Source organism: Aquila chrysaetos, chromosome 1, assembly GCF_900496995.4.
Source record: "Aquila chrysaetos chrysaetos chromosome 1, bAquChr1.4, whole genome shotgun sequence".
Classification (NCBI taxonomy): Eukaryota; Metazoa; Chordata; class Aves; order Accipitriformes; family Accipitridae; genus Aquila; species Aquila chrysaetos.
This window is the reverse complement of record NC_044004.1, coordinates 81,233,475-81,305,563: the sequence shown is the minus strand read 5'-3', so window position 1 is coordinate 81,305,563 and position 72,089 is coordinate 81,233,475. Positions and strand designations below refer to the sequence as shown.

Here is a 72,089-nt window from a genome sequence, read left to right as displayed (position 1 = left end):
AGTACAGTAATCCGGGATTTAAAAAGTAAAGTGTTACCATTACAGCAGATAATTGTAACTCTGGAGAAATAGGTCAGAGCTGCAGTTCATCTCAACACTGCTACCAACAAATGAGGTCAGGTTTTGCTTTCTTTTATTGTGCTGCTGCTTTGAAAGAAAAGACCTTTTATTCTGTATTGATAAGAGTACTGCATTCCCAAGCAGCAACACTAGATAGAAAAGATAAGAGTAGAAATTAAATCTCCGGTCTGCATGGCCTTAGGTGTCCAGCCCCTCCTCAAAGAGTGTTTGTGCTGAAGGCTTCCAGTATTTCCCTTTTGTGGTCCACCCAACTTATGCACAACAAGTAAATCTTTCTATGCTCTTTCTAATATTTCTTATAAAATACATAAGTTGTTGCAATTGAGCAGCATACAGCATGCATGAAAACATAATAGCATTTTCCAAATATCCTCAGCGTAAAGAAGGATAAACATGCAGGCTCATTCATAGCATTCTCTATCACTGCACGTACATGCTCTGGTTACTTATTAAAGAGAAGTTGTCTCTACAGAACTACTAAAGGAAATGAAAATATGAATCCCAGCATTTTCTGTAATTGCTTTTATGGAACGTAGTCATTCAAGAAGGAATTTTGTGCAGCTGGTAAAGGCGGTGTAACTACAAAAAAAATACAGCCTTCCTATAAATTCTCTATGATCCCTAAGGAAACCTCAGGAAACAGGCTATTGCAATGCAGATTTGCATAGTTCCCCGAAGAATACTGCACTTTCACAAATCCTTCCCTGAAGAGATTTAGCTTTTCAACAGTTTACACTCAAGTACAATTAATTTTGATGGCCCCTGCATGCTTACAAGTCTAATGTTTAGATTTCATATCAATTACCACATGAGACTCTTCCTGGGTCACTACTTTGTGAGCTACTATGGCTGTACTTACTTTGTAGTCGTCCTCATCCTCTATGTAAATTATAAGGTTGAAGCACACTGGTCTCTCTGAACCAGCCGAAATGTAAAGAAACTGCCAATAAATAGTTAAGGGGTTTGCTGTCAAGTATTAGAAGCGTGGAAGAAATACACGGACACCACCTCTGTTCTACATCACGAGATACAAATTCAATTTTCATTCAAATAATAGAACTTGGGCGTCATATTGTGGATGTGAATAATAAGACTCATTTGCAAGAATGCAGGTGAACCGCTGCTTCAGTCTTGTTTGCAAGCATTTACTAATTCATGGTTTTTTTAACGGTGAGTATTTGGACAGAAGTTAGTATTTATGCAATTACGATTTGTAAAAATCTGATCGGCTTGTGCTAGGAGTGAGCTGTTAATTCCTTTCTGATTAAAAAAAGTTTATCTTATCAGGAACCGTGAAAGTTTGCAGTCAAGGATTTTTAAGTTTTCTGTTTTGATATTCATCTAGATATATACATCATCTATGAAAAATTTACAAAGGAAACCTCTTAAAACAATGAAATATAAATGAGTCATTTGGTGGAGGCAATGCATTTTTCTGCCAAGTTTTACCCAGACCGGTATTTGGGGTTTTTTATGCAGGGGTAGGACAGTGTAATGAATCTGGCAAAGGGGAATCAATATGAGAATAATTAATTTAACTTCTTATTTTTCAAAGTGACAGATTGATGATGGGTCATGAAAAAAATATTATGCATTAACATTTTCCCTCTACTGTAGGCAGATTAGGTAGATAAAGATAACTGGTCTGTAGCCATTCCCTATCTGACACAGGGATCTTTGTACAGAAAAGTTACAAAGGCTTCTGGGTGAAAATAATGATGATATTTAAGAGAGTAAATGTTTACCTTCATGAACGTGTATATTTTAAAGTAGAAACATAATATATCAATGAGTCAATACTTCGTCATCTATAAAGATTTCACAAATCATGGCTGAATTTCCTAATTTAATACACGAGTGTGCTGGTCAGAGGAGAGAGTTCTGACATTAAGGAAAACGTGCAACTGAACAAGTAAGAACTGGTACTAGCAGGCGAGCAGGCTTGTTTATCTGATCGCCTTGAGCAATTTGGGAGGAACTACCACCAAATGACAGCTGTCACTAGTAACAGTCGTGGCATACGGAGTACTTCCCAGAAAAAGCCAGGGAGATTAAACCATAAAACTACAGAACAATAAGTGCACATCGTATTTGGTATGGTTCTTTACATTTATTTTTGTTTGACCCCATTTATGATGCATTTGAATTGCTGTACTCAGAAAGTATAATTACTTTCTCTACAGCTTCAATTTTGTTTTTTCTTTTATTTTTTCCCCCCAGATATCCTCCTCTTCCTCCTCTCCTTCAGATATCCTCCTCTTCCTCCTCTCCTTTCCTTTTAATGTAAATAATGGAAGGACTGTGACAGCCATACCAGCTGCTGAAATTTGCTGCTTGTTTGTAGAGGAGATAAAGTAAAAGCACCAGAAATACAAATCACCTTGCGAGCCTCTAGTGGAATGAATGCAACTGACTCTGCCTGGGAAAAGGATGAATTTAACACTGAGTCAGAAAACATAAATTACTGGTATTTCAGGTAGGATAGTATTTTCACAGCCACCACTAGAGAGAATGGATGTTTGCTCTTACCATTTGTTGTGTCTTGTTCAGGAGATAAACATCATTGCCGTGTCTCCTATTACAGGAATCAAAAGGAAACTTCAGAAATATTCAGTTCGGAATAACTACATCTCCAGGATCACTCAGAGCTGGAAGGAAAAGCATTACATTTTTGCAAATGCTGAATGCAGCACATTCATACTGTGGCTCTAGACAACATTCTCGGCCTCTTAACGCGAGTGAAGATACCCATATGCTTGTCAGTAAAAGCAGTATTTAAATAAGTGCTTGATTTAAATGTAGAAATCAAAGCAATAAATGAGCATTTAAGCCACCACTTGTATATTCCTTCTCTCTCCCTTTCTATAAAGATAGTAAGTTTCTGACATTCTTGATATTATATAATATCTTTCACTTACTCTCTTTTTTGCATTTTGACTATAAGTATTTTTGAACGTTGTCTCTATCGCTACCTGCAGAAGTTCCCTTTAGCTTTAGGCTTCAAGAAACCAGCTACCAATACTGTGAAAACCAGAAAGCCTAATAACCCTTGACAGTTTACATAAACTCAGTAGCAGTTCCACTGAAATTTGATAGAAAACGTTGCAGTCGCAATATTCCGATCACTACATGAATTAAACAAGGGTTTGATCCACCTTCTAGAAATAAAATGTACAATGATAAGTTTCCTAAAAAAGTCCAAAGATAGTAAACTATGGAGGGCGGGAATGTTTATATATGTATTTTTAATAATTTCCCCCACTTCCTTGATCAAATTAAAGGAAACATTAAAGATTGTGAACAACTATGATAGTTTCAATTTAGATCACTTCTGTTTTGTGAACACTTTCAATTTAAAATACATGCTTGAGTAATTTCTCTCGACCCAATGCAAAATACTTTCCTTTACAGCTGCCCAGAATAATAAAGGATTTGAGCTCTCTTAACTCTTACTCTCCAAACTCCAAGGGGAAAATATTATTACATGCTGAGAGTCATTATGGTGATTCCAGCCAAGTTATGAAAAAACCACTAGTTTCACTAGTCCATACTGATACTTTCTGAGCAATAATGGAGATTTTGGAAGTTTTTGTACGTAAGAGTTTCTCAGCAAAACGGAAGAGATGCCTGTGCGGTCTTTGTGCGAGCGTATGGGTAACCATGTCAGACTGTGGCATTTTGTACCTAATCCAACATCTGCAGAACTCATCTGTAGCTCTGTTTATTTCAAAGGGTTTTCATGTTTGCAGTAGGTAAAATGGCTTTCTAAGCCAGCAGGAAGAGCCTGCTCTTATGTAGTGCGAAGGTATTGCTGTGGGAAAGCAGACTGTAATCTTTCAAAGATGTAAAACTGCATTTTGACCACGGTGTACCTATTAAACAGAAGTCTCATAACATTTCAGTAATGCAGAATCAGAGTTTACAATCTTGTGAGTGCCTCTACGTCTCACCTGCCTAGAAATTTCTCAGCATTTCAGCTAGATAGGCCAACTTTTTCCAAACACTTCTGCTACTAAAAATGAGTGACTCTGTTGAAAAACATCACCACTCCCAACTTACAACTCCCATACAACTTCGCGGGAAAAAACACTTGATTAGATGCAACATATGAAAACAATATTAGAATACATTTACCATATGTGGTGGATATGAATACTTGGTAACTTTTGCCTATTACAACTCATTCCCTTGGCCATTGCACTTAATAATACCAAATCCTGCCTCGCTGCCTGGATGGAGCTTTTGCTACATTAAGATGCTGCTTTCACTTTTATCTGGATTCTCTTTGCTCCCACATTTGCCAAGCCTGTGGTTTAGACCTGAAGTGGGCAGTCAGAGTAGGCAACCAACATTTTTAACAGGAGATGCAGCTTGCCCAGTCTGATACTTACCTCACCAGCATCTTCCTATTGGTTTCAAAGCCACAGCAATGTAAATGGTATATAACAAACCTTCCTATAGTTATAAGGAAATGGTCAGGCACCTTTTTCACCTCTGTGTAATTCTGTACAATCGCTAACATGAAAATATGTATACAAATCAAGCATGACAGTTATATCAATGTAAAGTGACCTAAAATGACACTCAAGCAGTTTCTTAAAACAAAAGTAAATAATCTAGATACATGTTATAAGTCCTGAGAGTACCCTCTACCTCCAGCTAGCTCTCTCCTTCCACTGCCTATTGTACGATTAAGAGTTTTCAGTACTTACACCATTACTGTTCATTTTCTGCATGGATGACTTATTATACATACAAGGAAAACAAAGGACAAGGAAAAAAAAGTAAAACCTTAGCAAAAGATGAAACTGTATGTGTCTTCTTTGCGATGTTATAACCACTCTGAGAGCATAAAAGGTTATTAAGTCTCTTTTATCTTCACTATATTTAGTAAGTTATATCTCTTTCTAATCAGTTAACTAGTTTTCGTACTTCATTGATACTTCACAATAAACTTTACTGAAGTCTCCGAAAAATGTGCAGCTTTGAAAAAAGCATTAGCAAGATGGTAGGATGCATGAGGAGGAAGCGAATAAATATGACAAAAGGAAGCAAATAAATATGACAAAAGTTGCAATTCCTTTATATGAAGCGACAACACAGCCCTCTGCAGCCAGTCTGTACAGCACTCACTACCTCACATTACGAAGTGTGCTGCAGAAGCAGACGGATTAAGAGACCAAAAGTGAGTCGGGGCTATAAAAGCTCTGGTACGAGCAAGGACAGAAAAGACGGAGCCTCTGCTTTCTGAAGAGAAACTCACAGGATGGATATGTTAAAGTAAATCGGATAAAGGAGGTGACTCAGAAGCTTCTGTCTCTGTACCTCACCGCCCAGGAACAAGATAATATTCAATTAAATTAAAGGTGTGAAAACCGGGACTGACACAAAAATACTTCTCCATAGTAACTAAACTGTGGAACTCAACGCTACCAGAAGTCACCAAATCCAACAGCTTAGCAAACTCACAAGGAGGGACTAGACATTTACAAAGACATCGAGATTATTGAGTTTTCATCATATTAAATGCCATGTACAGTGATTTAGGCCAATACATTAACTGTTGCAAACTACAGCAAGAGCCAGCATGGAAAGCTATAGGTAGGCTCTTGCATCTTGTGCTGAGGCACCTGGCACAGATACTACAGGAGAAAGAACAGAATCTGGTTTTGAAGTTAAATGAATATGAGAAGGGCATAAAGACATTGCACGTTTACTTTTTTACCCTAACGCATAGATTTACTTATTGTCCTTGCCGTATCAGTTCAGTTCTATAAAATATAACTACATAGAACATTCCTTTTTTTTTGTAACAGTTTGACCAATATGGCATAACTCAAAGATGTCATACTTCTTTATTAAAAAAGTGTAAGGAAAGCTACTATTAACAACAAAAGCTGACTGTTGGTGATTTGTGTGTGTGTGTGTGCGCACAGTGTACCAGAAATAATTTTCTTTCAATACTGAAATTTTTACGGGACCATTTTTTATCTTGTGTCAATTTTACTGCAAACATAGTATGTGTGTGTGACTGTTTTTTTGGAAGATAATGTAACAACTGGAAAAAATGTATACTCCCTCTTCCCAGTGTTTTCCCCAGTGCTCTATATAGCTTGCTATATATTATTTATTTCCTTAATAATGAATACTGTTATTCTAGCATAGCTATCCTTCTGTCATCTGTTTTTACTTAAGTCATTCTGAAAGACTTGGAGTTTTCTTGTTTTTGTTTTTACACCCAATTCAACTAGTAACTTATAACATGCAGATCAGCTAAGTGAGAAAAAGAAAAGGTCAAGACAATCAGGAAAATTTTTAAAGAGGATTATTTAGTGCAATCAAGTATTTGTTAATGCCTTCCCCTTCTACATGATTACTGTTTTCTGTTTGAAAGTCATTTGTTGCAAGAAAATTGTATCTCCTAGCCCTGTATTACCTTAAGAATACACGTAGATATTTTCTTAGGTTTAATATATTTGGAAGTACTGTCTCAGAAGCATATTAGTTGACTTTTATTCCATTTTGACTTACCTACACTGTTTGACACAAGCCTTTGACATAGCTATAATTAAATGCCATTAGTTAACTTCTCTCTGAATCGAACTGGAGCTGAGGCATCACAAAATAAAGACAGGCTCCAGGATGCCTTTTTGGAGTCGGTGCTGTATCCTCAGAAGCTGGAACAGAACTGTACCAAAATTGTATTTCTATATGTGATTTATTCTTAATGCTGAGGCCAGCTTTTAATTCCTGAACCCTGTGCCAGTTAGACTTTAGCCCATCAACAGTCATTCACACTTAAGAGTTTACACTTACAATAAATTCACCAGCCTAGCATTTGACCATTTACTGCATTTTTCTGGCTAGTAGTAGAGCCTTCTAATTTATTGAGCCAAAACTTTGCATTTTCACAGAAGTTTTACTCAGCACTTCTTTTGCCTAGTGAAATCTGTATTATTCCAGTATTATATATTAGAAAATAATAAGTCAGACTTCTGCATAAAAATTACTGATAAAATTATTGATAAACTATTTCGTGATATGCCTCACTGTTTACACATATACACAATCACACTGCTATACAGCTATTTTTTGGAACTCTAGAAGACCTCTGTGATGATTTTTCCTAAATGAACACAAGTGGCTTAAATAGCAAGTTCAGCGTTATGCGGTTATTACAGTTGCCAGGATTAGAAAAAGAGATCTGTCGATTCCAATAGAGAATTGAGAAAATTCAATAATACCAATAAATAAATAACACATCTACTGCCTAAAAGCGAATTAATTCTAAAAGTAATGAACTTAAAAAGTGTTAGCTATATCGCAAACTTCAAGTGAAACTGAGATTAAAACCAAACAGAAGAGCAATTATGCCACTATACTTCTCAGTCTATCTTTGGCTATATTACCTTTCCCTTAGGGGCACCCTGAGGAGCTTTGAAAACTGTAGCACAGTATATACAAGCCAAAGCTGAGTTTCTGTGCCATTCAAGGAAGACAGCACTGAAACACAGGGTGAAATCAGCTAATAAAGTTCTGAATCGCATTTATTCCCTTTAAATTCTTACGCAGTTTCAGCACTGAAGGCCTCTGTATTTTAATGTCCAAGTCAACATGGCTTGGCCTCTTCAAGAGGCAGTCAGGTCTTCACAATACAGCCTTATGTCTCCTCCATTGTGGCTTCTCTGGAGGAACAATCTCCTGGACAAAACGCGGTGGTCAGGACCCCTTCCATCTCACAGTCTCTTTAGATGGAGCATAGAGCTTAAGATGATATTTAAGAGCTTGTACCAGTAATAGACTTAATTTCATTCACTGATGCAGCCAATAAACCCATGCAGTAAAGCTTAGCAGCTAAATTAGGCTACCTGTAAGAGTATTGGAAAGGTTAACTAACTCCCCCATAAATGTGTACACTCTCTTTCTTTACTTAAATATGCTTTCAGAAAGTTAACCTATGACCAGTTACCAAAAGCATATCCTAAAAAACTTCACTGGCTCGCTAGAACAGATGCGGTGGTACAAAACAGCACTGGAGGCAAACAGGAGAGACAACGCTACCTTCCTCTTTCCAACAGGCATCACTGCACTGGCTCTTCTTCACTTACTAATGTTTGCCAAATATGGCTACAATAAACAGCAGAGAAATGTTTGCCCTTAACAATCTTTCCCCTTTGTTTTCCTTCTCTGCCTGGTGGCCAGCCTGTCATGCAGTAACTAGGTTATACTATCTTGCCCCCTTTTTGGTTTGTGAAACTTATCTCATGGATTAATTTTTTTCCCCTTTATTTCGGGGGGGTCGTGATTGTGGCATAACCTAACTAAACTTTTCTGGTCCCAGGTACTTCTACCTCAGCAAGGTTCTGTAGAAGGGAAAAGGCGTTGCTTAGATTTGCTCTGAATGTCCTTGCAGCTGTGAAACGTGGATGGCAGTGTTGCTGGAACAAACTCTCTTGTGAGGTTTCCTGTACTTTCTGCTTGCAGTATTGCCAAGAATATTCCTAAGGCAGCTTTTTCATAGTGACTTGGAATTTCACACTCTAGATGAAAGCAATGTAAAAGCAAACGAGAAGCAAAGTTAAAAAGAAATAAAGTATTTCATGTTAGCTGTGTTAAATTCAAGAAATGAGCAAACTTAAAGGAGAAGATTCCTTCTTTTTCCCTCCCTTCACCAACTAATAATTTCCTACTTAATATTTCCTTCTGATGTCCCAGCCATCCGTCAACAGTGGCACAAAAGTTGCTTCTACTTTATGGGCTATTTACTATGGCAACTGCAACTCGACCTCCATCCTGGTTTTGGCTGGGATAGAGTTAATTTTCTTTCTAGTAGCTGGTATAGAGTTATGTTTTGGATTCAGTATGAGAAGAATGTTGATAACACACTGATGTTCTCAGTTGGTTGCCAAGTAGTGTTTATAATAAGTCAAGAATTTTTCAGCTTCTCATGCCCTGCCAGCAAGAAGGCTGGAGGGGCACAAGAAGCTGGGAGGGGACACAGCCAGGACAGCTGACCCAAACTGGCCACAGGGATATTCCATACCATGTGACGTCATGCCCAGTATATAAACTGGGGGGAGTTGGCCTTGGGGGGTTGGCTCAGGAACTAACTGAGCATTGGTCGGCTGGTGGTGAGCAATTGCATTGCGTATCACTTGTTTTGTATATTCCAATCCTTTTATTATTATTGTCATTTTATTATTGTTGTTATTATCATTATTAGTTTCTTCCTTTCTGTTCTACTAAACTGTTCTTATCTGAACCCATGAGTTTTACCTTTTTTTTTTCCCCAATTCTCTCCCCCATCCCACTGGGTGGGGGGCAGTGAGCAAGCAGCTGCGTGGTGCTTAGCTGCTCGCTGAGGTTAAACCACGACACGTCTCAGACAAAAAATCTGTAAGCATACAGTTCATGGATTTCAAATAGCCTCTGGATCTCTGCTTATAGTTGGAAGCAATTGAAGTGGCACAGTAGCATAGCTGTCTTATCCATGTTTTGAAGAAATACTGTCCCCTCTTAGCCTGGGGAAATTTAGTCCTGTAGGACTTTATCCTCTATGTGCTTAAGAATTCAATGTCAAGCACCGTATCATGTTTTAGCCACAAAACTCAAGGCAGAAAACAGCAAGGCAGCTCTGTTCCCCACAACCTGTAGGAAAGGTTGCTGGTCTCTTGAGAAACCTACCAAAGCAGCCTCCGTTCTGTGTGTGTTCAATTGCTCACATGAGAAATATTTCCATCTTCAGCTTCTCCGAGGACATCTGTTTAACTTCTGACATTTTTTAAAAAGCACCTTTTCGTCAGCAGCTGAAAAACAAGGAGACGTGTTAGAGTCAGCTCTGGAACTGCTGCTGAACTCTTGCATGAGCTGTGCTTCATGCCAAAGAGTTACAGCACTTGGGTCTCACATGCAATATTGTCTGTGGCGTAACCACGAGAACAGCTTCCAAGCCCTGCAGATTTAATGAGTCTGAGCACACTTCTCACATCCCAAAGCAGAGCAGCTGGAACCTGAAACAAATATTCAAAGCTTCATTTCCTAAGGACCATACGTGTAGAGAGGGCCTAATGCTAGCACTAAACACTCAGAAGCCATCGATTTAGTAGAAGTTATGAATGGAAAAGAAAAGGTCCCCAAATTCCAGGGTCAGGTTGCTTAATACAGCTATTTGTCTTGCTGTGAGAGTAACTTTGCTAACATCATATGATAATGCTTGCAAGTCTCTCGGCAAGTCTCTTTTAGTGCCTAAATATCTCTTATTGTACTAAATATACACATAGACAGTGATTGAGAATACATGTTTTAAACAGTCATCTACTGGTGTAAAAATCCAGATGAATGCTTTTGTTGTTTGGAGGTCTTCATTCAAACACAGATAAAGAACTGGATGAAGCATCAACGTCTTTCCTGCTTTACACAAGCCAATTATATCTGCGCAGTCGCCAATGTATTTTTTTTCAGAGGCTGAGTGTGTAAAGCCATAGCCTTCATTTGCAGAGAAATGAAGAGAACGCTGTAGATATCTTCCATCTCTTGCTTCTCTAATCCTATTATTCTGCATTTCATAGCCCAGAAAGTTTAAGGTCCAGCTGAACAATTCTCAGAGCATGTTTCCTTTTGCCAAGAGCTGATATATTATTCTCCAGGAGGTGCAGAGAGTTGGTTCCAGATATAATACCAGCTTTTCTCTCATGTTCCTCAGATGCCTATTCTTTACAGGAGCTGCTGCTAAACTTCTCTATGAGAAACACAGGAGAAAGAAGTCACAGCCACAGTATTCATGGAGAACATGAAAAGAAATATTGTACTTTTCGGGGAAGAACACAGCTTGGGAGGGAATGAGAATGAATCATAGTGAATCATTTTCACTCACTGAATATAGTACAGAAATGAAGGAGGGGGGAAGGGAGGACCGTGAAGATATTTGCCTCTGTCATTCTATAAAGTAACAGCTAAACCTTCTCAGGACTTCTATAAAAGCTGTCTGAAACATTTAGTGTAGATACGTTTTCAGTACAAGCACTTAGTAGAGCAAAATCATACAGGGAAAAAACCACGGGCTGCTTTAACAGGGGCAGTGAGTGCTAAGATGACAGAATTTGGGGCATGACATCCAAGGTCTGGGTGGTGTGCAACAGAGAGAATTACTGCACAAATCACCGTGTGAAATTACAAGACAGGCAGATCGGCACAATTCAAAGGTAATAGAGAAGTGGTGTGACGGTCAAGCATTTTCAAAGGGTACAGGAAGGATTCTCTGCCTTCTACCAAACATAATTTAAAGTAAGGCAACTTGCCCTATGAGGGCAAAGAGAATAATATCTGTGCCCCCAAAAGAAGCCCATATAGGTATATCTATCTATATGCTGTGTGGAAAGGGAAAAATAACCTATTGGAATTTTACTATAAAACACCTTTTACATCACTGTAGAAGGGATCATGGAGATGTTGTATTGGTTTCATTACACTGGTGAAAAATCACATCCACAAATTATACTGGTACAAAATGTACATTTAGAATGGGCCTAACAAGTACAGTCTAACTGACCACGAGGGAATAATGGAGAAATTTCTCTCCTAAAAATTAAAGGTCTTTATTTAGAGCGAGTATCCTATGTATGCCTTGTCTGGATCAACTTCTGTAGAATGAAAGTTAGCTATAAGAAACAAGAAATACCTCTCATTTTAATTTCTTTTTAAATTCATTTAAAAAAAAACATATATTGCTTTTAACTTAAGGATTTTATAAAACCATTTGAATAAAGTATGTTTTGATAAAAGTTACTCTGGTCATTCTGGAGAGAAAAGACCTTCGAGAAGATAAAAAGGCAATCTGGCATCCTTCTAAATTGGAAAACTTTTGAAGGGAATGAGCTAAACGCTTTCTTTTTCACAAACAGTGCTACGTTTAGGCCTGCGTCGTTATGACATGCACCAACAGCTGATGATGAGGAGGGATGGGAACTGAAATCTGCAGGGGTAAAAGTTATAAGGAGAAGACCAGCAGATACCCTAGGATTTCAATTAGGAGTGTTCAAATACCTCCCCATCTCAGTGGTTCTTGGATGAAGAAATAAATGCAGCTGTCTCTGGAGACACGGCAGAAATTTCTGTAACATCAGTTAACAGTGTTTACCTAAGTCCATTTCTCACTGACTCATCTCCACACTGCGTCGCTACAAGTTGGCCTCTGCTCGGGAAGACAGCTTGGCAGGAAAAAGATTCCTCTGCTTGCTCAAGGTCTTCTTACTGACTAGCAAGGGCCAAGTTCTCTAGTGGAGCTGGAAAATGTGCCAAGAAGAGTAACTCGGTTTGTTTTTCTTTTCTTTCTCGGTCATAAAAAGGAGTTGCTGCCCTGCACCACAGAGGATGCAAGTTAGGACAGTACTATGATTCAGACTGGGTAGGCGGAAGAGAAAAGTATGTGCTGGATGCGCAGGGCATGTTGGCCAACCCAGCTAGAAGAAACCAAAAGGAGAATGGTTTGCTGACAACAAGAATGAAAAGGAAGCCACTTTACCAGAGGAAGGGGAAGGAGAGTTCCCCTTCCCACTCCTTACAAGATGAAAGCGAAGAACTCCAGAGAGGATCTTACCAATAGTAAGGACTCCCCGACATCCCAGCCCAGAGCTCTCCACTTCCTGCTCCTCACCCCCATTTAATTTAAAATAAAAAGAATGACTTCACCCTTTCTTTAAAAAAAAATTTAAAAATCTACAAAGCACTTTAATGACAAATCCTCACTGAGATGAGTAATTCTTTGTTGGAGAACAGCACCTGAAGTAGGAGGTTTTTGTGTTTGGTCTCAACCTACGCACACCTTAACAGGGAACACATAAAGAATTATAATATGATCTGAGGGCTAGACCATGAAATTAGAAAAAAACTATTAGAAAGAGGGAGCATGCTTTTAGTGATCTGGGCAATCAAACATTGGAACAATTTAGCAAGATTGGGGTGGATTTTCCATATGGTTTAACATGTTTGTACTTAGACTGCTTCATAACATGGTATCTTGTAGCGAATTTGTAAACACAGTTTGGTAATACAGATTTTTGCTTCAACTTGCAGCAAGTGCATAAATAGATTTAAAATCATTAACGGGAAAGCTAATAAAAAAAATGAAATCACACTATCAGCCACTCTGGTAATCCCACCCACCTTTCATAGAATACATGGAGATTTCAAGCAACCTCCAAAAGGGCAGATTGGGTTAGAAAAGAAAAGAAAAATAATATTCATAAGAGATTTATAATTAAAGCCAAAGATTCATTTCCGTTTGAAACAGATGGTCAGGCAAAGGCATTCTGGGTAATTTAACAAAAGCCTGTGCTTCAACTAGCTAACAAAAGCATCAATTTAATCTTTCATCTAGTTGCACAGGGTAACCTGTTTATTGTGTATTATGGATCAGGAAATATCTGCATTGCTTAAAAACTAACATGTTTACAGGACCAGTACAGATCCAGAATTATGAACAGCATTACTGCTCTTAATGAAAATAAATCAAAATTGCAAGTGAAGAGTAAGTCAAACAAGACTTAATAAAATTCTATAAAAGAATGAGAGATTGAGGGCTGAGTGAATCAGGAGAAACCTAACATGGTTATAATCAATGGTGGATACCTAAAATACCACTGAAATGCTGCGGTGGAAGTAGTGTTGGATAAATGCAGTACATTTGATAGACAATAAGAAGTAAGTTTTTCTTTGTTTCTTTAGGATACACTAAGGAACCATAATATGACACAGTTACAGTATTGGATAAATCTCAATGACAGCACTAGAAACATGCTTTCATACCTTGGGAAGTCTTCTATCTCAGGAAACAATGCAGAACAGAGTCACTGACATGTCTTTTCCTCTGGGAATAGGAGAGTGTTGGTAACATTACACCTACGGCGTTTTTTCTTCCATCTACCCACCCCGTAATAAACAAATCACAATTTTGGTTTACTGCTGTCACGTCTACCTTAGTAATTCACAAAATGCCCATTTAAGCCACTAAGTATTCACCTGGACCTGTAAACCGCAGTAACTACAAACTCTCAGACCTGCCCTATTTTCAATATTAAAGCTGTTAATGTTTTCCAGCAGTGCTGATGCCTTTGCACTGCAACTCTGCTTTTGTTTATATTTTCAGAAAATACTTGGTGAAAAAAAAGTAAATTAATGATCTTTGGGGAAATAATGTCACTAGGCAATTACAGACTGAATAAATTCTGGAATTAGAAGACAGTTCTACAAATATATTTGATACCGTTGTAGGGAAAATATTACTCATCTTGTCGGATGCAGCAAAAGATTTTAGGATGCAAATTATTAAGTCAGCCTGAATGTTTCCCTACCCCCTGCTCCTCGCGAGTGAACCGTGGGCACAGGTAGTAGCCGATTTTAGAATGGGACCTTCGCCTCCCCAGTCCATTGGGATAATGGTGAGAACATCCAAATCTGCTCTTCATCTCCAAACTCAGTACACAGCAGCTAAACCAGGCAATCACGAGGCTACCGCGGTACTACTGCACACCGATTTAAACACTGCTGCTACAAAACGCCAGTAGAGCTCACCTGATGAAGTGTTTGAGGAATGATGGCCTTATGGTTTAAACATTAGACTCCAATTCAGGACATCCGGGCTTTTGCCACCCCTTGCCAGTCACGTCCTCTGTCACCTTGGAACAACCTATGTCTTATTTTCTGTATGTAAAACAGAGACAGAAATAATGCCCTGCCCTGCAAACTGTGAGGGTAGAGTTAGTAAATGTATAGAAACTGCTCAAAACCAAGAGTGTACACAGTGAAGGAAAACAGTGGAAGGAATAACTACGTATGTATATCACAGTAGTGTTTCAGTGAGATGGAGTGAATTTCACCATTCAACAGTGATAAACCGGCACGTCGCACCGAGAATCAAGAAAATCACAATGAGGACTTGTCCATAGCAATGGAAATGGGGTAGCTATTTTATGGCGTTGATTACTCACCTACATGATCTTCAACATGTTCTGTTGGGAAAATGCAACCATTAAAACACTTCAGTTATGCATGCTACCCTAAAGGTTATATCTGAATAAATATAATATATCTGATTTAAATAAGTGTGAGTTAAACAGTGCCTACCCTCTGGACTCATGAAGTGTGAAAAAGTGACTTTTGAAAATTTACTCCTTAGAGGAAGGCATCCATATTTTTCCTGAATTGGACATTATAGGCATGGCTGCTGTTAGTATATGTCAGGGTATAAAATATAATTATAGAGTTTATTCTGTATCCTTTTTATTTTATACATTTTCATCTTCTTTTTGCACAGGGGACTTGTAGAAAATGGCTGTAGAAGTCGAGACAAAGAATGGAACTGCTGTGAGAAAACATCAAATCCTTTTTCCAGGACAGTTTCAAACCTGATTTTTTTTTTTTCCCCTGTATAAGAATAAGCAACACCTAAGGAGTAAAAGATTGCCTCACACGAAACAACAAAAATGAACACAAACTACACAGCCAGTTCCCTGCCTGGGCTCCTTGACTGGGAGTGCCATCCCAAGATTGAAGCAGCAGGGGATGCTCTAGGCTCAGTGCAGCCTGCAGGGCAGAGTTTGAACATTACAGCTACTTTCCACCACATGAAATTCAGGCTTTCAAGACTCCTGGATGCCAAACTGTTTTGCTACTTGAACCAAGCAATCAACAGGTTAAAATAACTCTGATGGTACAAGCAGAGCATACACCAAATTGCATTAGCAATGGCTACCTGATAGGCCTCCAATGTAGCTGTCAATGAGAAGTCATCATTGAAAGACGGTGCTTTCACGAGAAGCAGTACTGGGTCCAGCCCATGCAAAATGACTGCAGACAAAATTTGCAGGTGACACAAAGGCTGCTGGAGTGGTATACAACAAGGAGGACAGGGCAAATGCAAACTGATGCAGATTACCTGAAAAATTCACAGAATCACAGAAATTCAGCCTCTTCAACAAAATACGTTTTACTGAAACCAGCTATGGACTGATGCACAGAACACGTGTAACAAGGAATGAAGGCGTACCGGTAGAATGGTTGAGTGGTGAGAAACCTTAAATCAATTTGAGAGTCACAAAGGACATGCAATTCATTAGAGGCAGAGGAGTACTCCTTTCTTCTCAGGAGGTGATATTTTTTCCTTTATATAGCTTGAGTGAAACTAATACTGGAATATTGTATTTACTTTTGATGTCCACATTTCTCATAGTCTACTGAAAAACTGGAGAAGGTGTGCAAAAAAGCCTCAGCTCCTATTCAGGAACTGGAGAAAGTGCCATACAATGATTAGACTCTAAGGACCTGATCTGTTCAGCTTGTAAAAAAATTAAAGACTGGAATACAGATGTACAATCATAAGAGGAAAACACCAGGTGCCAAAGGAGTCTCAGTCCTGGGGATAAAGATAACATAAGGCTGGAATCTGTAGCCAGACAAAAAATCAAGTTAGAAAGAAGGCATATATACTTTTAACTCAGATTTTAACTACTGCAAGAGATTTACAATGGGAAGTAACAGATTCTTCATATTTTTCTGCTTTAAATCAGAACTGGATGTTTTCTTCATGTTTATTCAGGTAACAGTTACCTTCTAGTTAAACAGAATTTACTAGGTTTGAGTAATGAAATGGGAATTAAAGTATAGGAAATGGCAATCTGGCAAGCTTGTGTCTTTAGCAAGACACTGTATATTTACCAAGTCTATTGTATGAGCAGACAGGACAATGAGAACAGTTATTATTTATTAACTTAGCTGAATTTAGGATTAAGCTACATGAAATTCTTTCCTCTGTACCTCTGAGAAACAACCATGACTAATATGACAAAGACATGATTTTAGCTGGACTTCAAGGACCATCTTCTAGTACAAGTCCTCCTGCTGGTCTTTGTTGGCATGGATGAGAAGGAAACAGATGTCAGTGCGATCTCAGCCTGCTGAATCTGTAATACAGAAAAACTTCCACTGATTTTAATATAACCATCCCACAAGTTTAGTCAGTGCATGGAAATAAGAAAGTGATTGGAAAGAAAGGACAGGAACCAGAAAGGGTTCCGTTTCATCTAAACTTGCTCATTATCTGGGGATAGCTATTGGATCTTGGCATACTCACATGCTAAAAAGTTTAATGACTCTCCTGTTAATGACTGGGTGGCTGGGGCTGTGGGAGGCTGAGGAGAGCGGTGGGAGTGGAAGCAGCACGGCATGTTCCTCCTGACACAAACCAGGCACATCTTGTTCTTCTCGTGCTGCCATTCTACGCAGGGGGGTTTCCAAGCAGACTTTCACATCTGATGCCGAAAGCAAAATTAATCATTTAGCCTTTTTCCTTTCAAAGAGAAGGAAAAAAAAAATCTAGTGGCATTAAAAAACTCAAAGAAATCATGTTTAAAGACAAAAGGTTGTGAGCTGCTGAAGTCATCTGGGCTGAAGGCCAGGGCTGTGCACTCCCTCTGTAACTCTGCAAACCCTTCTTTGTGGAGGTTAACATTTATTAACTGCAGATACTTTCCTCTACTGTCCAAACAGAATGGAGATGATTAATTTTCAAATCCTCCATAGCTACACAGTAATAAGAGATCAATTATTTAAGCGTAATTAGAAATAGGTCTTGCTAAGAGATTGCTTAGCGATTACTTGAGAGCCTAAACAATTTGGTAAAGATAAACAACACCTACCAAAAAGCTCCAGTATGCTCTTTATCAACACTAACTATGTTCACTCCATCCAGAGTGATAAAATGTAATGAAATCTGCTAATGAAAACCCAAATAAAACTGGAACCAATCACTATAAAACAGGTATGCTGTCAGAGGAAGAATTAAGAGAGTTGCCCAAAGGTAAGACATTACTAGTTACACCCTTGGCCTTGAAGTTTTGCCAATATTCAGAGCTTTGAAGGTTGGGGTTTTTTAGAAGAAAAACAGATGATGATAGATGAAGTATTTCTTTACTGACATTCAGTTCACTCTCCTCACTTTTAAGCAACTTGCAATTTCTTCATTCCATGTATGATACCAGTCACAGGTTGGTACTCTTCATTTTCTCACAGGGCCATGTTTCCCCTCCTTCTCCAGCCATCTTAGAAAAATAAAAATATAACTTGGTTATCAAAAAAGAATGAATTGCATTAGATTTTGCATTAGATCTATTTGCTGTTAAACCTATATTACATCTATTGCATTAGATTTTGGCAAACCTGTCCAAATGTACTGGATTCTGATACTAGTGATGCCCTTTTCCAAACTGCGCTCTATATACTTATAATGAAGAACCATTCCTTCTTTTAGAGCCCCTTTGACTTTCTCCTGCATGCAGTTCAGTGCTGGCTAATCTTAACTAGCCGAAGCAAAGCTGCATTTAAAGGAGGAATAAACATGGCCTTGCCAAGTAATTCTCAAAAGTGATCTTTTGAAGCAAATCTAGGGAATGACAACAAACATCACAGACTGCACTAATTTTAGGTGATTAAATACTTGACTTTTACTCAGACTCCGATGTTCATAAGGAATTTTAAAAATACATTTTTCAGGCTATGTTGGTATGACATTTCAGGACCCTGTTCTCCACTTGTTATGGAAATTCACAATAACAGTCATTAATCAGTTCTGTTACTTCAGTTGCAAGCTAAACTTTAGCAACGTTGACCTGATTATAATTGAAACGAATGGAATTTATGAAATAACTTTTAACCGTATCATGGAATATACCTTCGTTGCAACATTAATTCAAATCCAGGCACTTAATTAGATCCTCTTTCATGCTGTTAACTGTATTTATTATTATTAACTTGCTTGGCAGAGGTGAAAACAAGCATAATTCAGGGAAAGAGAACATTTTTGTATTTTCACACTGGCCTGCCTTTCACACAACCCCTCCACTTCATCAAGATCTTGACATATGTTCCACATTCTGTGGGAATACGCGTTCTCTGCCTGTTCTTGGAAATGAGAAAATAAAAGATTGACAGCAGCAAAAGAAAAGTTACTGCTGTCCTGAGAGTACAGTTCATTAAGTCAGTAGTCAACAGGTATATTGTATATTCCACCATCTTTCTCTGAGCTAATGTTATCTTTTGGACAAGCGGACCTAACATTGATAGTATAATTTATAGTATATGTAGTATGAAGTAAACTAGATTTTACCTGCTTTGCTTGAACATTGCTGATGAATAGTCACTGGGTTTAAAGCAAGATGAAAAAAGGCACCTCTAGTTAGTCTGTGAATGTTACATACTGAAAATTACCAAGTATTTTTTCCAGGACTTCTGTATCATGCACAACAGTCAGCAAAGGTACAATCCTTTGTTCATAGATCTCCGTATCTGGAAAAATAAAATAAAGCCCTATAAAACTTACCATACGTTATTTTCTACCTTTCTTTTTCTTTCTTCAGAGATTTTCTGAACGACCTTTGGAGTAGAAGCTGGTAGATCCAGCACCCCCATTTGCACTAAAGAATGCCACTGGGAGGAATCAGTATCTCCTTGTAGTTTAAGGAGAATGCAGACATACTCCTTCCTCTTGTCTAGTTGCATTGTGGAAACTACTCTTATTCTTTGCTGTCAACCAAATCCAAAACTCCTTCAATTAAAAGAAATTTGAACAGCAAGCCCATTCCTAGTTTATTCCCTAAATGCTGCAGCTTGGTATCGGACCTCATATGGTCTCACTTTTGCTGCTGTCTCACTTTCTGTTGAAGAAAGCTAATGTTCTTTCTAAAAGGCAACTTCCAAAATGTAGATGGCTGTGTAAAAGTGTGAGTGTTGGTAGCTGAACGTGCAGTGCATGAAACAGAGAAAGAAAAAGAAGCTTATTCTGTGCAGTGTGATCACAAAACCTTAAGTTTCAATGTTGTCTAGACGATACCTCAGATAACCCATTATGTACAATCCTGCACGAACAGAAACATGAGCGCGCTTTCATCAGCTTGAAATCCAATCAGCACCCATTACTTCCAGGGAGAAAGAGAAAGTTGCTGGGTTTAATGGCCTAATTCACTTTCCAAAAAGCCTCATGTCCCAGCAGACAGAGGAACCTTTTGGATGTCTCCAGACACTAATGACTCCATTAGTTATGATAGCTCATATTCCGTGACTGAGCTTCACAACCATGTGGACTCTCCCTCAAGTCTTACAACATGACCCATACATAAAGACTGCCATTTTAGATTTACTTACCATTCTTGGCACTTCCTTCCACTGGTCTTTACCTGTAGCCAGGATAGTGTTTTGTCTCCAACTTTATGTCAAGCTAAATAACAACAACACAACAACAACAACAACAACAACAACAACAATAATAAAAAGTTAACATGATAAAATTCTCTAACCCTTAAAAAAGTAATTCAAAGAGCTTTACAGTAAAATTGAGAAAACCTGAAAAGGACAACACAAATATTTTTCACACTTACAAGATTTTTAAAAGCAATTCAGCATGATATACTATGTTCAGGTAGCACAGATCACAAGGCAAGGCTTTCTTGCTTCTGGTTTGTTTTGGTTGTTTTTCTTTCTCAAGTGTTTCTTTCTTCCTCTCTTCCCCGCAGTTACCCTTCTCACTCTTCAGGTTGCTTTGGTTGCTTTGGTGTAGAAATGATGATCCAGGATCACAGCTATCGACAATACATGGAAAAGGAAGAAATACTGTCTCCCTGCTCAGGCTGGTCCTCCCAAAGGTGTGGATGTCACTAAGACCAGATCAGAGAGTTACTATCAGACCTGCCTTTTTCTTTACCCATATAGCATGTGGAGAATAGAAGGCTTGAGACAACTTAAAAATAATCAGTAAATCCTCCCTGCCTTTCCTCCTCCACCCAGTCTTATTCCAGATCTCTTAAAAATGTGGCTAGAGAGACCAGTTACTGACTTACAAATATCAATTGGTTTTCAGAGTGCCTTTGCACAAATACATCCACCTGAGTAAGGTGATAAACTCCCTCGCTGTCTGCCCAGTAATTAGGAGGACTGTTGGTTTTCCTCCAGAGTATAGGACTGTGGTCTAGTAGCCTTTTTTGAACTGTTTGCAGTGTTTACCTATCATACCTTCCCTGAGATTGGGCACGTAACACATTCTGAGACATAAATAACCTGTGAAATCCTGCTGTGAGAATGCATGAACTGCTTACAACTCTGTAAACAGAAAGTCAGGTTTGAGAACTATATGGTATCACCAAAAACTAGTGACCATTGTACTGCTGGAGTAAAAAAAGAAGTATTGCGTGAGAGCAGAGAGGAAAATTGCAACACAGTACTTTCACATCAGAGTCTTTTCAGCAAAAGATTCAGGAAGGCTTCCAAATTGTAGGTATTTTCTAACCACTCTAAATCCAACTTTTGCCCTATACCAGATCAGAGTATCAATTTCAAGGGAATCTGCCTAACTAGGAGCCAGTGCAGCCTTAGAAAATGTACTCCCGTTGTGTACTCTACAAACACTTACTCTTGCGGCACATCTATTTAATATACAGGCATGCAAGAACTGATCCACTGTTCTCCTTTGCACCGATTACTTTCAAGGACTCCCATTTTGCCTGAGAGAGAACAGATATAAATAATTATAGAATAAAATGTTGTCAGAGAATAACGCTCTCTGGTTGCTTCAGTCCAATAAAAGCCAAAGCAACCATAAAACTTTCATAGAAAAGGGCGATCATTGATTCTAGCAGGATAACACTTTATTACAGTGCCTTGTTTCTATTATGCCAAAATAACTGAAAATATCTTAGTCCTTCTTTATGTATAGTTTAGCTTACACATCTAATTTTGGCCTTTTTTAAATGACCTTGGAAAGTCAGAAACATTCCTATTTCTTGCCAGTGCTGAACTCAGTGTGCAACACAGGGTTATTTCAAACATAAACATCATGATTTATGAGTTAAGTTGTAAACTAGCCAGTATAATGTTTCAAAATCAGCTCCTGCTTCCTTCACTTCTCTCCTAATGTTTATTGCCGAAATGTAGATTCTTTCCCAAACCAGAAAACGTACATCATAAAAAGTAATCATTTCTACATTTGTCCAATTTGTACATAATCTGTGTATTGACAGCTGATGCATACTAACTTAAAAAGCCTCACTTTTTCTCAGAGACAAAAAACCCATGTATTTTCTCAAAGACATGAATTTCATACATCTCATTTAGGAGTATAATACCTCAAGACATTATTATCATTTCTTTTAAGGTCATCAGTTGTACATTTTTTTAAAAAGTGAGAAATTAGAGAACATTTGAGTTCCTGATGACTCATTGAATAGTCTGGATCTTAAGTAAAGCTAGACAGATTTCTAAGAAAATTAATTATTCCTCTTAAGGACCACACAATGTGAAAAATAACAGTGACAATATTAAACACTTATGCAGATACGCATCATCCTTTTATAATTATTACTTATAGGTAACTGTTCAAGAAGTCCATTTCTATCTTCCCCCCAGTATATTCATTTCAAAAGTAACTCTAAAATACGGCTATCTTGTTTGTAAGTTTTCGTTAATGACAGCTTTATTCTGCTTTATAGCTGAAAATATGCAATTTACTAGGTTTTGGCAGTATATATCTGCAGTTAGTTTCTTTTCAAAAAAGGTCAGGGGGTGTTGGAGCGTTGCACATGATTCAAATTTTAGTGTACACTGATTTTAAAAATGTTTAATTTTTCAACAGTAATCCATTTATATAAATGTGATTTCTGAGTCCAGTGAGGCGTAGTTGAAAAGCATGCTTATTTTAAGTTTAACCAAAATATGTTATAGCTATTTAACACATGAATCATCAATTTTACTTAACATAATTCATCTTGAAGCTTATATGTGCATATGTATTGTATCAATTATCACAGATCACCAAGAATATGCAGTCAGTACCTCCATTAATCATCCATGCAGACACCTTGGAAAAGGGCAAAGTTTGAACCATGTCTCAAATTATATACATATTGGAAGAAGAAATTCTGTTTCAGAAGCAAAATGTCATAAAATCATCCCTGCACCAAAAAGAATAGTAATAAAAAAGCCTACTGAGTTCTTTTAAAATAAACAAGGACAGAATTGCTATCTTTGATGCAAAAAAGAGGCAGACTACTTTTATGAATGCCATAAAAATAAACTATTTTAATAGATACATAAATAAAAGGTTTAAAGTAGAATTTTCCCCCCAAACATAAAGATGGCCTAGCTTCTGTACAGAAACTGAAAAATATTCACGTGACTACTAAATTAAATAATCACTTTGTTACATTCAAAATAATTGGAGGCAAATACATAATGAAATGATGCACCTGAATCATTCTTCTTTCTCATCCTAGCAGTGTATACAGTATTTTCTTGGTTTACAGTACTCTGAGGATATGGATCTGTTAAATAAAACTCTGAATGATAGAATGGAAATAAAATTAAAAATCAAAGGAAAAAAACTCCAAACAACCCTAGGACCCAAAGGGGTACCCTGCATCACCCAGTAATTAAAGTTTTAATGGAAGAGAAATAAGTATTGTGCTGTAAAATAAATTATGTCTTTTACATATTGTTGTATAGTTATCTTAAAGTGTTTAAATATTACATTCACTTTGGTGATGTGTTTTTGTCTACGCCTATAATAAATTATACATGGCGCGTGCTAGCTGTTCATGTGTGTTGAATAACAACCTTCTGGTTTTACTACAAATGGGGGGAGCTTAGCACATCTAGGAAATTTTTAAAATACTTCTGATTTATGTAAGATAGACAAAATCTAATTCAAAGCAGCTTTCCTCCTATCATGCCCCCCTCCCCAGCACCTCTAAAAAGTTACTCTGATGGCTTCATGATTTTGCTGTGTTGTATCAAAAAATGTCGTAGGTTGGTGACTAACACTTACTGACCCACAGAGGTTCTCAAGTTTTGTTTTTCCTTTCTCTCTACGAAACATCTGTCAGTTTGAGAACATCTGCCACTAACATCTCCATACTGTCCAAATACTCCAACAAATTTAGGCAAGGAACCACCACTTGTCCATCAAAAGTGAGTTTACTGAACTTAGGCATTATCGCCATTGTTATCTGGAATGTAGCTGTGATGGGTGAGCACCATTCATCCCGCAGAGGAGAAAGTTTGTCATGTGGATGTTTACATACTCTTAAGGCAGAGTGATGAGATATCTTGTGCTGGTGAAATCAGAGAAAAAAAGTAAAAGATGACAACTTTCATCCATAGTGCAGAGCTAGCATTTCTAGTGTATTCTGTCAGAAGTTCAAGAAAGTCGGGCCAAGCTGACTTCGACTGGGCAAAAGAGCGTGCTTAGAGTCTATCCACCAGCAAGACGTGAACGGCAATGTAACGATTGCCCTTTTTTCCGATTTGCTTTTTTCTTGTTCTTGTTCTTCTTTTGCTTATTCGCACCTTTACTTTTATCTGATTTCTTTTTCTTTTCGTCCTCCTTAAACCACGGACCCCAGACTCCTCCATTCAGCTTCGGGTTACTCCGAGGGTCCTTAGGTGGGTATCGAACAGGAACCGCAGTCTTATTGAACTGTGAAAGCCTCCGCAACAACTGCTTCACTACGTCTGGGTACCTTGCAGAGAGGTCCACTCGTTCATACGGATCAGCAGTTATGTTGAAAAGCCACACCGTTTTTCCGGCTGACCAAGAAACGCGTTCATTGTGCCAGCGGTTGGGGCCCGCATTACTGAAGGCCTGCGGAGGTACCCAGTCACTATATCCTGGATTTCCCGTCAGTAGTTTCCAATGATTCACTCTGATGGCAGATTGAATCGCAGTGTTCCAGATCCCATAGCCAGCTTCCCAGGACCCATTTTTGGCTTTGGTGTAAATCGGGTCAATGTTGTGCAAGATGTCTACCCGTGGTGAGCGTCTGCCTTCGCTAATGGTTTCCCATATATCATAGCCATCCAGCTGGATATCTTCATCGATCTGCCCTTCTGCCAGTGTGATCAAAGTGGGGAACCAGTCTGTGATGTGCACAAGCTCCTTACACACAGACCCTTTGTTTTTCAGAAGGGGGCTATGGACAAACCCGACAGCACGGATACCTCCTTCCCAATAGGTCCCTTTGCTTCCTCGGAGAGGCCAGTTACTTCCTCCAGCCATTGGCTGCCCACCATTATCTGAAGAATATATGATAATGCTATTCCCATAGTAACCATACTTCTTTAAAGCAAGGGTTACATTGTTTATGGCTTCATCCAAACAAGCTAGCATCGCAGCATATCTTCGCCTGTTGATGTTATTTATCGATCGATAATGTTCAAAATACTTGCCCGGTGCCTGAAGAGGCGAATGAACAGCTTGGTAAGCAATATATAAGAATATAGGTTTCCTGGGGTTATGAGAAGCTAAGATTTGTTGTACTTTTTGTGTGTACATCTGCGTCGAGTAGATGCCGTTGTCATGATCCCAAGCTGCATTGTCGTTCTCGTACAGGTCATAGCCACATATCCCAGGGCTGTCACATTTGAAGTGAGTGTAATAGTCGCCGCTGCCCAAGAGCGAGCCGAAGAAAGTGTCAAATCCTCTCTGCGTGGGCATGCATTCTCTGCGATAAAACCCCAGGTGCCATTTGCCAACCATATGCGTTGAATAACCAACCTCCTTCAGCTTCTGAGGTAGCGTGACGTTATCCAGAGGTAAGCAGTTGGGCTGGGTTGGCCGTATAATGGAGTGCTGAAGGCCGGTGTGTATCTGGTACCTGAAGGCAGGGAGGAGATAGGCATCAGGTGGGGCAGGGGGAAGAAACGCTCAGGCCCTTACGCTGGGACACCCATGCACATAACTGTAACAGAAAATATTCCTATGCATGCAGCAATTTCCTCTGGAAATATTTTGAAGTGCACATGTCAAAAACTAACGAGGTCATACTATTAAATCTGCTGAAACAGGAGAAAGGCATCTGTTTCGCTTCACAAGTGTTTAAGAGCGGTTCCCCCACCTCCTTTGGCCAGTAGGCAACAACACCGAACAAGAAACATGACACAGCAACACCGTGGACTTCTCTCCCTGCTGGCCTCCTTTTTAATGTTTCAATTTCCATGTAGCTGTGAGCAATGTCAAAGGACCTCAGAGGCAATGTGCTGCCTGTGAACCATTATTTGGGCACTACTATTTTAAAGCTAGCAGTCAAACTCACAGACCTTCACGGTATCCCTTACGTATAATACAAACCCCAGAAAGCAGAACGATTGCATTTTTTCTGAGCATGAACAAGTGCTACAGCACTGACTCAGGACCAGTTCTCACAGCATGCACAATACTGAAAGCCTGACGGTCTGCCTTCTGGTCATCCATCATGCCATATGCATACGGACTATGACTGAGCAGAGATATTACTAATATTGTAACAACAGAGTCAGTCGTCAGCACACACATGATGGGGCCTGGCTCTGCTCTCTCCTGGAACATCTACAGTCCCACGCTTCAGCATTTATCTCCTGAGTAAGAGGCGTAAGTATGCGTGGACGGCAAGTACCCTGGCCAAAACTCAAGGACGCTTATGCAGTTCCAGTGAAAGAGGTTTATGAGCGATCACTCAAAAGGAAGTGATAAGCTCTTGTTCAGCAGTCATTTTCTGTCCTTGCCTAACTGTTCAATGAGATGTTTCCCTCCATGAACTGAGCTAGTCAAAATACCTATTGACAGGAGCACAGATATTCTGAGGTACTTTTTTCTCCTCCTCAGAAAGCTTTCACGTGTCCCCATTTAACAATGATTATAGAAAATTACGTGAATAAATACAATTTTTACAATGCCTCATAATTTGCTAGCGGTAAACATATCTACAGCATATAAATATGCTGGACTTTGAGCATGTAACAGCAGTATATTTAAAGGACAGGATAATAAATTCTGCAGTGCAGTACAGTCTATGTGTAAAGAATACATATGGCCTCCATATGATTAGAAAATGAATTCAGCATGGGCAGTAGTAAGTATCAAAAATCAAGGACAAATCCATTTATATCAGTTTGACACTAAAAAATAAAATGTAGCAGCATACTGTAAACCAAAGATGACTTCTCCCTGAGTGTGAGAATAGATTAAATTCTCAGTCATGAATAGGAGAGCTAGGTCCACCAATACTGTGAATTTGTGGTAGTAGGAGTTGGGACTTCCTGACACATTCTGCTAGTGCTGCCAATCTGATTGGCCTCCTGAGCTATCTAGAAAATTAGAAACATTAGGCTCTGCCTGTCCATAAATAACTTAAAGTCTGTTTTTATATGATGTCTTCCTGGCCAAGATCTTAGAAGGCACCATAGATGTCTTTCATGCCTGCCAATCTGTAATAATTGTGTAACTCCCATTTCATTCTTGAACTTCTTTCCACAGAACCAGAAGCTCTAGTCTAATTTATTGCAGAAGCTTTGGGTGTTGCACTCCTCTGCTTTAAGCTAGCCTGTACTCAGTACACTGCAGCGCTGCTGCTTTTCTTTGTCTCTCTGGCACTTTTTCAGAGCATTGTTTCTGTTACCAGTTTGTGGATCTGGAGCCCTGCCGTCCAATTGTCCCCAAACTCACAAGCTGGTGCTGACACAGGAGATACTGCAGTAGTTAAAGCATACTCTCAAAATGACGGGTTTCTGGGATCGACACTTTGCTTTTGCAAAAGAAATGTCATGCACACACAAATACCCACACCTTTCCCATGATTCAAGTATCATGTTCTTCTCCTTTTAAAACAGGTAAACTACAATAAGGAAACCACGCTGACTAATGGCAGTGCCCCATACTTCAGTTCACTCCATCTTTGAGAGTCCTCAGGGAACTATGTTCACAACACATTTCCTTCCCCTTCTCTTTCCTCTCCCTTGTTAAACTCTTTCATTAAATTCCCCCTATTCGATCCAACTGAAAAAGTCCTTGCCCCCACCCTGCTATTTTAGTAAATAGCTTCCGCTTTCTTAAACATTGACAGCCTCCTCTATCTTGAGATCAACCCCCACTCCCAGCCGGCCAATTTCTCCCCTGCTACACTAATTTTGCTAGAAGTCATAATTTTCTCTAAAGCGATGCTGTTGTAATAGAGATTCTTCCACCCTTCTCCTCGACACAGAAGCTGAGCCTGCGGGGAACAGGCAACAGAATTTGCGACACATTGCAAACCAGTTTGCCTCTTGACAAAGCCTACACAGAAAGTATGATATTCATACAAAGTTAATTCTCATAAAGAATTCATAAGCAACAGGCAGATTCCCCAGCTAGGGCTTTTCAATGATATACCCAAGCACAAAATTCCTACGCTGTTAATCTGACAAATACCGAACCAAAAAAATATCAAGAATTAGCCTCAGTGATACATAATGCTTCTTAGGAAAATATCTGGCATACAGCAATGCATCTTATTTCAGTAGTCCCCTCAGTAAATTATTCAATATGCTGGCTACAAGGCACATAGAGCAGTCCTGCTTCAACTCTCTGCTGCTGTCTTTTTTCATGAGACTTTGGTGTGTTTCCCACATGTGTGTGTGTATGCTATTTATGGCATAGCTATGCTTCTGAATATACATATATGCACCCATACAAAGAGATATGCATTAAAAAGCGATCTGCAAAATAATCCATTTTAAGTAAAAAGATTTAAACTGTACAAATGTTTCAAAGAAGTATCAACCTCTAATTATTGGGATGTTCTTCACTATTACAAAAATGGTCAAGATTTGTTCACTTTTCTGTGTCACATGCCTTCCTAATTGATCCATTATGTGCCAATACTACTTTTTCAGTGAAAGTATTTTGTTTTCAAAGGACCTGCAGACTCTTCATGGGAAAACAAAGCAATCTGAGCAAAAGACAGTGCTTGTATGGAAGGAAATGGCATTAAAAGCAATAGGAAAAGTGTCTCAACATTACTGTTTTGAAACTGTATTTAGACTGTGCAAGAGCAGAAAAAACTGAACACGGCAAAACAAAGGAAATAAGAGGCAGATGCTGATTTGGGGGGAGTTCTCTAGGAGATAAACTCACGAGCTCACTAACTGCCATGAAATGTCTGTGAAATACATTCTACAGATTTCATCACTTTCTACCACAAGACTAGCTAATTCTTTAGAATAAATTGGTTGAATTTAATCCCAAATGCAGAAAGCAAGTTATGATCATGAATAGTCTGGAATTCATTATGATAATTACAACACTAGTAACCAGTTAAATATAAGCAAATGCTGACAGGCCACAGAATCTAATTTCATAGTTTTTTAGACTTTGACCTTTATGGACAGTATTTACATAAAGGTAATAGACTGATAATATTCTGTATAAAGTATAGGGGTTCAAGACTTGTGAATACTTTACATGCATGTACTATGCTCTCTTTCTCCCTACCCCTCCAAGTTTCTAGATCATGGTTGTCTCTATTAGATACCTGGAATTTGAAATTTGCAGAACAAGGAACTAAGTAAAATCTATGTGGAATGTTCAGCTACTATTGAAAAATAACTTATCCTTACTGCATGGGGATGGCTCTTCTTTGTGCATTTTCTACATTTATTTCTATTTTACTAGTGTGGAAGTTGTTCAGATGTTTCCAGCAAAAACACTGTGATAACTGTTCCAGCTAAGGCAGCTGTTTAATGCTAGCTGACTGTTACACCGCTCTGTTTACTTGTTTGTAGTGGAAACTTTAAAGCAATGGACTCCCGGTGGGAGTATCTTGATGACTTCATAGGTCCTTTGCTTCTTGGATGCCGAGAGAAATATTTCAGAGCTTTCTTAAATAAACAAACAAATAAACCCTCCATCCTGAGTCTGAGCTCATGATACTACTTTCCAAGATCATTTCCCTTCCTATTTTAATTGAGAAAGACACAAAGCTAAGCCAGTGGCTTTTACGTTACTCCTACCTTCAGTCTCAAGGTGCAGAGACCATTAAGTTGTTAAAGGTCAACTGTACATTCAAGTGCCGGAGTCTTTGTGGATGTAAATCACCACGGGGACACTAAAGTCAATTTGACCTGAGCTTGAGGAATGCATTAACATTTGGAGGCTTAATTTCCCCCTTCTGATGTCCTTAGCAAAGCTAAATTAGTTTCCCAGTTCTCATCTGGAGAGTAAACCAAAGTAGAGAAGTGGATCAATGACAGTAATCTTTGCACATTTTCACTACTATTCCCCTGAAGCAGAGAGCAAGTCTTAAGGTCTGTACAGTAGAAGAGATTCTCCTGGCATGCCTCACATCCCCGTGGTGCTTAGGCAGTCTTAAACATATGTAGGCCAAACCAGTTTTCCTTAAAAAAAGTCTCCCTAAGGAGTTTTCTATTGAGTATTCTTCCCCTTAACTTCAGGGTGGGTTCTGCACTGAGAAAGAAGCTGGGATGTTTCTAATTTTGTAATGTGCATGTACAACCCTATTGATTTTAAGCTTTCATAATTTTAAAATACTGCACTAACTGTCTACAAACTGAGATTCTTTTAAGGCTCACTGAAGATTAACAAAGAAGCACAGTTTGAAGTTTCTAATTTCAGGAACTTTTGCTAGCACAGTTCTAGTTAGTACATGTGGAAAATGTATTTTTATTACGCTTGCGTAGTTCAGAATATATTGAAAAAAATTTCTCAATTTTTAAAATAATAAACTCTAGCCTAGGATTTAGAAAAGAATATTTTAAATAAAAAAAATCATTTGCCAGGAGTTGCATACAGAGCAATAGCACAGAGGTATGCATGTTACACTAATTAAAGGAATCATTATTGATGTTTATGCATTTCCTTGTTAAAAATAATAAAATACAGCAAGTAGACATCAAGTCAATAAAGTAGGCTTAGGGACTGCTAAAGAACAGACTTTGACATCTTACCTGAGACTGTTTGTATAGCACAACAGCTAGAAATATAGCTATTCCAGATGAGTTAAGAATATAGAAATCGGTGACATTTTTTGCTTGGAGGTTCCCAGTCCTCAGAAGTCCAAGTTAGTGGGGAGAAAAAAAAAAACCAACATCTCACTTGCCGCCAGCAAATCATTAGAAGCAGGACTCAATGACCAGTAAGAAAGAATAGATATAATAAAGACTTCTTTATAGTGGACTGAGGCTTTAGCATGGAGTCCACAAACACTTATTGTTTGAAAAAGCTGTTACTTTGGGCAGACATGTGTACTCTTATTTACCTCGAAGTTGTTTTGAGCTCTGTAAGATACTTGTGAGGGAAGCAGAAGCTGTCCGGAAGCTCTTCTGCTTTCAGCCCTCCAAACAGGCTGGTGAAGAGCATGGCAGAGAGAAGCAAAGTTCCTGATCAGACATGGACCAACATGAAAGAATCACACAAAAATGATTTTGCATCAGAAATACTTGCCGTAAAAATGAAATGTTTTATGCTAAATCTGCTAAGGTTTTTAAAACTAAAATCAGAAAATAAAGCTGGAAAAGGGGCAGGTTGATACAGGAGACACTAGGGCAGAGAGATAGAGCTGAGCTGATTTAAATGAGATGCAAATAAACTTATCACAGCCTGACATGAATTGCTGCAAAGCAATCAGCGAGTATCAATTCATAGTCCCTTCAGACTGGTGACAATGAAAGCCATAGCCTGTAGCCACAGTGCTTCTTTCTGATTTTTCATTAAGTAAGTTTACTGATAAGCAAAATGTTTTTTAAATTTTCATGTCTTTTTTATTTCCAGTCTTTTCCTAACTTAGAGACAGATGACAAGTCTTGCTTTTGCTGATTTCCACTTACTATGCTCCCACGAGAGCAAAAGCAGGCAGTAGGCATCTCAGCATTTGTTACAGTAGCAAGTTGAATATCTGTTCTAAACAAGACCAGGTTAGCTAAACTCCGTCAATCACATTTCTTCCGTATGGATGGTCTATCGCAACTAAATGCTAGCATAAAAGTTTTGGTTTTCATGCAATATAGTCTTCTCAGAAACAATCTTCAGGAGCCTTGAGTCTACACTATATAAGATACAGTTTGTCTTTCAAAAATAGCAGCTTTGGAGCAGCGCGGGAGAAAGTGCTTTTTTCTGCCCTAAGTTCCAGATACTTGGTTCCAAAGTAAAGTTACCGCCAAGGCTTCAGTTCAACATATAGTTTAAATAAGAACGTGATTTCAGCCAGGTAGTTGGCTGAAACAGGACCAAAGTAAGCAATCAAAGTTTGTGCCATGAACATGAGTGATGCTATAGGTATGGAAATAACTCTCAAGTCAGCCGTGCAGCATTTTGTTCTGGTTAAAATTCTGAACAACACTAAGGAGTGAAGGAAACGCCTTCTACATTAGAACGATCTGTCACAAAACATACCCTTTTGCTGAACAATATAAGTTAAGGGTAGGAAGGATGTATTGGCTTATGCTGCCTATTTTTCTACCTGCTTAAGATTGTGGGTAAGATATTCTGCATATCTACAATACTGTCCCAGTGGTTTGAGTAAGATATGAAATACTTTTATTGATACATGCAGATGGTACTATAGCTAGGGAGTTACTTCTCTGAGATGGTGGGTGCATGACTTACAGAAGAAAATCTCCTTGTAGAAAAAAGAGGAGCAAAGATTTATTACCGGAGTATGGAGGCAATTTTTCTCTGGGATATGAGTCACGGCTGGAGGGTTCAGTAAGCTCTGCTGCAGCAAATGATGTGCAGAATACTGCGCCACAGCCTGACCAACACCGCTTCATTTTTTTTAGAAATTTGAGGGAGGCAAAGACTGTCCATTTTCTGAAGTAGGCATGATCCCTCTGGGCCCCGTAGTCCTGGTTCCCAGCTATTCAACTGACTGAATGCTGAATGCACACTGGGATGAGACCTGGGTACATGTCATTGCCTCAGGTCTCCTGCTTTCCCTGGGAAAGAAACAGAGGTCTACGGGCAGGGAAACCTGAGTAAATCTGAACAGGCCCCTCAGAACATTTTCTCTGCTCAAGTCCTCTGTCAAGGTTAAACGTATGCCAGAAAAAACCTCTATGAATCTATCATTTAACCATTTTTATCTTCTAGGTTATAAGATTTCAGGGGGGAAGGTGGGTCATGAATGTAGATGGATCAGAGAAGCAAATGCAACATTAAAGACTAAACGTGAACTCCAAACCTTTGCAGACTTTCACTGTATCAGCCCACATAAAACTGAAGTTTTCACATGCAGACACACACACACACACATTCATTTCATCTTCAGCTGTATTCCTTGAACTTTTATGTGCTTATAAATCAGAGCAGAAAAATATCCACTTCTAAACCAAGTGTTTACATAAAAAGTCTAACTCAAATTATTTACTGTTTTATCACTCTGGCAGTGCTACTACAAACATTTCACTTGAAAGATTCTGAATCTTGCCCTACTTTCAAGTTTTGGGGGGATGGAGGAGGGGCATTGTGTTGTTAAATCAGCTGAGGCTCTTCCATCAAATACAGGAAAAGAAAAAAAAAAAATTAGTGATTTATTCATGGACTAATAATGTTACCAGTTTTGTTCCAATTACCTTTTTCCAAGGACCTACAGGAGTTGAGGTATCCTTGTTCAACCAAATGCCATTTGGATTTTGATGCATTAACTCAACCTCAAAATCATTTGGAATTTCTGATCTCATGCAAGGCCTGACATTTGGTCATTTGAATAATGTCCTTACACCACTACATGGCTTACACTGCGAAAGTATTTTTATCATCCGGCACCTAGAAATGCCACCCAGAGTTCCATTAACAAAAATAAACATTTATCAATAGCAAGAACCAGAGGGACTTCCAGTGAACTCCTTGTGGCGGTTCAGAAGCCCCAGTATGGTGACAGGCCCTGCTGCTTGAAAGCTGGAGAACCAAGCCAAAAAACGATGTTCTTTGTGGCTCTATATTCTGACCAATTTTGCATCTCAAGGATATACACCAGCTCTACTCTCTTTTATCTTCCCAAGTCCTGCTGACGCAACTGGCATCCCAGGAGCGAGGCAGAGCTTGGTGAACGGCGGGAAAGAAACTGTCGTCTCTAGAGTTGCTAGCTTTAAAGGAAAATTAGATAACTGTGGATGCAAGCTAGGGGAGAAAAGTAACAGAAACCTTTATCTGCGTTTCCTTGGGGTTACTCTCCCTGGTTGCAAGGGGCGGTTAGTGCAGGGAAACATAAAAATCATACAATGAAACTCAAGCAGAAGTTTCAACTTTAAGTCACTCCGCAGATTTAAGTTGTAATTAGTATTTTCATACACTAATTTGGATTTTTTACAAAACACTATTAAACTGGCAGCATATCCGCTACTAACCTTTCCTGTCATTGAGACAATTTATCTGCTCAAATGGGAGGACAAAAAGGATAAAGGAGAACGTGGGAGTCGGCAGCAGCTGGAATGCATATGTGTATATGCAGCTATTGTTTTCTTTGCTCCCAGTTCGCTGCAGCTGTGGAAACAGAGCACAACGTTTCCAACTTTATCACTGAATGTTACTCATTTAGAAAAAAGGGGAAAAAAATGTGTGATTGCATAATCAGCGCTCTTGGTTTCATGTCTACATGTAAGTGACATGAAAAGAAAATAATTTGACTAAATACTTTGCATGCCAACCACAAACCCAGACATTGGCCACCAAATTCTGGGCTCTCAGCACAAATAGATCCCATCGGATATTACACCTAATCAACATGTTACAAGGAAAAGAAATGCACCGCTGTTAGGTCAGGAGTATACTGGAGCTACACGTGCAAGAGGAGAAGCTCACATAGACAGACTATCTCTGCATATTTCTCTGAAGTTAAGGCAAGCAAATGGCAAAGGAAAACCAATTCATTAGTAGGAGATGGATTTTTTAGTCCTGCTTCAGTCATTTTTACGGGAGGAAGAAGAGAAGAAAATGAGATAAATGGAGTCTAAAAGTCATAAATTGGCGTGGAGAAGAATTCCCCCCCCCCCCCCCCCAGGTACTTCAAAAAGTGGTCTGCAGACCCTGTCGCAAGCACTGCACGAGGCTGGAGCAAGACCAGCATGTCAGAACAGGGACACGGCACATACCAGTTTGTAAAGGTTGTTCTCTGTGCTACAGCATGTAACTGCTGAGCATTCAAAGTGTGTAAAAGTGGCCTTCATTTCAACCTGTGTGTTCACTGCTGTGCTGGAGAAAATACCTTCTCAGACACTACGAATATCCTGGACTAGTCATTCTTACAGATAAGGTAAATTTCAATGTGTGTCATTGAAGCATTCTGCCTAAAAGAACACATTAATTGGTAATAACACGGGCATTTTTACATGACCAGAAAAAAAAAATTGCCATGTACACGTGTGAAACATTTTTCAGCTAAAAATCTCAAGGCTGAAACTCATAATTCTGCGACAGTTTAGGAAAATTAGTTCACCTTTATGTAAGAAGAATTTATTCAGTGAAGGGACATGAAAGATATTCATTATATGGTTGCCTTTCGTAAGAAGACGTCTTTCATAAAAATGACATACTTGATAGCAGTCCTTAAGGTAGCAGCCAAACAGTTATTTTCTTACCTTACACTTTCATTAAAGTACCCATTTTGACCATTTATTATTATTTCTGAGTTAATATTGTCCTTATGTATTATTCATGTATCCAGTACTTAGAGTCTACATCAATCTAAATGCTGCAAAATGACCTTGAATTGACAGCAAGGATGACTGAGGACAAAATGACAAGATGTAAAATAGAGGTTAACAACTACCATATCATGGTTTTATACGATATCATTTGAGAGAGATAATTGCTTTATAATTAAAGAACATTACGACACTGAAAAAAATCAGGATTATTCAGAGCTTCAGAGACATCTCAAGTGTTTTAGATACCTTCACGCAACATCCAAACTTTGTGAAAGCTGTAGTTTTCTATTAACCATTGAACAACTACATAAACATACCATTTCTGAGCATAACGTTGGAGAATGTCATAGTTTCATCGCTTTATTGAACTTAAGTATATCATAGGCCATTAAGTTTCTTTTGAAACCTTAGATTAGTCTTTAAGACTCTAATTTAAAATTAGAGATAAATTATTATTATCAAGTGGTAATGGCCACAATATCTCTTTAGTATTTATAATATTCCTAATTATCCTGCTCTATGATATGTCGCAAGCTCAACTGTCTCAAAGCACCTGATACAGGAAAGAACAGATTCTAGCCCCCTTAATCAATACGTAGCTACTGAAATAGAAGGATCAACTCCATCAATTCAATTGAATACTCTTTTAGGTAAACTTTTGCTCAGTGTCATCAAAACATCAAAATGAGTCCCTGAATTGATGCATGAAACCCCTTTTCTAGTGTACACATTCATTGTGAATGCTGATTAATTAAGAAATACGCTTGGATGATTGTTTCTGTTTCATATCAACTTTGCTATTCTCTTTGTTCTACTTAATGTGGTCTATCATATAACATTATTGTAGAACATGTACATTTGCATCAAAAGGAAATTACTATCTCTTCCTTCATCTCCCACATATCACACAGCAATTCAACATAGCAGGATATCCACCTAGAGCAATGTGACAGAGCTGAGCAGTTATGTTCAAAGCTTAATTACACATTTCTAGACACTTGTAATTGATACTGCTGACACATCAGTTGTATATGAAATGATAAATTGTTACTCAAAACTGAAAAAGTGAAAGTGTGCAATCCACTTAATCCACTTAAGAAACATAACTTTAAGTTCTCTACAGACTGTGACGCCCACCCAGACACCTCCAGTTCAAGACACCTCCTGTTCAAGATCTTTTAACACCAGCATTCTTGTCAGCAAGATAACGATACCCTTCGCTGTTGTCTCTACAGGTATCCTGGGACAGACGCAAGCCAGAAATTGTTTCATGCCACTCCAGAGCTTCTGCTAGAACTGAATTAATTTTCCAAGAAAAGCTACAGCCCTCATAATATGAAGAACAGCTTTACCTGCATTGAAGAAAAAAATGCATTTTGACTTTTCAACAACACAGTTTTTTGGGCTGACATATACTGGCAGCAGCAGTGGCACTGAATCATTAGCAAAAGGAATAACCTTGACTTGAAAGAGAGGGCTGGGAGCCAAGAGACACACTTTCTTCTGGGTTCTGCATAGTTTTTAGCCTGAGCATCGCAACTGACCTCTAATTCTTCTGTTCTTCTGATACTTTCATATTAGTTTCTTAGCCTTTTGTGTTACTCATTCCTTGAAGCAGGGATGGTACTATGTCCGTTGTACAATACAGCTAATGCTCAAAACGGGCTTTTTAGTCTCATGATAAAAAACATTGGCAGGATGCAAAGGAGCCTCACCCTGATGCTAAAGCCAGTTTGTAACTGGATGTGTTAAAACACAGCACTTCCAAGCATCTACTTATTCACAAAGATTACTGGCAGTTATGTACAAATTCTGTCACATATTGCTGGTTACTGAACTAGATCCTACTTCCTCACTAAATTCAGACTGTTGTTAGGGCTACTGGATTTTGTTTTCTACTTCCCGATTCACTTCAGAAATATCGTATTAAAATCCATTCTTCAGAACTGACCACAACATGCAAGTCCATTTCTGATTAAGACAATGGCTGGTGTTGAAGGCGCTGTGTGCAGTTCCCAAAGAATTAATGTATTAAGATAATGAAGTATTTTACTAACCTGGGTCCCAGATGAAAGGTTCCTGATTGACAACACGGGGAAATGAAACATCTTTGTTTATTCACAAGGGAGATTCAACATGGAAATGAAATGCTTTCTCTGCCATTATCTGAGTGGATGTAGATGTAGGTGTGCTTTTCTAGCAAAGGAAGGAAGGAGTGGGGAGCAGAGTTTCAGGGCTGTCAGTCATTCAGGTGACAATTTTTAACTAACACATCAGAGATAGTACATACTGTACAATATGGCATAAAAAGGAAAGTAAAATGCCTGTACTCAAAGTATGATGTTTTTCTTACTTTAGGGATTTTCAAATTTCTATAAAGCAATAGAAGTATGAAGACAAATTGAACTCTCTTCCCACATATCCTTACATGTTGTGGTTATCAGTTTCCTTTTCTCTTAAAAGCTCCATATGTTGGAACTCAAAAGGAACAAAACAACTTCAGCAGGTACCGTGCCCAGCTCACTGCAACCCATCCCTTGTAACAGGAGCAAATACTAGAATGCCCCACAGCTGCCTCCGACTGCGACGAGGCAGCGTAACACCAGGACCTCGGTACTTCATAGGGCTCTTTTCTGCTTCTGTACCAAACGGATTTGAATTGCTGTCTTTGCGCTCTGTCCAAATTAGGCAAAGGCTAGGAAAAATGTAAGGCTGCTATGAGGAGCAGGAGTGCAGTGAAATCAGAAAGCTCTCCGTTTTGGTGATTAATGGCAGCCCACACATTTGATGGTTGCAAGATGCCCCCTCCCACCATCCTGCTACACTTTTCCCTTCCCTTCAGTCTCCTACACCACAGAAGAGAACAAACTAGAGTTAATAAGGGACGGAAGTTAACAGCACATCTGTTTCTAGGCCTCCATGCCACTGAATAATGAAGTCATTTGGATAAATGCTTCTTTATTTCCGTCCTAAATCCGGCTTAGCAAAACAAGTAGCACTGTCTTGGATGTCACTGCTGCACTCTCTAATCCTTTCTAACGATCAGTAATTTCTCAGTTATACTGCTCCTCAGTCACATCTTGCTTTACTGTTTGCATTGTGGGAGTGTCCAAAAGCCTAACAGAAACAGAGGCCGCAGTGCAATAGGCCTGGAAATAAAACGGAATATAAGATAAGGGGTGAATGGAATCAGGTGCCTAATCATTGTTAGTCCAACAAAAATCTAGAAACCACATCGCTGACATGTATAGCAATTATGTCTAAAACCAGACAAAGCATACATAAAATATTTGCTATAAAATGTTAATATATTAATGAAACCGTGCCTTATTTAAGATGTTAGTAGGTGATTTTGATCCCAGACAAAATGCCACAAGAATGACTCACGTAATGGAGTGAGTTGGATAAGCGTAAGTGAGGTGTAAATGGGACACACACAAAGTTTTGGCAGTATGTATTCGATATATTAAACAATTAAATCCTAGTACATTCATGGAACCTAGGTATCAATGCCATCGACGTTGTACACCTGCCTTCTGTGGGGCTTTTCCCCCCCTACCTGAAAACATTTGTTTAATAGAGTGATATTAGCATCACATACCCTCTGATAAGTGATTTAAGGAGAGATACCCTCTTGAAGATGTAGGTCACTCATATTGAGGTGGGAGGTACACTATTCTTTACGCGTAATATTCTACACTGTACTATGAAGGAACTTCAAGGCAAAGAGTAACTTGGCAGAGGTGGATGGGATTATCAGCCTGACTCAGACATCAAAACTAAGGATGAAGTTTTCACTGACTTCACAGGGCCCTTGTTCAGATCTCTTATTTTGGTACGTTGGACCTAGCTGCCCTTTCCTCACTCTGAGGCACTCAAATGGGTCACTACCAGATGGACACTTGATAGTAACCCATTTTGTTCTACAGTTAAAGAAAAGGATGCTCACGCATTCATATTTCTCTCGTTCAGCTGTATGCTGTTCTTATTCTTCAGTTCACTACATCCCACCCATGTATATTATACAGAAAGAATGAGCATATATTATGGTGTTGTGTTACTAATTGAGTGCATATATTGTCATAGCCCGTGAATTTCCATCACTAACTTCAACAGTTGAAAGACAAAATCAACATAATATTGTAAATTAAAAACAATTAAGAAAAACTGAAGTAATTTAAATTGTGATCTTTTAGAATGTGACGCATTTACTTTTTCTAAGATTTCTTTTGGAGCTGTGAGAAATAAAACCCTTTTAAAAATTAAAAATAAAAGGTAGAAGTAGTGATTCTTTGAGAAACATTAGCTGTTAAGGAGAAACGGAAACATATTTAGCATTTATCAAAGTGTTTGTTTCATTAAATAGCTATAGGGCTCTGACTCGGGAAGATCCCTTTGTATGGGCAGACCTTCCACACCTGCTTAAACTCCTTAGAGATGGAAGAGCTTTTTTGAGCGGGATGGATTTAAACAACTGCCTGTTCTTGAACTGATGCTTAAATGCACTTCCAGCCTTTGCAACATCACAAGAATTTTAGAAGCCAGTCTATAGATGTTTTTACAGCTAAAGACACAAATAGGTGCCTAATGGGATTCTCAAAAACATGTCCTTAAATCTCCATGAAATCAATACAAGTTACAGCAACTAAAAAAAGACCACTGATTCCCAATCTGCATTATTAAGCTTCCTTTAAAAAAACATCTTGTCCTTCAAGATTTTTCTGTAACCCTTGCACTCCAGCCAGGACAACTGAATTCGTTAAGGTGGGTACAAACTTACGTATACTTGTGTGTGCATGGGGAGGTCTAATATGACATCCAGGTCCTTAGAGTAGCATGGCCGCTTTTTTATTAGGAGAAAATAAGTACACTCTCCAAAATGCTTACTTTGACAAAGGAGAGCAGTAAATTATTCTCTACTTTGACTTGTAATCCACTTGCCCCAGTAGAACTGTATATCGTATAAGTACATGCATGAATGATGTAGTCCTCCCCCCAGCCTTTTTTTTTTCTTTTGCAAAAGGGAAATTAAAAGGGCATACTCTGTTTTCTCAGAGGTTCCAAACCAAAATTATCATCATCACAGAAAAGCAACTCCTACACATTTGATCTTCAACCTTAGGGTTTCTTCTGGGAGCCAAGCATTTGTTGAAAAAGACAACAGTAAGACCATAACACATCGCTCCTTTTCAAGCACAGTTAACTACGTGGAATATTACTCAATCAGTGGCAAATAACTTGTGGCTCCCAAATCACTTCTGTCCTTTCAAGGTTGTGAAATTATGGATTTCAGTGCTTAATAATCATGGCAATAACATCAAAATTAACAAAATGCCGTAATGCCAAAGAAATGAAGCATCATCATTTAGAGTCTGTTCTTGCTATTTTCAACATTCATCTCTGTGTGGGAAGAGGAATATGGGAACTGTGGGGATTGCAAAGGGAAAAGAGGGAAGGAGAAGAAAGAAGAATCAGGCGTGCTTTGTATCTGTCATGAATGAGAAGACAAAATATTTCTTTCCTCTTCAGGAGCCAAGAGAGTTAAAGGAGGAGAAAATCAACACAACTGAACGCACGCACAGGAATTTGCTGACATTGTATAGTATTGTCTGCATTACGCCTGTACAATACCACACAGAGCTGATGAGTTGTGACAATTCCAGAGAGCTATCTTCATTTGGGAGAACGTGGAGATGTTAATAAAACTGCCAAATATCAGAACACCACATCTGTTCAGTTCTGTTTGTATGAGACTTTTCCATTCACTAAACAAATCTGTCTTCTCAGTGTAGCTCTAATGGGTCACATAGGAGAGGAGCAGCCCAGAAGAAGCTGTAAATCCTTCAGGGAGCCTGTCAGCGAATTCAATAACAGACTTCTTATCTACATTTTCCTATTAGTAATCACAATATATAACTCATTACACAGCTTTTCCTTTTCAGTCTGAAAGTGTCCCACAAAACAGATAAATCAACATCCTTATTTTAAATATAGGCACTCCGAGATAGTGAAAAACCGAAGCACCTCACAGAAGTAACCCAGCACCAAAGGCATAAGTGTAGAAAGAGCCCTGGTCTTCCCAGTCTCAGCCTGGGGCTCCACAATGGCATAAGAAAAGTCCACGACTAGATTCAGTGCCCCAGAGATGGAAAACAAGAGAGCTCTTAAAAAGGCAGCCTCACACAAGGAAAGGTTGGAGAAGCAAGGACATAGTTGGATGCATGATGCTAACTGATTTTCAGTTACAAACTAGATCAAGTTTGTGTCTTGACAATTTCCTCTACGGATTTTTATCCGTCTACATTAACCAAACCTGAAACTTCCTGTACTCCATTTCCTTACCACATACAACTTGAGCTTAATAAGTCATTGCCAAATTTGCAAATACTGTCCGAGGGCAACGGGCTTATCGAGGATCAATTAACCATGTTTCTCATAAGAGTGGGAGCATACTATAAGACACATTTTCAACTTGTTCTGTGAATGTGCCCCTGCAACTTAACCATGCTGCCTAAATGCACCAGTTCTTCACTAACTGTCCCAGTTGACTTGTTCAATATTCAGCACATAATATATTTTGAATTCTGGTAATCTGGCTGCATGACTGTAAAATTCCTCAGCAGTTCATTCTATGCCCAGCTTTTCACGAGCAGTGCTCTATAAGTTGCAGGACCAACTTCTTAGCTTTTATTTGTGTTAAAATAAAGCATCTGCTTTTCAAAACCAGGCTTACGTACACATGTTCAAAATCAAAACGCAAGAGAGGTGGCTAGAGTCAGCAGCAACAAAATGGGATAGCAGCAAAAGATCTGTAAAGCCTTAGCTCACATTCCTTGGTGAGCTGAAAGTCTGGGCTAAACGTGCATTTTGGCTCTGACTTGGGAAAATGAAGCTGCTTCTATCTTTCTGACATAATCTATTTCACCAACAGGGAAGCAGTACTGATGGTCATCTGGGAAACTGCACCAAGCTCTCCTGGCAAGAATGGCGACTGCTGCACCATAGTAGGAAGAAAGAAGATGGAAGAAAGAAGAGAAAGATGAAAAATCCACAGAAACCATATTAGACTCAGAGTGGAACTTAGTGATTTCATGAGGACTTGATCCAGTTATTAACTTTACCTGAAAATTTAAATTAAGCCTTTCATTACTTTTTGTACACTTCCCTTTACAACTTTCAGTACATAATACTTACGTACTTATGTTTCATAAGTATATTTATGTATACTTATATTTCAGTACATAACACAGACATAAAGCCAGTAGTCGATATTATTATATAAGTACAGTTTTTTTAAAAACAAATAGCCACTTATCTAAAATCAAAAGAAATTTGAAAAAAATCTAATCTAGACATGATGAGATGTAATAACAGTGTAAAGGGCACCATGAGCTAGCTAACAGACAACATAATTACTTCTCAGTCTTTTATTGCCTGGAAGTTAAGATTTTTTTTTTCTGCTTTGGGGGGGTGGGGGGCTTTGGGGGGGGGGTGGTTGAATGTCATTCAAGTTTCAGCTGTCCAGTAAATTTTCTGATGTTGCTCCCCTCCTGCCCCTTTTTCATTTGCAGACTGCATTATTATACAGAAAAAAAATCTTGCGGCAAACTAGTTTTCTGCACTTGGTCACAATGAGCATAGCTTGGAAATGATGCATCAGCCTAGGAACAATAGAATAGCAAAGAACTGAATTATTATATTTGGAAATGGCATACACCCTGGGACAGTTGCAGAAAAGCTATGGCTGGACACACTTTCTCTTGAAATATGTAAGTTAGGTTCAGTTGTGGGATGTGAAAGAAAGTTTTATGCTAGCTCTTCAGTTCTTTGGTATGTTACATAAGCATCCTTTCCCCTTTATTTTCATAGTGGTACATAAATATTTTATGAACTATGGGTCTTTGAACTGTGTTTCTCTGACCCACTGACTGATTCTCATTTGTCTCTTTGAAATTGTATCTCATATGCTACGAGAAATTCATCATCCTTGTCTGTCAAAAAAACCCCAACAAAAAACCCACAACAGTAGTTCTGTTTGTTGCCAATGCTATAAGTCAGCTTGAAGGACAATAAATTTCCACTTAATGTTAATATCAAGGTTGCGCGGAGACTATTGCGTTCTGATATATTAGAAGCAGTAAAGATCAAACAACTTTTAATTCGTTCTTTATATACCTTAAGTTAGCCACTCCCAAAGATACAATTTAAAAAGGAATAAGGGAAGAATATCTTCTCTTTCAGTACAGATTAATGTAAATTCTGATTTCCACCAGAAAAATAAAAACATGGCTGTATATGTCTATGTATCTTATTGCATATCTGGAATTATAGATGACAGTGATACACAGGCTGTTCTGAGGCTATTCCAGGCTAACATTCAGTGCTTCATAAAGTGCACGAGGTTTTGTAGTATTACGGAAAAATAAATATTTAATGCAAGGCATTTTATACAGCCCATCGAACTATCTCAGTCCAACACAGCTAAATAGGTCTGCATTAACTACACTTTCTAGAATCCTCCAAACTCTTCCAGTTCAGAAAAAGTGTCTTTTTTTCCCCCCTCCACTTTTCCCCATCTGTCTTCATTCTCATTCCTGTGGGATGAAGGAAATAACCCGATGCTTGAAATTACAGTCAATTGCAGTTCTAGAATCTAAGCTAGTATGATTGGTTTGACAAGGAAATATCTACTTTTCTTCTGAGATTACCTGCATTCCCTGTACAAGATCTGAAATAGCTGTACAAAATGTTTCTCAGTTGAACTCAAGATGTTAGCTTCACTATGATTTAGAGCCCTTGCTTATGAACAAACCTTTTTATTTCATTTGCTCCGGAAAAAAATCTCTCATCAGTATTCCTTCTGAGCATATAAATATCCTTTGCATCAGCTGCATTTAAGGATTTTATATGCTGGAATGAAAGCCTCGCTGGGTCACTGGGGTTCCTTACTGGGGTCAGTGCAACCAAACTAATACGAGCTCCACAGATTCATCTACAACAAGGTCTGATTTTGCCTTCTGCTCTGATTTATATGGTCTTCTCCTGCACGAATGTCACTGCTTTGCCCGAGTTCACCTATTTAGCTCTCCACAAGGCTTCGGGAATTCGGTGCATTTTCTACAGGTTTCCCACATTTCAAGCAGCCTATCAGTAGACAGTCAGGATGGATATTCACGTTGCTATCTTTTTCCACTGCATGTTACACTTCTCCAGCACACTAAAAGCACTTTGGAAAAGTCAGAGTCAGCTTTCTGGTGAAATAATACTTCCATTTAAAAAAAAAAATCATTACAAAATCCAGTGAAACCCAACCTTTTAGTGGAAACAATACTACCAAAAGTTTAAACTGTCTCTTCTAAGACACTGTCCAGACACGTCAGCCTTTATCATTAGCACCATGGCCTGAGATTTGAAGAAGCCCACATCTCTATCAGTTGCTCTTTTTAACATCTTCACTGAACAGGGTCTCGAGCTACACTGCAGGTGAGACCTCTAACTATTGCTCTGCAGACTCAGTCTCCAAGTCAAAGAACAGTGAGTGCAGCAGCTTTAATGGTGAAATGGACAGACTCATTTTTCTGACAAGCTACAGGACTTATCAGGGATATTGGACAGACAGGGCCAAGATCCTGCATTCAGGTTCCTGGTTCTGATCACAGTCTCAAAACCAGGTTCTTTAACATTAGAAGTGAAGAGTTTGTTATGTCTTTTGGAAAAAAAAAAAGGGGGGGGGGGGAAAAAAAGCAAGCCCACCAGCACCTGAAACTCTTGTTTTTCTCTTGGTCTCATGCATCAGTACAAGGTGGCAAACTTTTCAAATCTCAGAAGAAGAAAAATACCTCCAGCTCTACTAGGACAGAAGGACATAAACAGAAACGGCAAAACGGGAGTTTGATCAAGGAAGGCACAGTTCAGACGTTTACACAACCTCTAATATAGTTGCAGATATTCTGGTGGTAAGAATCAGAATCCTGGAGCCAACAAAACAAAAAGCACTGCATTTTGTTCATCCACCTGTTTTTCTTTTGCTTTTCTAGCTGAAATTTTTTTTTTCTTTTTTGCTATCTGCTCTTGGGATGGAAAAAAGAAAGAAAATGCTCATTCTCCCCTTGAATCTGCAATTCCCAAGGTGTGTTACTAAGACAGGAAAAATGAAACAAAACAACAATATCACAATGTTAAAAATTTCAGGTGCGTGACTGTTATGGCGCTCTTGATTAGCCTACAGATGGAAAAGATAGATTCAAATTAGCTTGCTGAACAAGTGGAATCATGCGAAGCATACTATACCTTTTAATAAAACCCCAAAATGCATATATACTATTTCATGCTCTCACCAGAAAGAATGATTTCTCCCACTCACTCCCTCAGGAATGCGCTTACAAAATTCCAATTCTCCTGACTCAGTAACTCCTACTTCAAAATTCTTCCCAATTATGGCCATGTTTTCAGCTGCTTGTTTAAAAAGCGTTTGATGGCCTTTTACTACCTGCAGATAGTTTATTTTCTAGAAAAGAAACCCCAAAAAATCAAACACTATGCCTGCACATTGCAGTTTCCCATTCTAAAGTAAACTGACAGCTAAAGAAGCAAAATACAGATTCAGGAGAGGTGGAATCTCTCTATTGATTTGTCTCAAACTTCCCTTGAAACGTAGGACAAAGTACATCGGACTCTGACTCTTTAATAAATAGCGGCATCTTCCCCAGTTCTTACCCTCTACCCCCTCTCAGAGGTTGCCCACCCCAAAGAAAATTTGCCTTGGTCCTAGCAGAAACCTAGCTTCAATGATAGTTTAAGCTAACACCCCAGAGCGTGGCCGGAGTTGGCAAAGCCAAATTTTCCACATTCCCTTTTGCTCCCTCCGGCACCTGGGCAGTAACCTCTGACTTCAGAAAGGGGACAGATTTGAGCAAGGCAAAAGTATCTTAAGCCACACAGCTACGCTGAAATGAATCAGCCCATCACAGCTCTTCGTTTTATCAAACCAGAATAATAATTCAGTTATCCTCCTCTCACAGAGCACTGTGAAGCCAACCTTATTAATGTCTCTAAAGCTGTGTGAAATCCTTTGACAGAAGCAGCTATGGAGGGCCAAAGCTTTAAGACCGAAGTAGCTGCAGTGACTTTTCCATGGTTCAGTGACTTTCTCAAACGTCTGTGATGACAATTACAGATACTGGATTTCTTGTCCTTTCTCCCTCTGAAAATGGCTTTCAAAAATTCCTAGCACAAGTCCAGGGTGGGAAGGTGGGTTACAAAGAAGGATAGAAAGAGGGGCAAGGCAGGCCCACCTTTCCTACTTCTTCCCTTTTGTCATTTAGCCGCATCACCAACCAGCGCAGTGGTGCTAGTGGGGCTCTTTTGCCCTGCATAAGCACAGGAGCACGAGGACGGCAGCACGTTCTCCCTCCTAGAAAAAGTTTCGCTCTTGGCTCAGCCACAGGTCGCCCTCTTGCTTCGCTGGCTCTTGCATTATCATCCACCTACACAAATTAAGACACGGTTTCTTTCTTTCCTCGCTCCCTTAAATAATGAATGGATGAGGTGAAAATTTAGAAGCAAGTGGTATCAGCAAACACACAGAGCCTGTGAACATTTTTTTCTTAAAGACTAACGACCGTGTGCCATAAATAGGTTAAATCATCTATTTCAGTGAAGGGAAGCAATCTGTTCTCTCCCTGTCATGTTTTCTGGCATGCCTGTCTCCGGTTGTGCCACGCGAACTCGGAACGCTCAGGTTTTTTGCCAGGATTCTCAGTCCCGACAGGGGACAGAAAACGGGAGGGGACATACAGTTAAGCTGCATTCAGGTTTTTGTGTGTTTGTGTGTACACATTTCTCTGGTTTTAGTGTATTACCTGTCTTCAAGTGCCTACCACTTACCTAAACGGACTGTCTCAGTTTATTTAGATTTATTTAACTAAACAACTAATTTAAGAAAATCCGGATTGTTATTTCTAAATGGTATATCAAATTATAGCTTTAAGGGAATGACATTTTATGTTTAACAAATTATTTCTATTTTAATAAGTTGTATCTTTTTCATTAACCATGGCAAAACAGTGTGTGTGTATTAAATAAAATCTTGTAAATAATGGCTTCACTGGCTCTTAAATTTAAGTTCATCTAGCTACAAAACCAAAGATCTACTAATGTAAAAATACACTAATGGAAGAATGATGCTTCTGAAATGTACACCAAATACTAGGAAGAGTGCAGTCATTAACAATTAAGAAAATTAGTAAATCACCTAATCGGGACTTCATCTCTGGAGATGGATGAAGTTTTATCTCTGGCTAAGGTAATTTGCTTCGTTTGCTGTGTGTACCACACAAGAGATGGACCCACGTACTTGACATTATGGGCATACCGCACTGTATCTCTGGCTCTTGACCAGCTTTTTAAGGCTGTCGTGAGCATCTGAAGAGTCATGATGCCTGTAGAAAATTTAAATATCTCCTATATGGTTGCATATCACCTTTTTTTCCCTCCTTTCTGCAGGCACAGAGAGGACATTGCCACGACAGGACGTGGCACAGGCTGAGCAAGTTCCATTCCTAGTCCCTGACGCTGACTGAGCATCACTTGTTCGACAGAATGGGAACACAGAGGAAAACACGAGCACGCTTTCCCACACGAGTTACGTACATTGACTCAGCGTGACCCATACACCCAGCACTGGGGTGGGAGATGAAGTACAGTCACTGGTTGTCCTTGGCAAAAAGAATGAAATAAAAACCATAAAATAAATGTTAAAAATTACATTTTTGAACTGCAAGAACCACTAAAATAAGCCCTTGTTTATAGTGATTTATATTTACAGTAAACATTTCTAGACTTCATTTACGTGTGATCTCTTTCCTTTGCTAAGGTTTCCTAAAAGAAATGATTGAAATTTAAGATTTGAAGTCTGCAGTGTTTGGGCTATTTGCATAAAATATTTTAGTATACTTTTAAAGGATGTGAAGTTAAATTTATGCTCTGTGTCTCATTCATTTCGACTCAGAATTTGAATACTTTCCAATATGAAGTCACTAACTAGTCTGCACTGGACCACTGTAAACCTGGAGTATTTCCATTCATGTCAGTTAAGTTATTAATTGTGAAGGGCAGAAGATTTTGATGCATTGGACATTTGGGGGCCAGACAAATTGACTGCAATTAAAGCATGGTTGTTAAAGCCCAAACTGCTGAAAGATTTCTTTGAAAAGAAAACTGTTTACGCAGGAAAGTATTTTTAGTTTGGATCAGCGTACTATAGACAGACAGAGTTTCTGTATGGCATTAGCAGCTGATAAGCCTAGAGCAGACGGCAGAGGGGAAATATTTTAATTCCATTCCTGCCTGGCCGATGTTGTACCAGCACCAACTGTTTCAGACACTTTTGCAGTGTGGTAGTATTTGCAAGTGTTTCCTTCAAAAATGTGCAGAATTTAATTCCAAGTACGCAGGACTGTTTCGACACAACTTATCAACTGCTACCAAACAGAGCTGATTCAGACCACACTTGTTCCATTTGCTAAATTCAAAATTTCCCACGTGGAAGCCAAGGGAATTAGGCTAGACAAGTGTGGGGTTTTTTCAAGACTTTTTTTTTTTTTTTTTTAAAGCCAGCTACTATGGCCATGTACGTTGGTTGCCAGAAGATTGGAAGTTCAAGTGAGACAGCAAATTTGTTTTCCATAGAAGAATGGTGGTAGAGAAAATGAAAACTTTTATGTCTCCCTTGCTAATCTTTTTCTAGATACCAAAACTTTACTTGGCATTCCGTATTCCATTATATTCCCTTTTAAATTGGACACAAGACAGTTCTTTTAAAAACTACTTCCAATTATGTACACGATCATTTGGTATAAATCATTTTAAAACTAGAACTCTTCTGCCATAATTTTCATTTGGATGATGATTCCTAATACAGTAGTTGCACTTTACAAAAATTAGGTCAGGCAATACATTAAGAAAGCCAACAGACATCTATTCTACAGACTGTTCTATCATCACTGCAGGGAAATGAGAGTATTTCTTTTTAGAGTAACGTATTTTTGAGCTTTTCTTCTCAAAAGAGGAGTTTTTCTTCTAGGAAGCCTTTTTAAAAGGCTGGATACTTCTTTAGCACTTATTATTTTGAATAGTGAAGGTCTAAAATCTTCGGCACTCTATTCTGAAAATTATGAGTAACACTGAATTTTACTAAATTACAGTACTGTGCACAGAGTCTGGCCAATTCACAAGGATGTTTTATTAATGTTAAAGAAAAAAGACAACAAAAATTGCTGATATATAAAAACCAGGAATCCCCGGCTGAGTGGCAGATCTTGCCCTCTCCAGTAATGCTAGTTTAAATGAAGAAACTGACAATTTCAATTTTTTGTGATATAATCTTGATGGTTTCAAACTAGTAAGGGATTATTTTTCCTACCTCCTTCTTCTTCATAATACATGTTCTTTGGAGAGCAAGAGAAGAAATTCTTATGCACAATTAAGAATATGCATGGTTTATTCCTGAAACCAAAATCCAATTTGCTGATAATACGTGACAGTTCCATTTTGCTGGACATGATCCAAAAGAAAATAGAGGTCATATTTCTAATAAAGACAGGTATTAGCTATAGTAGAGGAAACACCTGGAGCATGCCTGGTTGGTCATCTCTAATCTTTAAAACCTAATGAAGCTCCAACAGTAATTTTGTAGAAAATGTCCTTGCTGTTGAACACCATATATCTACTTCAAAAGACCTGAAAGATTCAAACGGTCTTTTAAGAAAATGCCTTCATATGTCAATGTCCATTAATTCATGAAACTGGCCTTTCCTCAGCAGAGAAACAAAGTAATGAGAATATTAAAGAGTACAAGTGTACTTGTGTTACTGAATACAGGAGCTGTATCTGCATATTGGCTTTCTGGCCCTGTGTATGATTTATGATCACCTTGATCTGCAATACAGACAATTTTTTGTGAAGAAATATACCGAAGCAACTTTATCTTGAAGGTCTATGAACCGCAAGGCTCAGCCCTACCTACAGAGGAATTACAACTTGTAAAAGACAAATCTTTCCTTGCTCATTATCGGAAGTACGCAGCTGAGATTCAAACCAGGACAGCCCGGTTTCCCAGCTTGTACCAGCCTTGTTCTGCCAGCTTCAGCACAACAACATGGCTACAGAGAAGGTTCTGTCCATTCGTTTCGGTAATTGTTTGCCTCATTTCTTCAGAAAAATACAGAAACAAATTAAGATCGAACAATCAACCTATTCCTATCTTCATTTAATACCTGCAGATGACATCCAGTAATACTCTAGCATAGCAGGATGCATTGACAATGGCATGGCTCGTTTGACATTGCAGTGCCAAAACCCGAGATAATTATTTTGTTTGATGAACCAGAAACATGGAGAAGGGAGACTAGAAACACCTCCAAAACAAAACAAACACCCAAGACTCCAAAAGCCCCAGGCTGAAAAAGACATAATGAAATGCCCGTATGATTTCCTTAACTAATCCTGAAAATATATTTGGCAAATTCAGTTTCAAGTTCTAAGGTGAAGAATTTGGAATAAATATATTTAAGCTACAGGCTTTTTCATTCTTAAAATACATCTGTGAGGAATAAGTAAAAGCAATTGGGTTAAATACATTTATAGTGATTATTTTCATATGGGTTATGAATACATTTTTAAGGTGAAATTTATACACAGTAAATGTCAGTACCTGTGCAGACTGTGAATTTGCACTAGTAGCATTGCTGCATTGCCTTTTGGAGAGAAAAGTTGAAATTCAAAATGAACTTGAATTAGAGGAAGAGCCTGAACTAAAGAGAAGGCAATTCACATACAACTGCAAAGTAGTGCTTTTAGGTAGGAATGAGCAACTACACAAATTTATTTTCTCGCAGAAAAGAAAGATCTGGGGCTTACCAATAACCCAACCTGAAGACGAGTCAGCAACGATTTGATGTCATGAAAAAAAGCATCATGTATAAAAGTGATTGGTTAAGTAAAACATATGACATCCTGTTTAAAGTAAGGCAATAAAACAGCTGACAAAGCTTTTTCAGGTCTGTTAGAAGAAAAGGAAATGCATTTGCTTCGTATCCAAACAGTCAGACCAGAGAGGGGATATACCTCAAACTTGGCTGTTACCTTCTTATGGTTCGGGGTGGCTTGAGTGCACTTTGACCTGCGCTGCACCAGAACATGGGTGTTCTAACAGGAACAAACCCATGAGGATAATCAGCTTGTTTTAGTTTGCAGATCCCAGCTTAACTGGTAAAAATAGTACAAGATCTGTTGTTCTTGTGACACTTCCTACCCATCAGCAGTGGAAAGAGAGTCAAACACTCTTTGATACACAGATGCTTTGGCCAGATTTTCTGCTGAGGTAAATTCATGCCAGTAAAGGAGTTGATGATGTACTGCCTTCCAATTACTCAACAGTGAAAATATTTTAGAAACTTTGGGATTTAGAAGAAAAGATCAAGGCAGTACTGGTCAAACTTCATCTGGAACATTCTGTGCTGTTCTGGGTGTCACTTTTCATGAAAAATAAGCCCAAATATAAAAAGTCCAGGGGAGAACATTAAGAGTCATCAGAGGTATATAAACTAAGATCTATGTGGAAAGATAGAAAGAACTGATTTTACTCAGGCTAAAGAAGGGAAGAGCAGAGACATGATAATAGACTTCAGATGTATAGGAGATTTATCGCTTTTTTGTAACAAAGTAAGTTCTTCACTTGGGAATTGCCAAGAGATCATAGGCTTAAACTGCAGCAAGAAAGATGGAAGTTAGACAATTTAAAAGCTATATAACTGAAATTATAGCTAAGATTGCCCGGGGAAAACATGGAAATCCTTGTTAAAGGTTTTTAAGAACAAGTTATTCCCACATATTTTAATAATATTTTTGTTACAATTTCCTAAAGTAGGATGGACCAGGTAATTTATTAAGATTTCTAAAATCCCTGTTTTCTAGAGGCATCTGTATGGATACAAAGCAGCAAATGCCAGTTTGTTCTCCCCATTCCTAACTGGCCAGAAGCAAACCAGCTTCAGTTCAGAAGCCGTAAAGAAAACCAGCCAGAGAGCAGTAGCTGTGCCTAAGCCAGTCAGTCCAGCTGAGATTCTCTTAAACATAGCCCACTTTGCTGTGCAGCAAAAGCAACTAGATCCACAGAGAATAGCTGAGAAAAACCAGTCTGAGCAGCACAGTGTTTAATTTGTTCCTTTAGCACAAAGACGGCAAGTTCCTCCCTGCTACTGGAATGCTGGCAGCGCCTGCAGGAGCCGGGTCCAGCAAAGCCAGCCATCGCAAAGGGGGGCTGAACCCAGGACGCTGCAGTTGTAAAAAGAACATCTGCTTTACTGAAAACACCTTGTTCTCATATCAGACTGCAAACCAAAGTGTAGCAAATTTCCCTACACTGCTAAGACAAGCTGGCAGGAGCAGAGAACTAAATTCCAGGACTTGTAGTAAATCAGTGAAGCATGGTTTGGTTTAAATAAAGAAGGGTGAACTTAAAAGGTGAATAATCTTGCCTATATATCATATCACATATCATATCATATCATGTCATATCTAATTAGAAACCCCTGAACTGTTTCCAAGTGCCTTAGGTTTGTTTTCTTTTTCAAACATTCGTAGGAGCAGCACAACCTTTGTAAAGTTCCTTCTTCTCCCAGTTACTATCACCTTTTCTCTTCCAGTTTTAAAATATTATGCTGACAGAAAGCTACAGGGTAAAAATCAAATATTTATTAGTAAATCTCCTTTGACGGCAGGCTCTTAAATGGTTTTAAAATATTTTCAGAACTGTGCAAGGAGTATTATCTCTGATACTCCTTGAAGTCTATTTACTACTGTGATCAACTATAATTAATCCAAACTTAAAACAGTCTGATAAGGCAAGTATAAATATTCTTACCTTACAGATACAAAAGCTGCATGCATGCATGCCGGTAACTGATTAACATGAACATGAATTCTGAGTTGTGTCTCACAGATACATCAAGCTTGCTATTCAGCCAAAAAATACCAGAAGAATTAGAGAGAGAACTGGAGGACAGGATGATACGATTCTTTCTGTGGAGAAGACTTGGTTTGGCTCCCCCTTCGCTTGGTGCCAGAGACAGGATAAGGGGTAAAATGAAGAAAAAGGACTTAAGTCTGGGCAGCCAAACTGATTGGCCCTGGAAGCAGACGGAAGACTCCAAAAGGACAACCTGGTGGGCTGGTATCCAGGAAAGCCTGGAAGATGTTTGGGAGGCCGCAAAGGTTTAAAACTTGATTCTGGAACAGCCTGAAAGGCTTGAATGTCTTTTGGGGATAGCGTGAAAAAGGTCAAAGAGGCATCCTGAAGGATGGGAGGGAAGTGTTGCACAGAGAACCAGTATTCCTATGGACACAATAATTTCCTGTGCTTTTCCTCTAGAAGGATGGCAGATTGCAGAAGGATCTGGCAACTGGGTCAAGTCAATAAATGTTGATTAAATTTCAGAACCCTCCCCAGCTCCAAACCTGTAACAGCAACGTCACAATAAGGTTCACTTACGCAGATGTGCAAACTGAAGCTTGGACAAGTTATGCTGCCTGCCTGCTGCCATAACGGCAATCCAAGAGAAGATTTAGACCAGGACAGATGTGGTAATTCTTGTAGTATGCTCTAGCTACTATCCCACTTCTCCCCAGCCCCAGTAAATAAACCTGCCATTGTCCTTCCTGAAAGAACTCTATCCAGCAGAACTCTGCTGGATATGGCTCTTCATTTGTTATTTATTTCTCCAGCTGTCAGAAAGCATGCATGGTAAGGCTCAAAGAATTTTATTCAGCACATTTTACACACAGGGGGAGCAGTCATACACTTCAAGTAGGTAACTAAGGTGTTTTGAGACACCTCCTCTGAGATGCCCATTTATCTCCACTGACTACAAATAGATATAGATATAGATATATGGCTATTCATTTGCATGTAAGTTAGATACCAGGAGCAGGGTATGTGTGACGGCGTGATTATTCCCTAAGCAGTGAACTTGCACAAAAAAAGCTGCTTTTCATGGTGCCAGCTGTATTATTGTCAACTACCATTGTTTTTCTTACACAGAACTTTGCATTATGAATACCAAAATTAATGTTTGGCATGAATACCTGAATTTGAAAACATTCAAAATGCTTGGGGTTTTTGTTCATTTGTATGTTCCACATAATAATTTAAATCAATGTTCTAACACAGGAACTTACTCTTAATTTACAACTACTATCAACCTAACTGCATAGTGTTAATTAGAAAAAATACGTCTTCTCACACAAGCGTCCCTACCATCATGCCTATGCTACTCTCATCTCATTTTCTAAAACACATGTAATTCACAAGGGAAAACAAACCAGGAAACAACTGGGAAGGATGAGATTGTTCACCATTTTTCCTCTTGTGTGACAGCTGCCTTCACCCTACAGGGAGGGCTTCCAAACACATGAACCTGGATAAAGGATCCCAAGATCAGAAAGTAAGATCTTTGTCATCTGACTGACTGCTAAAATTTCTTCTCCTGTATCTGCTTCTGACCCTAAATACATTTATTATGAAGATCAATAATTTTCTAAGGAGCAGAAATGCCCCCCAAGCCCCCCCAAAAAACCCAGCTATGACGTGAAATCATTTCACACAGAAATGCGTCACTCTGATTTTTTTCTTTTAAGATGTCCTCAGACCGTGACTTGTTTATTAAGAAAAACAAAGCAAAATACCCCACAAATTTAATTTTGCCTGACCTAAGCTGACTCACCACGGGTAATAGTAGTAAAATATATGTTTTTGTTACTGAAGTGAGCAGGTATGACTCAGTTACATAGAGGAAACATGTTGAATAATAAAGTGTCATCTTGACCTGATGGTTTTTCAGATTCAAAAGCACTATAAGGAGTTGCACAGACAAGCTACATCTATACAAACAAAACTGTTAAATCAGCTTACTGGTAAAAATCATAACTAGTTAACAAATGCAGTGTAGGAGATAACAGCTAGAATTCAGACTATTAAACTCCAGTGCACTTCAAGGTTACATTTAGTAGCAGCAGGCAGAGTATCAAAAGGATGCTGAAGAAAGCCACTTGGCTTCTTGTAGCAACACAGATAAGAGCCTTGAGGTTAGTATAGAAGACATTAACACGCTACTTGAACTACATTTCCCCAGTGGAAAACAGCCAATGTTTTGCATGGCAGAAATATAATGTACTATATAGAAGGCTCTGAGCTCAAAGCAAGCAGAAGCATTTCTACTGAAAACGTCTATGAAAATATCTGACTCCTCCAAACGGAGGCTAAAAAGCCTGCTGCTGCTGGCCTCCGGTCTGCAACCAACTCAACCCCGGCAATTTTCATTCTCCAAAGCCTCATCACAACCACATAAAGCAGTCCCAAAATTTCAAACTGATACAAGGAACATGAAAACAGAAGCTGGTAACAATGGAAACCCAATACAAAAAACATATAATTGTCTCAGGTGGCAAAAACATACAAAACATTGAACTGAAGAGAACCTTGAAACTCTGAGAGATGCTACATGCAGTTTCACTGTGGGAAGCACATTACCACAAAAGGTTATAAAATGAAATCTGTGACAGAGGCAAGACTCAACAGGGCTGTAACAGTGCCAAACAGTATTACCTAAGCTCTTAATCATTACATAAGACTGCATCACTTACAGCGTATATACCTAGTATTGCCAAGATGGCCAAATATTCCTCAGTTTATCACAGAAGCTCATTCTTTTTAATCTTAAACGAAGCCTTAAAGGTTTTGCAATGTAAAAGGGCCAAAACTGCACAATTACAAAATTACGAACCAAGGAAATGTTATCTTCCTTCTGCACTGTATGCAGGATCGAATTCTCACCTTCCTATTAAAATGAATTCCATATTGTAACAGCAGCAACAACAAAGTTAAGAAGAAACAAGACAGAAATAAATTTCACAAATGGTATAACCGTTTCAGTGAAGTACATACCTGACACATATAAGTTTCTCTATGTTTATTAATGTATATACTTCCTGCATAGATCTAGTAAAAGTACGGGTGGCCGTTCAGAATTTGAGATACAATGCTAAATGCAGTGGTGTTATATTCTTACTGGTATGCTGTGTTCTTAAAGAAACAAGACTTTAACAGGGCTGTAATAACAATGGCTCAGGAGAGCGAGCGTTCAGACTGGTTAAGAGGGCCATAAACCAAGCAGGCAAACACTCCAAATACTTTTATTTTTTGCCTAGAGTACTTCTACAGGGGGAGAAACAACACAGGAGTAAGTTGCTCCTTCCTGCCCTCCACCAGGAATTTTACTGTGACAAATTAGAACCATAAAATAATTTAAGTCGGAAGCGACTTGCGGAGGTCGTTTGGTCAGACCCCCTACAAAAGCAGGGCTAATTCCGAGCTAAACCAGGTTGCTCAGGGCATTCTCCAGTTGACTTTAGATGTCTCCAAGAATGGAAATGGCACAACCTCTCTGAGCAGCCTGATCTAGCCTTGATGCAACCAGTGCCCATTGCCTTTCTTCCTTTCCCTGCGCATCTCTGAAGGAACCTGCTTCTGCCGTCTCTGCTCCTCCCAGGAGGTAGTGGAAGACAGGGATGAGATTCCCCTCATCCTTGCCTTCTGCACAGTAACAAACCCAGCTCCCAACGCCTCACCTTGTGTATCAGGCGGTGAGAAAACTGAAGAAAAGCATCCTACAGGACAGTCAATTCTAGAAGCAGACTGCAAATCGGAACGAATTTGAAATGATGGTGGTAAAGTAAGTACAAAAGTCAAAAAACTCTTCTTTAAGAGAAATGTAGCAAACAGAATAGCTTTCTCCGAAGTCTCTTGAAAACAGGACCATGGAACAGTTAAGGAAGGAGCTGCCATTATGCTGTGGTCATTAACAAATTCACTAAACTAATTTCATCAGTTGGCTTTTAAAAAGAAAGAAACAACAAACCTATTTTTAAAAGATGAACAGAAATATGAAAAAGTTCATGAAACAGGTTTTTTTTAAATTTACTAAAACTGATAACCTGGTAAAGCTAGGGAATTCCATAACAACAGTCTAGACTCCAATTTCTTGAATACTTTGCAATATTTTCTTATTTCCAGGAAACAATAAAAGAGAGCTTATAAAGTCAGTGTGTCCCTGCTGTGTAATATAAGTTGGCAGGAGGCCTAATTAGACAACCTCCAGAGGTCCCCTCAAACCCAGTTTTCTATGATTCTATGAACTATAATACATGACAACTAAAACTAAGTATATAAAATGTGATGGTAAGTATTGCTTTGAAAAAGTTTATTGAATTCAGAGAGGCACAATTTGTGAGGTAACAGTATATCTATTAGAGTATATTTAGTCTAAAGGTACTACATTGCTTCCCCCTACCCCAAGACTAATTTCCTCCACTCCCTCCAGCTTCACATTTTCCTCAAATTGTGATCTTTCTTCAAATTTGTAATTTTCTCCTTCAAAACAGAAGGAAACTCATTTCTTATGAGAGCTTATTATCACAGAGATTGCCTCTACAGTAGTACCTTGGCACCCACTTATGTTCTATAAATGTTAAGAAAAATTGCATAAGGTTGTCTCATATGGTACAATATTCTCTATCAGGGAAGAAGCTGTTAAAAATGTATAAATGAAGAGAAAGATGGACGGAATCTGAAAATGGACACAAGATATTTATGTAGAAAACAGCTAATATTCTGATAAATGGATGTATTGGAATTAAAATGTACTCCAAGAAGCTGAATTAATATTTCAAAAAGTAAAAATAAAAGCAAAATAAAATACAGAGCAATTTAGTTAGAACCCTGCATTCCTCCATAATCAGATTAAAATATCAAAAAATAAGGACGCTGTTTTGCTTTTAGTACTAAATATCAGGTCTTTTTCATTATTAGAAGAAATAGAATGTTCAACAACAGGAAACTGGTTTTCCACTGTCCATCGCAAAAACTGCCTGTATGCCATCACTCTGTGCCATAACACAACAAACACCTAAGAGGAAGAGAACTTGACATCATTAATAAATCGTATTCTGAAATATCTTTCTCATGTGGATCTCTACGCACAAAATGATAAATCAGACCATGCAATGTGTACAACAGAAGCTGGAAACTGATAACCTAGCAAGATGCATTGCAAAGTCTGTCTTTCACTGTGTCATAAGCAAACTGAGACAGAGGGAGGGAGTTTAGGCCTGATTCTACGTTATCTGCTGAGGATTGTGACTTTAAGCAAGGTTAAGATTTGTGGGGGCCTTCTTTTGCACTGTTTTTCGCATCATTTAAAGCTTCCAAATATTGGAATAAACACTTCCATACTTATGCTTACCAATCTTAATAACCAAATACATTTCTATGACTTACTGTATGTCTTTTAAAGGAGGCAGTGGACTGCTTTTTCCTCCAACACATGGGACGGGAATGGACACCGGTGCCTCAGACGTAAACCACGATTAGCTCCATGCTCTTTCTCACGTTCCCCCCTCCCCTGCGCGCGAGGACCCCCCCGGGGTCATACCCTCGCTGGTGCCACTAGTTCAGCAGCCTTCCCCCGTCCATTTGCACCCCAGCCCATGTGCAAGATGCAGTTCATCTGCGGATCACAACCAACCACCTACAAATACGACGTGCCATGACGGTGAGAAAGCTGTCACGGCACAAATGTCTTTATTAATCGGGTGTTTAAGTGTAAGAAAATTAAGGTATACAAGGTTCCTATACATTGATTTTCTGCCCCTAGGTTGAAAATAAAGGCTCTGAGGCCACAGCATACTTACGACATTAATAATATCTACTTTAATGCTTATTATCTAAGATAGTCTCTTCACATATGCATTTGAGAAGATAATTTCGTATTTGAAGCACATTAAAAAGTATTTCATTATCCCAGATTTGTTTTCTAACTCTAGCAACGTTCTCCCCCCACTCCGAGCTTGATAATATGGTGATAACTGCCTGAATTAATAAGCAGGTGATAGCTGACACAGTTAATTAATGTATTACAATTGCAGTTGAACTAGAATCATGAAACACGTTTAACTTCTTTCTTATTATGAGCCAGCAGGTACAATAAAGTTCCCTATTTAAAATTTTTCAATTTCATCACCAACCACAAAAAGTCAAAAGGTATTTTAGTCAAACCTCAACGGTTAAAACATCTTTTATATTACTATTTGAAATTTGTTACCCATTAGTGTTATCTTGATTTCTTTCTGAACTCTTGATATTGCATTTAGCCTACCAATTTGCATTTACAGAGACAAGCTGAGGTCACCAGCCAGATCTACTGGCTTTTAAGTAAGAAAACTAATAAATTGGGCAGCTATTACAAAAAGGCTACTGATAAAAAGAAAGCAAACACATCCTACACAGGATCACTCACACAGGCACAATCTTCGTTTACCTTGTACTATTTATATTAATCTAATGAATTAAGGCTGGTGAAATTACCCCATTCGTTCTTAAGCATACATTCTAAAACTAAGCAAACTCACCTCAGGATAGAAAAATCTGACTATGAATCAATACAAAACAAGGCAAAAAATACAGGCGAAATAGGAAACCTCCAAGATTTACAGATAGGAATTAATGAGAAAGTGCTAGCTCCTTACACCACAAGGAACTGTACTAGTCTGGAGTAGAACATGAAAAAAGCAGCATGAAGTGTCATGCGCTGAAGGGGCAATTGCTCACATGTGTCAAATGGTATCCATTAAGAAACATTAAAGTTTTAGATTTTTAATGGAAATCACCAGCTTCCACAAAAAATTATAACATTTTCATGTAAAAATCAATTCACATCAATTACTACAACACAAGGGAAAAAAAAAAATCTAACTCCCCAAAATCTGAAATAGATTATTGTATTACTTCGTCAAAAAGAAAAAAAAAAATCAAAAGATAACCACAAGTTCCATAAATCTAATGGCTTAGTTTTCATCCACCCATCTTTCTTGACATGTGGTAATACAAAATAAATGCTTACACTTTTAATTTACCATATTTTACTATGATTTTTATTCGCCTGTGCACATATTAATGAAATATCACTCTAAGGATATGAAATATTACAATAAGAATGTCCTCAATTCTGTGAGGACTGCTTTGCTAGGCAGACATCATGGGAACAGGGGAAAGAAAAAAAAAAAAGGCACATTTTAAATGGATTCAAGAATGAGCAAACATTTCATAAGTTTAAAGATCTCCATTACCCTAAAACAATATTGTATTAACACGTGCAGAGGCCCCGATTCAACAAAACTAACGCAAAATTGTTTTAAAATCAGAAGTGCTGAAAAACTCAAAACCAGAATTAAGATACACACAATTATGAAAACAAACCCCTGGGTCTGATACTATCACCGACATAAGTGTCACAAAGACAAAAAGAAAGTAGACAGATACTTCCCTTCTTCTGACCTTTAGCTCATAAATCTGGCAAATCTTTCTATGAAATGTAAAGTATTCTAATGAAAACATGAATGTAATTTGTTCAAATTTTAAGTGCCATCTAACTTGATCATCCTGGTCTAAATCCTTTGACATGAAAGTAAAACCCATCTTTTTACTACACAGTTTTATTTCCAGGCATCCATCTCAGTTTCCCATCTTGATTCACTTAAAGGGTCTCATGAAGGAAGAGTAACATTGAAAAGTGAGAGTTATAATGGGAGTTCACCACTACCACTCATTCAAGTTATTGTTATAGGCAGCAATATGCATCATCAATTACAAAGCAAACATATCAGGAACAATGCTGAATGAGCAAAATTCCTTAATTATTTTAAGCCTAATTTTTCCATGGAATATAATTTCTCTTTTCCAGCTAAACAAAAAACAAAAAACCAAACCACAGGCTAAAAGTCTCTATAACTTAAACTCCTCAGAGTACTGATAATTTATAATCACAGAGTTTGTAAATTTATTTCCAACTGTGTTCCTTTAACTTACTGCACTTTGTATAAAACGGACAATGAAAAAAACAGTTAATCCATTTCCACTATCTAGTTAGCCATGTATGTCAGACAACGCTACGTTTGTCTTATATGCAGTGGACCTAAACTATCAAACAATATTCTTAAATGTTACCAGAAAGTGATGCAAGGAAAAGTTATCACAACCTGTACTACACTTTGCTACTTCCTCCATGTTATTTTTTTTTAATCTTTATTGTTTGCATGTAGTTTCCTTTCCAACTCTTTCCTCCAAATGCTCCTTTGTACCCTGCATTAGTAATTATGGTGATATGAACAGACGTTTCATAGCTTAAGACCATAGAGCAATTCAGTACCTGGATCTAATTTTCTGCAGAACAGACAGAGGAGAGCACAGAGGCAGAACAAAACAAGAAAAGGAAGTCCTTGCATTTAATTACTTATTCATTCTCTGTGTATGCTGCATATATATATATGTATGTGGACAATGTCATCCTAAGTGAAAGACATAACGAGAACATGGAAAAAGATACCTCAACATGTTTGGCAGCAGTCCCACAAATTGTCCTGAAAGAAGTCAGCAGAAATAAATAATTACATACCACAAGAGTTATGAAGGCCTAGGGGGAAAAAATCTTGAAAATTTTTGGAGAAAATGAGGATATGGAAAACAGGAATTTCTAGCAGAAACCTGAAATGAAACTTTCACACAGACTATCTTCTCTCAGAATGAACGCTGAAATAATTTCTAGCGTTTAAAAACATTTTATGAGCATTCTCCTTTAGAACGCCTTCTGTAGTTAATATGTACTTCAAATGAGCCACAGATGAATACGAGTTGGAAGAGAAGCCATCCAGTTCAACCCTTTTCCCCAAGACAGATTCAACTACATTATGTCATTCCTGACATATTTGTCTTGTCTGTTCTTAATGACTTCCAATGAAGAAACTCAGCAATTTCCCAAAGCCAGCTATTCCAGTGTTTCACAATCTTTAGCATTAGGAAGTTTTCCCTATTATCTAACCTGAAGTTTTTTCCTCTACTCAGGAAAGCCCCTCATTTCTAGTACCATCCACCATGGCACTGAAAACACATTATGCCCTTTCTCTTTGCATAGCTCTTAAAGTACCGAAGAGTTAGCATGTCCCTTCTCATTTTTCTCTTCTTTAGACTAACAACTCCATTTCTTCTGACCTTTTCTCCACAGTTATCTTCCTGAGATATGTGATCACCCTTATCTGGACACTATCCAATTATGCACGTCGCTCTTGGAGAGCGATGCCCAAGTTTGGGCACAAGTCCTCCAGCTGTAGGGCAAAAGGGCTGCTTCACGTATCTCCTAGGCTCCCCTGTTTATACAAACTGGTTTGATGTTTGCCTTTTTTGTAACAGCATGACACTGTTGACTTTATATTCAGTGCACGATTCACTATCATTCCAGCTACTTTTCTAAAGAAATGCTGTCTAAGCAGTTGTTCACCAACCTCTGCTTGTAAAGTTATTCCTGCTTCAGCATAGTATCTTCTATTTATCACTGCTGACTTTAATTCTGCCTTTTCTTCAGAGTATTTCTCTAATTTGTCAAGATGATTTTCAATATCACTACGGTCCCTCAATGCTGGCGTATTTAATCAGAACATTTAATTTCATCATCCAGGTTCCTAATGGAAACACTGATCAGAATTAAAACTCCGGACCGACGACTGCCAAGTCTCTTTACTTCGGAGCAGATAAAGCACCAGACCATCTCTTAATACTTAAAGCTGATATTCTGCAGTCCTTCATATTTTCTTAACTACAAAATAGGGAATATATATAATGGGGTGTTACATACATTTCCCAGTATTTATTCTCTGGTATAATAGATTTCTTCTGAACACGCATTATAACACCAGATTTCTCTCCGCACAAGTCGATTCCTCGTCTTAAGCCTATGTGTGCGTGTGGGGAGGCGGACTGCGAGTACAGAGTCCTTCCCTTTCTCCATCACAAGAGACCATGCCGTCCTTTGGAGGAGGGGTGGTGGGAGTGGGCTGCCAGCGGGGCCAGCGCACGAAGTAGAGACCACTGACGCTGCTGTGACGGGACAGCGTCAGCATGCTGTGGCCGTGGGCCTGCCTGGCACCCGTCTCCTTTGAAGTGCACCCTCTGCGAGGAGGGCTGAGAGTACCTGCCCTAGAGTCCTTCCCCTCCCTGACAGTTCCCAAACCAGTTGGGCACTGGTGGTTTGCTCAGGGCACAGAAGGGCCCGAGATCCCATCGAGTCTCTGAGACCCATCATTTCAACTCAGAGCATAGAAGGTAACTTCCCAGTCACACACCTTTGGACTGGATCGTTCTTAGAGCGGCCAAACTGCTGAAACTGCAGTTTGGACCATTGTGCACCCAGGAGGCAGGGAAAGAGAAGGCTTACCAAGAAGTCTGAACCCCCAGAATACAGTATTTCTGTCTGATTGCAAGTCAGCTGCACTGCTTTCAATTCAAAGTACTTTAGCTTTCCTCTATTCTATTTCTGTCAAAATAACTCTTAGTTTGCTGATACAGTGTCATTTTTAATGGTGAACTATGTATTGCTACACAGGGATGCCTACAAGAGAACACATACTAACTAGCTATATATAGCTATATATATTTATAAATGTGTAATATTTCTAGAATTAGATAACAGATATAGTTATTTATATTAAAATAACACTTTGATTACGCTTACTGATTATACAATGTATTTCCGTCTGCTTTGGGTGAGCAAATTCTCAATATTTCATTTTATCCCAGGGAAAAAAAGGATTTATTTCCCCAGACCTTCAACATTTCTCAAAATCTTCCATCTCCACATTCCATCCATCATGCAAAGCTCATTCTTGACATTAGTGTAGGGCTTCCATGATTCATAAGTGTTCACTGTAAAAGGGAGTTCAGATTCCTTAGTGATCTGCAACCCTAGCTGTGCATCGGTTTCTACAAACAGAGATCCCTACTCTTGCGTAGGTCAGGAACCTTCCTGTGGCCCAAAGGGATTCCAGTGCACATAATGGTCCTAAGGTTACAAGTCTGATGGTCAGCAGAAAACTGGGAGCCTGGAAGAGGAAGTAGTTGTCTGCTGCCTACATAATGCCAAAACAACTTATGGCATATAATGTCTAGATTCCTTCTTTTCTTATCAGTCAGGCTTATTTCTCAAATTCCTTTGCTAAATTAAGTATTGCTCCAGCAAATACAACTACACTACGTAATACCCTCTATAGAATTGGGTCAGCTACCCCAATAGATGTTCACCTAAGCTTATGTAGTCTTTTTGTCTCACCAGCTCAAAGGAATACTCCTCCTTTTGGTCATAAGCTTTCAAAATTTCTTAAAAAAAACTCTGGAAAACTGTCCACACACTGAGTATACTTCAATAATTCTTCATTTAGAAAAGAGGCGACTCTTCATGATAATGTAACTTAACAAATTATTTAAATAAGCAATACCACATGTGACCATAACAAATCAATCTTATACTCTCTACCTCATGTCAATCCACTCTCATACACGCACATGCAGAAAACTTGACACACAAATAATCTTAGATTTTCTTAGTACGTTACGTGACCTGTATTGTTCCATAAATCAAGATCTTCTTAAACCGTACTACCAAACTGGTCTACAAGACTATTCAGGCAATGAAAAATCGCCAAGGCTATTAAGCACACAGATACAGCAGCTAACTCAGTAAGTGCTTGGCCAGCCGGCTGCTGGGCGCAGGCTGAGTATCCCTGTGTTTTCTTAACCTCTTTTCCTAGGGCGGAGAACTTGAAGATTGAAGTCTGAGCCACTATTTTTTATGTTCTTCTATGTAAATTACAGGAACATAAACAACAGAAATGTGTTTATTTTTCATTTCTTTCAGAGATGAGTTAAAAAGTAGTCTTTTAGTTTAGCTGTGTTCTGTACGACATCCACGTCTCTCTGTATCTTAAGGATGCTCCAGCATGGCTGATGTACGCACCCACACAAATTCCCTCTCACCTAACTCAGTGCCTGTTTAAGATAGGTTTCACCTCAGCGCTAGCTTAAAGCTAGGTATCCTGAGCTATTCTGCTCAAATTATTCAGTTCACTGAGGCATGCCTATTACTTTCAAGGAGAAAACAACAAAAAATACTGTATCATGCAATACAAAAGGTCCGGAGGACGACTTACGCTCACTCACATCCTTTGGGAGAAAGAGGAAAAAAAAAAAAAAAAAAGAAAAGTCAAACATGCCTACAGTCTTTCCGCAATTTATCAGCAGGTCAATAACCTCTTGAGTACATGCAGGCCACTGCCCTGCTCAAACCGGCACCAAGCAACACTAGGGATGAGTCTCCAAATCCCACCAATTATCAAATTTTCAGTCCAGCTGTAGGAGCTCCGGCAGGAACTGCAGCGGTCCCAGGAGCAGCACAAGGCAGAACAAACTCTCTCGCCCAGGTCACTTCTGCGATCGCAGTTGTGCAGCTGCGGAGCACGGGCTGAGCCGCTTCCCGAGCGAGAGCCGCCTCCCTTACCTCCCCGCGTTGGCCCCAGCGCAGCCGGCCGGGAGAGCACATCACATGTGGCACTCGGCCCGCTGGCTCACACTTTTCTTCTCTGTTCCCAAGATTCAGCTCAGCTGCTACCCCCTCCCCACATCCATAAATAAAGCCCAAAATAAAAAGCTGTGGAAGCCAGCCTTACTACTGGCCTAAAAGCAATAGCTTTTGATGGAGTGAATGGGGAAAGAGGTAATACTGGCGGAAAGCAAGAAATGAAAGTGGGCCAAAGCCTCAAGCACAGGACATGAGAAAGCAAACAGAGGGAAGTAGAAGTGGGCAGAAAGACAGGCTCACCAGCTGTTATGCTGCGGCACGGCACGAAGGGGAAAAAAGAGCTAATTCTACCTCTTCCTTTTAACACGTCACTTCCAACCTCCTTCCCCATGCTCATTCACTAGCATAGGACAGCTACCAAAAGAAGGGTCTCTTTACTAGCATGAGCCTTAGAGGGACTGTCTGGAGACCTACGAAGAATTTGGAGCATTCGAAGTCTCTTTGCCTGAAGTCTAACTTCCACTTGGCAACGTGAGTCAGTGCTCCCTAATGAGTCTGGTTTACACAAGTCCCTCTGTTTTTCATAGATCAATCAGGTAATGTCTGGACCATGTTAAGCATGGTATGGGTATTGGGAGGCATGGAGCATCCAGGTGATCCTTCAGTGGACGAGCAGGCTTTTAGCCTTGAACTAACACATGTTGGAATTCAAGAAATAACAGCACTTCTGGATTAGAAGTTTCTGAGTCCTGGCATTTTAATTAAGATGCCTCTACTAAGAAAGCATTAAAAGTATTTATCACTACCATTTATCTTCAGCCAGAATGGATAATAGTCTCCTCTGAATCTGCCTTGCTAATACTCTAGCTGAGCCTGTTAACCCTTCACCATTCCCTCCCTTATTTCTCAGTCATGCGAGGCAGCTCTTTCTCTCTGCTGCTCCTTTTTCCCAAAGTAGAACAACATGAAAAAAATGTTCTAAGGGTTTTAGACCAGGAGACTAAGAAAATAAAAACTAAGTATAAGCAAATTTCTTTTTTCCTAGAAAAGGTTCCAAAACCAAAGTAGGCAGATTTGCAGAACCATTTCCGCCTGACGAGCTGATGAAAAGAGCAGGGTTCCTCCGAACATGCCTACCTTTTACTATTAGTATGTATTTACAGACAAACTGCTCCACAGTTAACGAAGGATTAAAATAGTTAAACTGAGTTACTGTTATTCTTTACTTTACTTTTATTCTTTTTTGTGTTTAGACAACCTCCGCAGTCTCCAAGAGCCAAAGCAGCACCCTGGTTCCCCTGGAACCCAGTCGTCCCATTCCTCCAGCCACTGCATGAGTCATTATTGTGGAGCACGACATTCCCTTTGTAAAGCACTGGTTCCCAAACCACCGTCCTCAGAAAGCTGGCTGGCTACATGCTGCTGGCGCAGGTCCTTGCTTCCAACTGCTGCATGGCTTTAAAGACAACCAAGATGCATTAAACCCTACCCTGATACACATTTCCCTTGTAAGCTGCTACCTCAGTTGCCGCAGGGCAACTATGTTCTTGTGAATGAGTGAGTAGGTGTCTCAAAATAACTTCTAAGACACAGTCCACACAAACGAAAAAGAAAAGAAAAAAAAGAAACCCAAACCAAAAACCCGCGTGGGGAAGTCTTGCACTAGATAACGTGTCAGCTCTCCACGCAAATCTCCCTGGTCCAGCAAGTCTGGGAACTAGACCGAGAGCAGGAATTATCTCCAGCCCTACCATGTGGAGATGCAAGACACCAGGCCAGTTGCTTGTTTTATTTAAACATGTGTTTCTTTTACCAGCAATATTAACATTGCCTTGTTCCTGTTTATACTTACAGAAAGGAGAAAATAAACTATGTAACTTTTTTCCTCTCATTTTGTTTTGCTCTTTTAAGAGTTCCCTGTTCCTGTCAAAGTGAGTTAAGCTAAACAGAAACAAGGCGGTTTTGTTCCAGAGCAAATGCGTCCACACTCGGAGTTATTTGGGAACGGTTCCTACAGTTTACATGCATACCACCCCACCCCCCCTTAATCCTCATTAACCTTCACACGAAAGAAGGCCCTTAGGTTGGGTAATTGGTTCTTTCCTTAATAGACCACAAGAAAACACAATTTACCAGAGACAGCAAAGCACACAATACCAACACGCTGCTTTTACCCTTTTGGTGAGGCACCTATTTTAGCGGCTTAAGAGAAAAGTTTCTAATCATCTGCCAAGGGGCAACTGCATCATGACAAGAGCGATACTGCAGCTCAGAGGATCCTGAAAGAGAGTCTGGATTCCCTGCACTGATCCACAAGTGACACACTGGGGAATCAACTCATAAATTCAACATAACCCTCAGCGAGAACTCGCGTTAAGTCCAGGCTCAGCGAGACCCGTGATCCAGTGTGCCGGCTGTAATGAATGTACTGGAGAAAACGTAACGCTTTCAGTTCCCCAACACAGACTCCTCCTGTAAGTCACTCTGAAATCGCACAGAAAATCTAAGCGGATCGCTTCCCAGTAACAGCAACGTTACTTGACAACTAGCACGTATGTTAGTAATGCAGTAAATGTAAATGTACTACAGCACTCTGCAGGGGTAGCTCACAGTGCTGAATCCTTATTGGCTCACAGAGCGCGAGTTTTTATTTCGCTCTTTCAAACGTATCAGAAAGTCCGTTTTGTGCAAGGTTTTTAAGTGATTCGGAAAGGCACCTCTCTGCCTACAGGGTAAAACAGAGGTGCACCCGGCCAGGTTCGCCCTGCGCTCTTTTCAAGAGGGACGGCGTTTAAGCCGGTGAGGCGAAGGATGAAGTAGTAGTAAACTTACTTTCCAGTGATAAATTGGCTTCTGGATGGTGTGCACATAGGCTGTACATAATAGTTCTCCAGTTTAACCCCTTCAGCAGCTAGCTTGTCCAGAGTGGGCGTCCTGATCTCCGATCCGTGGTACCCTACGTCTCTGAAGCCCTGATCGTCGGCCAGGATGAAGACGATGTGAGGCTGTGAGCCGGGGGCGCCGGCCCCCAGCTCCTCTCCCGGCCCGGTCCTCGTCGCCTCCGTCCCTCCGGGCCCGAGCCCGAGGCTGTCCCAGGACAGGTAGCCGTAAGTGAGGAGGCTAAGCACCGAGAGGCCGGCCAGCACCCCCACGGCCACCATCTTCCCCTTGCAGAGGCGGTGAGGCCAGCTGCACCCACCGCGGGCCATTCACCTCGGCTGGAGCAAGAGCGAGACAGAAGAGAAAAATAATAATAATAAAAAGAAAAAAAAAACCCAAAACCGCCAACAAAGCGAAACGGTCTCTGAGGCGGGGGCGGGGAGCGTCAGAGCTCCCGCCGGCCGGGGGAGCGGAGAGGAGCCCCGCTCATCGCGCCCGCCACCGACTTCAGCAACTTCGGCCGCTGCTGCGGGAGAGGCGGCGGAGGCCGCCCTGCCCCGTGCCGGTGCTGGAGCCGGAGCCGGAGCCGGTGCCGGTGCCGGCCGGGTGGGCAGGGCCCCGCCGGGGGTCACAGCATCCTCGGCCCGCCTCCGGCCCCGCGCCGGGGCGCCGCTGCCTGCCCGTCCCGGGGCCGGTGCCCATGGCGGGGCGAGTCAGGGCGCCCCGGCGCAGCGCCGCCGCGGCCAGCGAGACGGGACGGGACGGGACGGGACGGGACCGGGCGGGACGGGACGGGACGGGTCGGGACGCGCCGGGCCGCCTCCCCCGCGCCCCTCCGCGCACACCGGCCCCTCCGCCCGCCCCCTCCGGCGCTGCCGGGCCGCTCCCTCCCCTCCCCGCCCCTTCTCTCCTCTCCTCTCCTCTCCCCGCCGCCCCCCGGCGGCTCCCGGCGCACGGCGAGGGACGGCAGGGGGACCCCGGTCCCGGGAGGCAGCCGGAGCCCTGCTCCCCCCCTGCAAACCCATCTCCTGCCTGCGCCCTGCCCGCGCCTTCCCCCCGGCCAGCCCCCTCGGCAACTTCTTTCTTCCCTCCCTCCCTCCCTCCCTCCCTTCCCGGCCTTTCCTCCTGTCTCCCCCTCTCTCCGCACCTCCTCTCCTCTTCCTCGCTCGCCCCCCGCTCGGATGCTGCTGCTTGCCCCGCTGCTCCCCGCATGTCGGAGCCGAAGCTCTCCTCTCCCCCCCCCCCGCTGCAAAAGGCAGCCCTTGCCGCCGGCGAGTCCCGCGGCTCCTTCCCAAAGCTAGGTGGTCGTTTTGCCCCCCTCCCCGCCCCCGAAATATCGATTGGTTTAAGTGTTTCTGAAATCGCCACAAACATCTGGAAGGTATGAATGGACCGGATTTGTTTTCGGCCACAAACCAGTCCCAAATCCCAAACCCTCCAATTCTGGTAAGGCTGTGGCAAACGCAAGGAATGTGCCTATTGAAAGTACTATCATTTTTAAAAATTTGGGTTAAAGTATGAATGTGCTGCAGTTGCAAAACACAACTTCACCCCGGTCCTGAAAGACACTGAAGCAAGCAGAAACTTAACATTCATGCATGATTAGGCTAAACTGAAGTAAATGTGCAGGTTTGACCTGTCTAACGTGAGTCATTGTGACAGCAACAACTTTTACTCAAACTAGATTTTATAAAGCATTAACTCTTAAACACCTGTGTGGACAAAACCCTGTAGTTACCGCACCTCCGCACTGGCAGCCCTCAGAAGCTCCGGCTGGTTCCAGCTACCAGACAGCCTGGCTGGTATCCCTCCCGCAGGAACGAATGTTTCTCTCTCTCTCGTTTTAAGAGCTGACAGATTCTAGTACTGAAAGTTCAGTATACTCTTAAAAGTTCGCTCTGCTCTGCTCCCCATGGCTCTCAGTAATACCACCTCAAACAGCCTTCTGTAGAACAGGGGAATGTTTTTGGATGGGGAGGGAGCAAGGGAGGCTTCTTTCCTCATGGAGCACAACTTCCCTCTTGCACGGCGTGGTATTCACTTGTGCGCTGCCTGAAAAATCAAATCAGCTGGAGTAGCTTCTCTGATGAAGTTCCTAACATCGCCATTATCAGATCAGAACAGAAGGGGTGGCATGACCGTCAGTTTAATGGTTCCCAGAGTTAATATTTTTCTCCCAGGTACACCTTCCAATGGAAGCTTCAGAGAAGTTTCCACACACTAGATGGATAGAGCAGACACGAGAAGCGGCTTCTTAACTGATATCCATAGCGTGCGTATTAGATGTCGAATGTTGGCTTACACACTTTAATTACCTTCAATAACATTGTCTAATGCAAGTGTCTGGATTTTGCCTGCCTAGATGGCTGCACAAATGCAATTCAGCTCCTAACAACGCTTGGTGTCCTTGTTCTGGAGAGAAAAAGATAAAGTAATGCTGTCCTGAGGGAGCTTTAATTTGGGTCAAATCTAACCGATTTTGTGCAACCTAATGTGAACAGAAATGTCTCACTCTAAAATTTCCACCAAAAAAGAGCTATTCAGAAATCACTAAGCATTGTGCTGCAGTTTACAATGCTGCAGCAGGGAGAACATGGAAGTAAAAATGGAATTAGTGATTTTAATGTGCTACCTAAGGGCTTGTCCACACTGGAAAGTGATGTTGATAAAATTACATTTGCATTGTAAAACCTACAAAGTTTAGCTCTTGAGGTAGAACATCATCTTCTGAAATCAGAGGAACTTTGCAGCATGTTAACTCAAGCTCTTTTCCAAAAAAAAACCCAAAACCAAACCACTCCGAAACCTTACACTGAAGAAACGCTTAGATTTTCATATACTGAAATGACATTCCCTTTAAAAGAATTCTCTATTGAAATTTTTTACTCCTGCTTTTTCCTCCACGTTTACAAGACCAAAAGAATGCATATAGAAACCTAAAACTATAAATGGTAAAACGCAAATTGGATCAGTAATGGTATTTTGCCTTTAACCCATCTACTGCAAAATGGCAAACAAAATATGATGCACTTTTAATATAAGCTGTAATAGCACCATGGACCCAGACAAACATTAGAGCTTCTCACTAAGTATCTGATCAAATGTATACATGTTTTCTAGTAGTTAAATATA

At 39.6% G+C, this 72,089-nt stretch overlaps 1 protein-coding gene and 2 long non-coding RNA genes across 3 annotated transcripts; all 3 read right to left on the bottom strand.

Moving 5' to 3' along the window:
- Positions 1–12,045: 12,045 nt before the first annotated feature.
- On the bottom strand, positions 12,046–15,115 carry LOC115340609. Its single transcript, XR_003923110.1, has 4 exons — positions 14,650–15,115; positions 13,885–13,945; positions 12,826–12,901; positions 12,046–12,362 (listed from the first exon to the last, which is right to left on the bottom strand). It is a non-coding gene; the product is annotated as an uncharacterized LOC115340609 (long non-coding RNA).
- A 1,781-nt stretch (positions 15,116–16,896) lies between these two features.
- LOC115345539 lies at positions 16,897–21,625 on the bottom strand. Its single transcript, XR_003924880.2, has 7 exons — positions 21,533–21,625; positions 20,505–20,705; positions 20,272–20,344; positions 19,339–19,416; positions 18,051–18,173; positions 17,207–17,422; positions 16,897–17,036 (listed from the first exon to the last, which is right to left on the bottom strand). It is a non-coding gene; the product is annotated as an uncharacterized LOC115345539 (long non-coding RNA).
- A 1,557-nt stretch (positions 21,626–23,182) lies between these two features.
- ARSJ (arylsulfatase family member J) lies at positions 23,183–70,123 on the bottom strand. The gene is made up of 3 exons (XM_030027145.2): positions 70,105–70,123; positions 68,910–69,295; positions 23,183–25,769 (listed from the first exon to the last, which is right to left on the bottom strand). Exons 2-3 carry the CDS (start codon positions 69,284–69,286, stop codon positions 24,368–24,370), a joined length of 1,779 nt encoding a protein of 592 aa, XP_029883005.1. The 5' UTR covers positions 69,287–69,295; positions 70,105–70,123; the 3' UTR covers positions 23,183–24,367.
- Between the last annotated feature and the right edge of the window lie 1,966 nt (positions 70,124–72,089).

Coding starts and splice junctions, on each gene's coding strand:
- ARSJ (XM_030027145.2), bottom strand. CDS start 69,286: ATGGCCCGCGGTGGGTGCAGCTGGCCTCACCGCCTCTGCAAGGGGAAG. Junction 25,770..68,909: donor AGCCAATTTATCACTGGAAA/GTAAGTTTACTA, acceptor CCCTGCCTTCAG/GTACCAGATACACACCGGCC.